This window comes from Peromyscus maniculatus, chromosome 22 (genome assembly GCF_049852395.1).
Source record: "Peromyscus maniculatus bairdii isolate BWxNUB_F1_BW_parent chromosome 22, HU_Pman_BW_mat_3.1, whole genome shotgun sequence".
Lineage (NCBI taxonomy): Eukaryota > Metazoa > Chordata > Mammalia > Rodentia > Cricetidae > Peromyscus > Peromyscus maniculatus.
The window spans coordinates 48,673,765-48,745,510 of record NC_134873.1 but is presented as its reverse complement, the minus strand read 5'-3'; the positions used below and the strand labels follow the sequence as shown (position 1 = coordinate 48,745,510).

Sequence of the window (71,746 nt, the reverse complement as noted above, 5' to 3'; positions counted from 1 at the left end):
TAGATAGGGAGTCATATCCCTAGAAGAATCTTGCACCACAACAGGATGGGAGACATGAATTCACAGTTGAGGCATGGGGTCATCTAAGAATAAGAATCGAGGGCTGGAGAGATAGCTCCAAGGTTAAGAGCACCGACTGCTCTTCCAGAGGTCCTGAGTTCAATTCCCAGCAACCACATGGTGGCTCACAACCATCTATAATGAGAGCTGGCACCCTCTTCTGTATACATAATAAATAAATAAATCTTTAGAAAAAAAGAATAAGAACCGATTCATAGTGGAGCATAGTGGCACATGCTTATAATCCAACAATTTGGGAGGCAGGAGGATTAGAAATTCAAAACCAGTCTTGTCTGTACAGTGACTTTGAGGGCAGTATTGGCTACATGGGACCCTGTCTCAAAATAAAATAAAATAACTAATTCTTTCACAATGCATCAGTGATGTCAGTTGGATAATGAATCATTAAATCTGTCTCAGTAGCAAACTGTTATTCCTGGCACCTCCAAAATGTCAGAAAGTAAGTAAACAGCAGTTAATGGAAATGTGGAGTCAGTCCATTTATTTTCTAGATATTTCTTGAATATATATGTCTTTTAAAGTTGAATTTTTAAGACTGAGGTTGGAAATCTGGAGGTCATTAGGCAATCTCTCTGTTTTGCTACCACACAGGGCTGAAGTAACCTAAAGCTGATAAGTAGGTAAAACTTGTGTTTGGTGACTTCTGTTTTCTTCATGGAACCATCGGTGCTTCTGTGTTTCTGCTGATGGATGTGGTTGCAGAACATTTTTTTTTCCCCCTGTGGTCTCTGCTTTGTGACTATCAAAAGCATTCACGGTGTGCCCATCATGTCTGTTGAACGGCATGGTCTGATTCTGCAGTGCCCGATCGTGGAGCCTTCCACGACTGCAGCCAGTGTTCTGGGTCCTGTAGCTGTGGTTTCTGCACTCCTGTTTCTCTAGCTCAGAGCTGTGGTTTTGAGAGTCACCCCATCAGTATGCTTAATCCTTTTGTTGTTGTTTTGAGACAGGTCTCACTGTGTAGCTCTGGCTGTCCTGGAACTCACTATATAGACAAGACCCACCTTGAACTCATAGAGATCTACCTGCCTCTGCCTCCTGAGTGCTGGGAGTAAAGGCACTGAGCCACCATATTCAGCAGTATTCTAGTCTATTTTATTTATTTATTTATTTATTTATTTATTTTATTTATTTATTTTTTTTAGACAGTGTCTCTCTGCAAAACTCTGACTGTTCTGGAACTTACTAAGTAGACCAGTCTGACCTTGAACTCAAAGGGATCTGCCTGCTTCTGCCTCTTGAATGCTGGGATTAAAGTCATGTACCACCATGCCTAGTCTCCAGGAAGTATTCTTTATTCCCCAAGATTTATTTATGTTTATTTGTTTGTTTGTTTGCTTACGTCACAGGGTTTCTCTGTGTAGCCCTGGCTGTCCTGGAACTTTCTCTGTAGACCAGGCTGACCTCAAACTCACAGAGATCTATCCGCATCTGCCTCCCGAGTGCTCGGATTAAAGGCATGTGCCACCACTGCCCAGTTTATGTTTATATTTTTATGTACACGAGTGCTCTGTCTTCATCACACCAGAAGAGGGCATCAGATTCCATTACAGATGATTGTGAGCCACCATGTGGTTGCTGGGAATTGAACTCAGGACCTCTGGAAGAGCAGCCAGTGTCCTTAACCTCTGAGCCATCTCCCCAGCCTGTATTCTTCATTCTTTAAGTGCTTCGCTACTTCTAATTTAAAACAACTGAAATGAATTCTGTCAGTTGAACTTTGATTGATACTGTTGACGTTATATGCTATCAAGACTGCCCCTGTCCAGTGTGGCAACTCCCATCTGTAACCTTAGCACTCAGGAAGAGTGCCATAAGATGGAGGCTAGCCTGGGCTACAGAGTGAGCTCCAAGACAACGTGGGTTGCAGAGTAAGACCCTGTTCTCAAATAACAATAATAATAACTGGGCAGTGGTGGTGAACACCTTGAATCCTAGCACTTGGGAGGCAGAGACAGGTGGATCTCAGATCAAGGACAGCCTGGTCTACAGATTGAGTTCCAAGACAGCCAGGGCTACACAGAGAAACCCTGCCTCAAAAAAAAAAAAAACAAAAACAAAACAAACAAAAAAAAAAACAAACTAAACCAAAACAAACAAACAAAAAACCCAATAATAACTAAATAAAACTTCAAAAAAGACCATGAATATATTGATCAATACATTAACAAATGTTTATTGATTGAAGTCCTTTTATTAAAAGGTATTGAGATAAAATTTTTATCTAGAGATAAAAAGACAATAATAGCTTACAAAAATTATAGGTTGCTTAAAAATTATATTCCTGGGAAAGAAGTTCTGCCCAGAAAGAGAGGAAAAATGAAGGGTCTCAATTCTGGTATAATCAGCATAGATTGTCCATGTAATAATTCATATGTAATTATTTACATAGTGAAAAGCAGATGAGAATTTAGCAAAAATAAATAAATAAATAAATAAAAAATAAGCCTTTCTAAACTTCATCTGCCAGATGGAGACGAGGGATCTGCATGGCCTGCTTTATAAAAGGCTGTTGTGACAGTCAGCTGGGACCGGGTTTGTACACAGTGAAGTTCTCCTCGGTGCACAAACACGCATGTGTGGATGTCAGAGGAGAGCTTTGAGGCTGGTTCTCTCCTTCTACCCTGCAGTCCTGGGGCTTGAACCCAGGTCGTCAGGCCTGGCCATCAGGGCCATTACCCATTAAGTCCTTTCATTGGCCCTGAGGGACTTTTTACTTTTGAAAACATTCATGACAGGCATTTTATTTTGTTAGAACACTTCTTATGGGGCTGGGGCAGGGAAGATGCCTTAGTGGTTAAGAGCACTTTCAGAGGACCCAGGTTCGATTTCCAGCACCCACATGACAACTTATAACTGTAACTCCAGTATCAGAGCATTTGGTGCTGATACTGTTTCTTCTGACCCGTCGGTCCCAGGCATACACACAGTGCACAGACATACATGCAGGCAAAACACTCACACACATAAAAATAAAATTAAAAAAAAATAAAAAACCCTCTCACATGCTTATTTCAATTGTTTTACCAACTTAAACCATACACATTTTGATATGTCTCATGTACAAAGGAACCATATCTGTTTAGTTATTTAAATAAATAGAATACTTTTATGTGACATCATTTTAAATAGGATTACAGAGTAAACTATAGCTCGGTCTTTGAGATATTCAAGCACACATAATTTGCATTCACTGTTTCATGTAATTTAGGGTGTTGGAGGGCAAGGTCTTACTTGCATAGTCCCGGCTGGCCCCTAAGTCTCTGTATAGCCAAAGTGTGATGACTAAAGAAACTCAGTTTTATGCTAGGCATTCACCTTGATTCCCACCAGTGGTTTGTCTCTGAACTCTAGTCCCCAGAAGATAAATTCTCAGTAACCCTGACTCAGTGACTCCTCCACCCAAAAATATACAGCTGTAAGATATGAAGATATGACTGATATATATATATATATATATATATATATATATATATTTTTTTTTTTTTTTTTTTTTTTTTTTTTTGAGACAGGTTTTCTCTGTGTAGCTTTGTGCCTTTCCTGGGACTCACTTGGTAGCCCAGGTTGGCCTCAAACTCACAGAGATCCGCCTGGCTCTGCCTCCTAAGTGCTGGGATTAAGGGTGTGCGCCACCACCGCCCGGCGATATGACTGATTTTTAACTGCAACCTACAGAGCCAGGGAGGCTACATAGCAGGGGGGACCCTAGGATGACTGTGGCTTATAATAAGTTTTGGTTTTACTCAATCACTGGGCAAGCTTCAGTGAAACATTTCACTATTAGGATAAGAATTTGTACTGTATCAAACTGATAATAAAAAAGTAAACAAATAAAATAAAAGATATGACTGATTTGTATTTGCTTCTGTAATGCAGATACCCAAAGATTGTTTGGGGTCACAAACTCTGTAACAAAGGATTACCTCAGATTCCTGCCCCTCTTTCCCCTACCTCCTGCATGCGGGGATTAGTACCCCTTTGCCTGGCCTCAGTAGTGCAGGGGAATTTAACCCAGGTTTTCCAGCATGCTAGACTTGCACTCTGTCAACTAAGCCACATCCTCAGCCCTCATATACTTCTTCCTGACCCAGATAAAGAGCTTAATTTAGGCCGATAAGCATCTGGTCATGGTCTGCACTATGTACCAGGTGGTATTGTAGGTGATAAATGAACATCAGTTATTTCCTATGCTATGTTCCAATTCTATTAGCGCTGTCCAGCTAATATCCACCTGTATTTGTGGCTCTTGGTCATTTCAAGTGTGGCTAGTATGATTCAGACATTGACTCTCGAGTTTTGTTTCCATTAATTTAAACATCAAATATGACCACAAGTTGGCCAAACCCAACAGCTCAGTGGTGCTACTAAAACATTTCTATTTTAAATAAAGATGGCTTATTAATATTTTGGTTTGTGGATGAGGATGATAAAAGTATTGCAGCAGTTGGGGGAAGAAAATTACAATAAAAGAAACAATTACATAATTCTGATTAAAATTTGTCCTGTTGGGGTTGGAGCGATGATGGTCAGTAATTAAGAGCACTGGCTGCTCTTCCAAAGGACCCAGGTTCAATTCTCAGCTCACACCTGTCTGTAACTCTAGTTCCAAGGCTTCTGACACCCTCACACAGATATACATGCAGGCAAAACACCAATGAACACAAAATAAAAAATAAATTTATATATGTATATATGTATCTGTCCTGTCTGATTAAAGTGTTTCTTTTATTTTTTTGGTTTTTTTCTAGACTGGGTTTCTCTGTGTACTTTTGGTGCCTGTCCTGGATCTCACTCTGTAGATCAGGCTGGCCTCGAACTCACAGAGATCTGCTTGGCTCTGCCTCCTGAGTGCTGGGATTAAAGGCATCCGCCGCCGCCGCCGCCGCCGCCGCCGCCGCCGCCACCACCACCACCACCACTGCGCTTAAAGTGTTTCTTAACATATTCAGAATATAAAGACATTGCCGAGCCAGGAAAACCAAAGATAGCAAGATCAAAAAAGGGAGATATAAAAACCTTAGGTTAACTTTTTTTTTTTTTTTTTTTTTTTTTTGAGACAGGGTCTTGCTATGTAGCCTAGGATGGCCTTGGTTCTTGATCCCCCTGCTTCTGCCTTACCACCCAAGTGCTTGGGTTCAAGGCATCTGCCACCATTATTGGCTATAAAATTATCTTTTTAACATCTAAAATACTCTCAATTGACTTGTCTGAGAGAAAAGTAAAGATAATTTTACTTATTTATTTAGTTTTTTTCAAGATAGGAATCCTCTGTGTATCCTTGGCTATCCTAGACTTGCTCTGTCATCCAGGCTGGCCTTGAACTCAGAGATCCACCTGCCTCTGCCTCCCCAGTGCTGGCATCACATGCATGTGGCACCATCACCCAGCCAAGGTAATTTAAGTATTTCTAAAGTTGATGGGAAGTGTCTATAATGTATACCTAGAAGCTGAATTTTATCATCTGGCATATGAGTGAGGAGTTCTAACGTCAATTGCATTTTTTTTTTTCAGATTTCTCACAAATTTTCCCCTCTGATGAGACAGATTCATTATTAGTAGAGGCTGACCTTAAACTCTGGGTCCTTTTATTGGCATTATAGGCACTCACCACCATTGATCAGCTTTTTATTTATTTTATTTTTGTGGTGCTTGGGATCATATTCAAGGTCCCACAAACTCCACGCAAACACTCTACAATTGAGTTACATCTCCAGCATGGTCAGATTTCCTTTTCTTTCTTTTCTTTAGGGGGGGTTTCACTATGCAGCCATGGATGGCTTAAACTCACCATGTAGACCAACCAGGCTGACCTTGATCACTCTGCCTTGGCTTCCTAACTCCTGGGATTAAAGGTGGGCATCACCATCTCCAGCCCCAGACTTTGTAAAAAACAGAGTCCAGACACTGTGGAGGCAGCTGGGGCTCCCAAACCGATGTGCACGACTCTCGAAAGCGTACACCGCTGTGGTTACACTTGACTTCTCTTGGAGTTAATATTGCCTCAGACACTTCCTGTATGGTGCAATCTTCCTGAACAGTGACTTTCCATCATTACTAACCAAAGTCTAGTTGAGTAAAAGGAACACGTTACAATACTTGTTCTAGGTGATTTCTGTCAAACTAACGGAAAGGGTCCTCGAAATAGGATGTTTTGGGTTCAACAAAATTTTGTAGAAATAGTGGCTTGTTTGCAAATAGCTGGATTTCATAAAAAGAAAAAAAAATGGGTCTTGACATAAAACATCTTTACAGCTCCTCCACCCAATCTTCTGGAAATGGGACTCACAGTAAAGTGTGCATGAGGGCTGATTAAATTTTTACAGGAGTTCAGGCATAAAACCAAAGTGCGGTATATTCAATAATTAGCAACACTGTTGAAAACTGAGTTTGGGTATGAAAATCCCATAATTTGTAGCTCCACTTCAAATGATGTAGGGGTCAGAAAATGGTGATACTTTCCAACAAAATGTGATCCGGCGTCAGACAGTTGTTTGATCTATGAGCACTGTTTCAGCTTGTCATTCATAAGTCATTCAGACAGCAACGGTAGGTTCTCTGATGAAAGCGTGGTGGTAAAAGCATACCATTCATACTGGCATTGGGGAGGCACAGGCAGGCAAGGGCTACATAGAGAGTTTTAGGACAGCGAGGGATATGTGGAGAGAATCCTATCTAAAACAGTTTTTAAAAAGAAAGGAAAGTGCTAGATAGCTCATCACTATGTCCTGAAAAGATTGGAGAAAAAGATGATAAATCCTAATAATAAATCATATTTGAATGACAAGAGATAATTACACAGTGCTTGGTGGCCAGAAATGCCAAGAAAGTCAGGAGTAACTCTCTCCTGAAGGCCATCATTGTCTGGAATCTCTTATGCATTACAGACTTAGACTTTTGGCTATCGATTCCCCAGGGCCCAAGGGGGCTTTGCTATGTTCGGCGTGGGATATTAGGGGGAAAAAAAAGACCTACGTATATATACTATGTTCTTCTTCTTCTTCTTCTTCTTCTTCTTCTTCTTCTTCTTCTTCTTCTTCTTCTTCTTCTTCTTCTTCTTCTTCTTCTTTTTTTGGTTTTTCGAGACAGGGTTTCTCTGTGTAGCTTTGTGCCTTTCCTGGAACTCACTTGGTAGCCCAGGCTGGCCTCGAACTCACAGAGATCCGCCTGCCTCTGCCTCCGGAGTGCTGGGATTAAAGGTGTGTACCACCACCACCCAGCCACAATGTTCTTATGTCTGTTAACTTTATTCCTCTAAGACAAAATTATATCAGTTCAGCTATAGCTCCACCAGGCATTCAAGGCAGGAACAACTCTAGACATACCAAGCTCTATATCAGTCTACTCTATTTCTCTGGGATGAAATCCTGTCTTCATAACTGCAGTTCCGTCCAGCTCCCTAGCTCATAGTCCTGCTCAGGACTAACTCCTATGCTTCCAGCCTCATCTTCGTCCTCTGTATCCTCTTTCTCCATCTCTGCTGCTCTCTACTCCTGGCACTCAGAAAACTCTGCCTGAGATCCGCTTGCCATCTATGGAACCTCTGTGCTTTTCTCTTCCTTCTTGCCAAACCATTCTGTTTCTACAGAAAATGCCTGCCCTTTCTTTCCCTGGTCACGTGGCTCCCTGCCTCCTCAGGAATGTTGTTTTATCTCTCACCTTGATAAGTAAAAACCTCTTTTGTTCTCAGTCAAAATGCTCTGGAGAACCGCTAGGCCTCCTCAAAGCCAGGGGATGGTCTGAGCTTCATTAGCACAAGAAACAAAGCTATGGTGTCCCTCCAGCTTGTCTCCTAGGCTCAGCAGGGCAGTTTGTAACTCAGCAGGTCCGGGGAGCTGAACTGTTTACCAATTGGTCTGGGCACACAAGGATTTCATAGCAGAAGACAGCTGTAATATTAAAGGCTGGGTAGCACCAAATATTCATAATAAATGGCTTTGCCTTTTGACAGACCCTTGGCCGGTCAAAGTTCAGCTTTAATACACAGCTGAATCTCTATCATATCTTCCTGTGGCCCACAAGATTTGGCCACTTTTGCTGGGCGGTGGTGGCGCACGCCTTTAACGCCAGCACTCAGGAGGCAGAGCCAGGCGGATCTCTGTGAGTTCGAGGCCAGCCTGGGCTACCAAGTGAGTTCCAGGAAAGGTGCAAAGCTACACAGAGAAACCCTGTCTCGAAAAACCAAAAAAAAAAAAAAAAGATTTGGCCACTTTTCCAAGCCTCTAATTAGACTGCTATTGTTGAGGAGGGCAGGTAGCAACCAAGAATTTCCACTGCCATAACTCACTGGGGATGCAGCGGCAATACTATAGGGCGAGCCTGGGGAACTGAAAGACAAAGGCCTTCATAGCAGAGCCCCGAATGTTGCTTACAATTTTAAATCTCATTGCTGACCTGTGTGAACAATAAGACATCCAGGTGATATGGGTAGTGGAGAGCTAGGAGCTTGCCCCTGCCTTCCCCCTTGTCTTGTTTTCATTTTGTGACAGGGACTCACTGTGCATGTAGCTAAGGGTTGGACTCAAACTTGAGATCTTCAGACTCTGTCCTCCCAAATGGGGGATTATAGGAGTACATCTCAGTGTCTGAATTTTGGTACCTGCTTTTCCGATCTTACAATCAAGTTGATACAGTACATAGCTGAGAGATATAAGCATATATATATATATATATATATATATATATATATATATATATATATATGTAATAGTTCACATGCAATAATAATGACCATCATTTATGTGTCATTTCATGTGCTAATCACTGAAAGGGTCATATTGATACATTCTGATACAAGCTCTCTACCAGAGGCATTTATTATTACTCCGTCCATTCTACATTAGTCAGTTTCAGGGAAGTTTAAAACAAAACAAACAAAAAAACTGCTCTAGAGATGCAGTTAAGACCCTGGCTCTTGCCAGAGGCAGAGGCAGAAGAATCTCTGAGTTCGAGGCCAGCCCGGTCTACAAAGTGAGTTCCAGGGTGGCCAGGGCTACACAGAGAAACTCTGTCTTGAAAAACAAACAAACAAACAAACAAACAAACAAACAAACAAACCTGACTCACTCTCTCTAGGTCTAGAACCCAACCCTGATACCAGAGCCAGGGTTATTTATGAATAAAAATGATTTCATGACTGTGTTTGCTACTACAATGGACGTGTAGATCTAGTTTATAGTCACTTATCATGATAGTAATTCATTCTCTAATTTCTACCAACCCAGTAATTCTGGGAAGTGGTGAGTACATTATAGATTTACCACTTTAATTTGTATAAGGAAATTTAATTCACCTCCACAGTAAAATGCAATCAGAATACCCTAGTTTAGTATAGCTTTTTTTTTTTTTTCTTTCTTTTTTGTTTTTTGAGACAGGGTTTCTCTGTGTAGTTTTGGTGCCTGTCCTGTAGACCAGGCTGGCCTCAAACTCACAGAGACCGCCGCCACCGCCGCCACCACCACTACCTGGCCTAGTATAACTTTTATAGGTAACTTGTATTTAGTGTGAGAACTGCATTTTAATTCGGTCTATAATCCATAGTTTGAAATTTTGGGCTTTGAAATTTGAAAATGTTTTAATAAGTATTTGGGTAGTTTGTAGAAGTTCCAATAAGCCTATAGTTGGACATGAATATAATTTTTAAAATTCACTTTTTATGTGAAAATATAGATACAACAGCCAGGCATTATAGTACAGGCAAAATAAGGAAAAATAAGAGTCTGAGGTCAGCATGGTGTATTTAAGGAGCCAGGCTCTCTCTGGAACAAACGAAATACTATCTTGTTTTATTTGTTCCTTTATCTGAGACAGAGTCTCTCTGTGTAGCTCTGGCTGTCCTGGTTTTATGTAGACCATCTTTAATTCAAATAAAAAAATATTTTGGCGCTGGGCATTCAACCCAAGGAGTCGGCACACTTGCAATGAGCTATAGTTCCTGTTCTCTGTTGTTTGGAGGAAAATAAAAATATGTTGGGAACTGTCATTTCACTGAAGAAATTTTCTCTGCCAAGCAAGCTACAATTAATTCATCCTTCTTTCTCAGTCTTTGATGCTAAAACTACTATAAAAAAGAACAAATAGCCAGGAGTAGTGGAGATTGCTTTTAACCCCATGATTAGGGAGGCAGGTAACGTCAGAGCTCTGTGAGTTTGAGGCTGGCCTACATAGAAAGTTCCAGGCCACCTAGGGCTCCATAGTGAGACCTGGTGTCTTCCTCAGTGTTCTACTGCTGTGAAGAAACACCATGACCATGGCAACTCTTATAAAGGAAACCATTTAATTGGGCTTGGCTTACAGGTGTTCAGAGGTTTAGTCCATTGTCATCATGGCAGGAAGCATGGCGGCATGCAGGCAGACATGGTGCTGGAGAAGGAGCTTCCAGTCTCACATCTGGATCTGCAGGCAGCAGGAAGAGAGAGTGAGCCACTGGGCCTGGCTTGAGCTCCTGAAACTTCAAAGCCTTCCCCCTCCCACTTCTTCCAATAGGGCCACATGTCCTAATCCTTCAAAGAATACCACACCCTCTAAGCCTATGGGGGCCATTTTCATTCACACCATCACATCCATTCTCCAAAATAAATTACTAAATATTTTCATATTTATATATGCATACTTAAATAGGGAGAGAGAATGCTAAAAATAACCCAGGCTTTTTAAACTTACATATATTTTAGATTTAGTCATTTTACTTTATGTGTGTTTTGCCTGAATGTATGTTTGTGTACCACGTGGGTGTGTGTTGCCTACAGAGATGCCAGAATGGAGCATCAGATCCCCTGGTACTGGAGTAAAGAATGGTGGTGAACCACCCCATGGGTGCTGGGAATCCAACCTGGATCCTCTGTACGAGCAGCCAGTGCTCTTAACTGCTGAGCCATCTCTCCAGCCCCAAATCTAGGCTTTTTAGACTTTAGGTTTTTAAACCCTGTACCTGAACTTTCCAACAGGACAACTTTTTGCATCTTTAATTTTGGGGGTCGGGGTATCTGAATCAAACGTAAAAGGTTTTAAACAGAACAGGGGGACAGTTTCTCTTACTGCTATTTATTTTCTCAATGCACTACTTTTCACCTGTGACATTTCCTTTTCTGTCCCCCGGCTCCGCAACTCCTTCGACACATCTTAAATTTAAAAACCGATTTCTGCCGGTGTCAGGGGCGCATGCTTTTAATCCTAGCACTTGGGAGGCAGAGAGACAGGCAGATCTCTGTGAGTTCGAGGCCAGCCTGGTCTACAGAGCAAGATCCAGGCCAGGCACCAAAACTACACAGAGAAACCCTGTCTCGAAAAACAAACAAATTTAAAAACACATCTCTAACTTTCACTTTTGTATGCCGGTGGCCTCACACACGGCTGGCTGTATGGTGTGCAGAAACACTTGGAATTGGGATTCTAAAATGCTAAGCGATGCAAAGTAAAAAGGAGAAAATAGCATATGTTAAAAGCACGATATGTGGAAAATACACGTATCTTTCTTGGGGAAGAAATGACTGGGGGAAAAACCAGACTAGAGCAGGGAACAACCCACAGCTGGAAAATGAAGAGGCAGGCGCATTTAGGACTGCAGGGCACAGACAACTGATCTGAGGCAACTCCCCACGGTTTAAAGTAATGGGACACTTAGGGAATGATAGGCATCTCTCAGGAAAGAAATGCCGTCCCTTTATTTACCAAGGGCCAGTCATTCAATTAGTCATTGAAATGGTCCGGGGTGAGGTGGGGTGTACTGTAGTGGAACTAGATTACCAAGATAAAAGGAACACAAGCACACCTCGTTTCTAAAGACACCCTGAGATAGGTGTTAAATAGAACTTGTGCAGAAAGAAGCAACTGAGCCCTTAACAGCAGTCCTTAGGTTTCACAGAGGAAGTTGAGTTGTGGGTTGGGAACCAACAGGGCTGCGCTACCGTTTCCTATTTTGGAAAATGACTGATAGTGAAATGGATCATCCAGAAGAGGAAGAAAAAGGCTAAGGAAGGGGGTTTTGATGGAGGCTGAGAAGAGCATGTTAACTGTGGCCGTGTCTGCCCGCAGAGGGTCGGGTTTGCAAAGAACCCACGCAGCCCACGCGGGGCCCGTGGGGATCGTTCCCGTGGACTCGCCGCATTCCCTAACATTGCCAACAGCTGCCCTCGAACATGTCAACTACTGGATGACATTTTTGCACACGCACTTTTGGGGGCCGGATAGGGGTAGGTGTGCACGCTCGGGGTGGGGGGGGGGAGAGCCTCGAGGGTTTCCCCTCCTCTTTTTTAAAAAGGAGAAGAAAAGCATTCAAATGAGCGGGAAGGCGGTTAACACCCGCAGCGCCGGCGCTACCGAACGTCGTCGCGCCGCGGGCCCAGATTCCCCGGGGGGCACGGGCACGTCGCCTGGGGCTCGGGCCTCTAACAGCGCCAACCGCCGCGGCGGCGGGGGCGGCGGCGAGCTGGGGAGGGAGGGGAGCGGGAGCCGCAACCGCTGCAGAGCCGCGCGCAGCGGGCGTTGCGCGGTCGGGACTCGAAGCCCGGGCGAAGGAGGGGGGGGGGAAATCCAGGCGGGGATGTTGACGGACAGCCCCTCCAGCCAATGGGAAGCCAGATCGCCTTTGCCCTGGCCAGTGGGAAGCGGCGAGGGGCGGGGCGAGGGGGGGCGGGAGCTCTGGGCTGAGGGATCCGATCCCGCCCGGCGGCAGTCAAGGCGGGGAAGCGGATTAGGGAGGAGGGAAGACCGGAAGCCACGGCCCGGGCTCCCCCATCCTTACTTTCGCGTCGTTTCCCTCCTCCTCCTCCTCCTCCTCCCTCCTCGCCCCGGGGCTGGGAGAGCTTGCGAAGCTGGCGGAGGGAGAAGAAGCTGGAGGCCGGCTGGGAGATAAAGGGAAGCGTCCGCTCAGCCCGCGCTCCCTCCTCAGCCACGGGCTCCTGGAGCGCGCGGCTGCGGCGGCGGCAGCGGAGGCGGCGGCGGCGGCGGGGGACGACGACGACGCCGGGGCCGCTCCGAGGCGCGCTGAGGCGGCGGGGACGGATCGGCGACATCTGAGGCCCGGCTCCCACGCCGCCGCCGCCATGTCCTCCTCCACCTCCTCGTCCTCCCCGAAGGAGGAGACGTACGAGGAGGAGGACCGGGAGTTCGAGAGCCAGGCCAAGCGCCTCAAGACCGAGGAAGGAGAGATCGGCTACTCGGCGGAGGAGAGCGAGACGACTCGCCAGGAAGCGACGCCTCAGGCCGGGAGCGACAGCGACGGCGGCGGCGGCGGCGGTGGAGGCGGCGACGGCGGCGAAGGAGGCAGCGGCGGCGGCGGCGGCGGCGACGAAGAAGACGAGGGCGACGAAGGCGACGGCGGAGAAGAAGAAGAAGGTGACGGCGACGAAGGCGACGACGGCGATGAAGGAGGGAGCGGCGGCGACGAAGGCGGCAGCGGCGGCGGCGGCGGCGGCGGCGGCCCCCGGAGCGTGCCCCAGTCCATGGTAACAAAGCGCGGCGCCGCGTCCGCTTCTCGCAGGGCCGGGGGTGGGGGGTGGCGGGTGGCGGGCGGGCGGCGGGGCTCGGCCTGGTTGCCGCGGCGTGGATGGGGTGGGGTGGGGTGGGATGGGATGGGGGGAGCTCGGGTGTCCTAGGTCTCGATGGCTGAAGGTTGCCCCACGGAGCCGACCGAGCCGGGGCCCTGAACTTGGGGAGGGTCGCGCGCGCGGGGGCGGGGGGCGGCGGCGGCGGCGGGGGTCGCTTCCGCCCCGGGAGCCCTCGGCGGGACTCGGCTCTTTGTTAGTTGAGCCAACTCTGGCTCGGAGGCTGGGCCGGGACCCCGCTGGGATGCAGGACCACCCCCCCGCGCCCCCGGTCTGCAGCATCCTCGCCCCGGGCTCCATCACAGCAAGGCTTTCTTCCTGGCCTCATCCTCCCGAGAAAGCCGCGACTGAATGACCAAGGACGCCCCGGTACCCTGAACTCTAGTTCCCGTGCTAGTGGTGTCCCCCCCCCCCTTTTTTTTCTTTTCCTCCTTTCCTTGCTTTTTGAGAAGTGTTTGCGGTCCTGGAGTCCATGTTGGGCTACCCACTTTTTGGGCGGTGGCTCAAGACAGTTTTTCCCTTACAAAATGTGACCAAAAAAATGTGCGGGCAATAGTAGTGTGCCCCTGCTTTCAAGTAAAACGTTCGCAGATGACTTGCGTTCGTCATCGGTGGTGTACGTAGTCCGAGTTTGTCCCCACGGGAGAAGGAAATGAATTCAGAGCTGTGTTTAAACACATTCCTCGAATCCTCCTTATCAGAAATGTTGTTGGCCGGAGACAGCGTAACCCACAGCTTCAGTTCCTTGGAGAGTTTAAGGAAACAAAGCCATCCAAACGGTTTTTGTCCGGTGTCGGAGCCTTTAAACTGCCCTGATGACTTCTCTTTGAACATTTACTACATTTGAGTGCAAATCTTAGCGGCATTTTAGGAAGTTAGATACGTCTTTCACCGTTAAGGTGTTTTCCAGCCCTTTTTAATCAGTGGCTATTTGTCTTTCAAAAGTTTTTGAATTTTTATTTGTCTAGCTTAAATTTTTTAAAAGAGTTACATATGTGGGTAAACAAAGCACCCGTGGCAGCTTCATAAGTTGGATCCCTTGGGGATAGAGTTAGAAGTTGTGAGTCACCTGACCTGGGACCTGGGTGCTGGCAATCAAACTGTGGTCCGCTGTGCAAGAGCACTGTGTGTTTTTCGGATGAGACCTTTCTTCAGCCCGTTTGAGTTTTTTTAAATTACGTGTGTGTGTTGCTTACATCATGTGAGTCCTGAGGATTGAACTTTGGTCACTGGCAGCACCGTCACCACCTGAGCCATGTCACTGACCCAGTTTGAATTTTTGTGTAAAAATTCTGATGTGTTTTTAGATACGAGAAATGTGATGGGTAACTTTGACCACTTTTTTAAAGGAATTTATCTTTCTTGCTATAACTTTACTCAAACTGATTCTTGAAGGTATTTTGGCCAAGATCAGGCATAGTTTCCTTGCAGTTCGTTGTTATTTTTGGATTTTTCTGTCAAGCTTTTTGAAATACTCAAAACGTACCTTGGAAATGTGAATAAAGAAGATGATGGTTTTTTTTTAGAGACTCTTAAGATCACAGTCAACTATTGTAAGAGTTGAAAATAGGGTTATTATAAGTGATGTTTTGGTTCTTTTGCCAAAAGCCTTGGTTGTTTGTGAAGTACTTTTAAATGTCTTGGAAAGATACTTAAAGTTGGCACAAGAGATGGGTAAGAGTGCTTGCTAATGCCTGAAAACAGAGTTCAGTTGCCAGAGCCCACATGGCGGATGGTGTCCTCTGACTTGAGTATGCATGCCTTGATGTGCACACTTGTACATGTGCATACACACATACACGATGCAATTTTTTGTTTCAAAAATAGGTTATTTTTGAATGCTAGGGGGAAATAGGTAATTAACATAAGTCAAACAGTGAAGATGGCATTGGGCAAAGGCTTGAGGTAGATCAGGAGTCTAGTCTTACTTAGCATACAATATATGTGACCTTGAGAAAGTCAGTTAACTGCTGCTCTAGTTTTCTTAGTCTATAAAATACGAACGTTGAACTGTACATGCTTTCCTTACTTGAAACTGTAGTTAGCTAGTTAATACAGCTTTTCAATGACCAAAGCAGGAACTAATGTATGTAGTTATAAATTCAAGTTGCTGGTCATCTGTTAGTGCTTAGGGCAAGGTGCTTTCATTTAACTTAATAACTGGAGCTAGGGCTGTAGCTTGCTGGCCTTGGTGGTGCACTTGACTAGCATGTGTAACTGTTTTTGACCCTAACAACACTCCTCTCCAATAAATTAATTTGTAAATTTAAAACTAGAATTGATGGGCTAATGTGAAGTTTAATGAAGATCATTTTTCCCTTTTCAGTTTTTTTCCTTGTAGTTTTCAGTACTATTTTGAAGTCTATTTATGAAACATGTCCATAATAAAATTACTATTACCAAGGTGGATTCTAGTGCTCTGCCATGTTGAAATGTGTTTAGCTCAACTTCAGTGGTCCTTAGCCTATAGAAGTACATCTGTGGTCAGACTGTTGAGAGTAAATGCAGATTAGGTACAGTGATAACTGTCTTTTCAGCTCTAGTTGGAAATTGGTGAAGTGAAAAGTAAGATAGAAAGGATTACTGCTGTTTGACTTTTCATGATTTAATAACTAAGTTTGAAAAGAATGTGACTAAGAACAGTTAAAATGGTCTCAATGTTTGAAGGTAGAGAAATAGGAAGGCTGGGTGTGGTGCATGCCTGTAATTCCAGTACCAAAGAGGTGGGGATGGGGAAGGAGGAGCATTGCTGCCACTTCCACTATCTAGTGAATTCCATAACGACACTATGAAAGGAGAAAGAGGGGGAGAGTGAGAGCGGGTGGCATTGAGATTGATTGATTTGGATTGGACAAATAAGATACCTCTCAGTGTCTACTGGTACTTTTCATAGAGCAAAAATTCCTGGGGTTTTTGCTTCACTGGGTTACACTCTTGAACAAAGCGTAGTTAAAGGGGTTCATGCTATGTATTATAGTTAACTTATTCTTTGGGAATAAATAGCTGGTGACTGGGGGGGGGTGTCGAGACAGGGTTTCTCGGTATAGTTTTGGTGTCTGTCCTGGATCTTGCTCTGTAGACCAGGCTGGCCTAACTCACAGAGATACGCCTGGCTCTGCCTCCGAAGTGCTGAGATAAAGGCATGAGCCACCACTGCCCGGCTAGCTGGTGATTTTTGAAATTTATTTTTCAGACAGGGTCTCACTGTATATACCCTTAACTAGCCTGGAACTCAATAGAGATCCGCTTTCCTTCTGCCTCCTGTGTGCTGAGATTAAAGATGTGTGTCTATGCCTGACCAATTTATTTTTTATTGTGTGTTTGTCTGTATGCCACTGTGCATGCCTACTGCCCATGGAGGTCAAAAGAGGCCTCAGATCCCCTGGAACTGGTGTTCAAGATGGTTGTGAGTCGCTGTGTGGTACTGGAAACTGAGCCTGGGTCCTCTTCAAAAGCAGCAGCAAGTGCTAAGCCATTTCTCCAGCTCCCATAAGGAGCATTCTTAAATTTAGCAGGCGTAATCTTCAGGCTCTTTAGTTTCTATATCTTTTTAATTTAAAGAAACTAGACCTTCAAATATTAGGGCTTCACTTACCAAAACCAATTTATTTACCCAAAATAAATTGCGATGGAGTTCCAATTTATTTTAAAGATCAGGTTTTTCAAATGTGTTCCATTAATGAGTAAACAGGCAGATCAAGGATTGAGTGATAGCCAGCAGTTGTAGTCCCAGCTACTCAGGAGGTTAAAAATCTGGAGGATTACTGGAGCCTAGGAGATCAATAACCAGGCTGGGCAGTATGATGAAATTGTTTCTTAAAAACAAATTCAGGGAGGCTGGAGAGATGGCTCAGCGGTTAAGAGCATTGGCTACTTCTCTAGAGGTCCTGATTTCAATTCCCAGCAACCATATGGTGGCTCTCAACCATATAGAGTGGGATCTGATGCCTTCCGGCATAAAGTCATACGTGCAGATAGAGCATTCATATAATATGAAATAAATAAATAAATCTTAAAAAAAAAACCAAAACAAATCCAGGTACAGTGGCACATGTATAATACCAGCAATTCTAATACTCCTAAGTGGACAGAGACAGGAGAATGATGAGTTGGAGGTTAGCCTAGGTTAGCCTAGACTGTCTCAGAAAGCCAAGAAAAGTCAGGGATGGGGTAGCAAGCAGTTGAGGGGAAGAGGCAAGATAATCAGTAAAGGTTAGCCTTAGCTGCACAGTGAGTTTGAGGTTAGCTTAGGCTCCGAGACACTGTCAGAAGAGCAGTAACAACAAAATTGCCCAAACAGAAAGCTCCAAAAGGAAAGAAAAATGCCCAAATAGCCAAAAATCATAGATAATCCGTTTGCTAGTGAGGTAACTATCTAGGGTTTTCAAATTTTAACAGAGTAGACAAGAAAGATAGTAAGACAGATGAAATGGTTGCCCCTAAGATTTCCAAATGAAAGATTACAGCAATGTAGAAAAAAAGCAATTTGATTGGCTTGTGAGAATTTGTCCTCTAGACTGCCCTTGAATGGCTGTTTAGCATGGTTATGACCAGACAAACCTCGAGCCTGTTAGTGGGGACCCATTGAGCCTTCATTATAGTTTGACCCAATTTATTTACAGAAGGGATTGACAAATTATAAAAGAGCATATGTATATTGAAAGGGTGGTTGCATTTGCCTGGGTATATACACCTGGAATATTACTTCAAGCTGCGAAATGATAGCTACAATAGAACAGGAGAGAGCCTCGCTATCGAAGAATTTGAATTAAAAATGCTTCCCTGGCTGGGCGGTGGTGGCAAAGCACACCTTTAATCCCAGCACTGGGATGCAGAGGCAGGTGGATCTTTGTGAGTTCAAGGCCAGTCTGGGCTACCAAGTGAGTTCCAGGAAAGGCACAAAGCTACACAGAGAAACCCTGTCTTGAAAAAAAAAAAAAAGGTTCCTTAAGCCTGAGATGACATGCTGAAAGTATTAGTAGGTGTGTAGTCTGGCCTTGAACCATGAATGATGGTGATGTGAGGATGGAATTGTGGGTCTTTAGTTCGTGTATATATAGGTAGGGATTAGCAATACTGATTTACCCACTAGTTTAGAAGTCAGGTAATAGGATAATGCTGTAAGACTCAGTGGTAGAATGCTAGCCTAGCATGAGAGAAGTGTATCCCTTGATGCCACAATTACATGTATAATACATACATGATCTTAAGGTAGGTAAAAGGCTCTGTGCTGCAGAAAATTTCAGATTTCTTGTCACAGATAGATATCAAATTGAAAAAAATAGTGATTTAAGAAGAGTTTTAATGGTTGGGATATGGCTAAATTTGTGCTTGTCCTGTGTGCATGAAACTGGGTTTGATTTCCTGTGATATATGAACAGGGTATTCTAGTGCATATCTATAATCTTAGCAGGAAGATCAGAAGTTCAAGGTTGTTTTCTGCTACATAGCAGGTTTGAAGCTGGCCTTGGATGTATGAGAGCTTGTCTTTAAAGAAAAAAAATATTTTTGAGTAGAAGGGAAGACAAAACTAAGCCTTGGAGGGAGTGGCAGAAATATAGTTTGAAAAGATTGTCACCTTTTCATTTGGGAATAACTGGAATTTTAAGTTTTTAAAATGAATGATAGAAAAGTTTTTGTGCTGGGTTGTGGTAGTGCACGCCTTTAGTTCCAGCACTCAGGAGGCAGATCCAGGCAGATCTCTGTGAGTTTGAGGCAGGTCTGGTCTACAGAGTGAGATCCAGGACAGGCACCAAAACTACACAGAGAAACCCTGTCTCGGAGAAAAAAAAAAAAAAAGGAAAGAAAAGTTTTTGTGTGTGTGTGTGTGTTATAGAGATGGGAATCAGATATGGCAGGGCAGCATACTCCCTAGCAATAAGGAGGTTAGTGAGTTCTGGGCTAGCCAGGGCTGCATAGTGAGATCCTATCTCAAACAGAAATATGTATGGGAAATATATTAAAGTTGGAGAAATACCAAGATAATTTAAGAATGGTAGATTGATTGGGAATAAGGAGGGTACAAGGAGTATGAGGTGCTTTTTTACCTTGAGATTGAGGAAAATTACCTTTTCCCCCAAATACTGTATTATAGTTAGCATCTTCTAGCTTTTCTTTTCTAAGTCCTTTTAAACAATTTCGCTAGGCCTTAGTGGCTGGTGCACTCCTTTAATCCTAGCACTTGGGAGGCAGAGATAGGCGGAGCTCTGTGAGTTTGAGGCCAGCCTGGTTTACAGAGCGAGATCCAGGACAGCCAGGGCTACACAGAGAAACCTGTCTTGAAAAAAATTTTTTTTTTCTTGACACAATATTACATATTTATGGGGTACAGTTATAATTTGTATGTAATACGTTGACCAAAGCAGAGCAGTAACATTTTCATGTCCCTCAGCTTCAGTGTAGATAGTGAATTCTTTTGAGGGATTTTAAAAAATTGGTCTGTAATCCATTTTTGTGAGAAAGACCAATTTGAAAACTAGCCATTTTTTTGCACTGTAGTCATCATAGTCATTATTCATGATGGGCAATTCTTAGAGAAAAACTGGCAAAGGTAAAGGCCTATTCAAAAGTTACTGCCAAGATACAGTAAGAGGGAGACTCTAGAGACACAAAGCTGAATTCAGAAGGCAAATTTTTTTATATCCAAGATTTTTAATTGGATTAGTATTGATCTATCTCTTGAGTATAGAAGGTAAATTTTATAATAGACTAAAAAATGAAGTTAGAAGCCAGGTGATGGACAGTTGCAGAAATATGAAAACAGACAGTTAGATTTGTCTAATCAATTATTTTTTTTTAATGAAAATGGTAAAGGTTAAGTAAAAGAATATCATTATTGTTAGAATGTTGAGCTATTTAGTGATGAAATGATATGATGCCCACAGCCTTGTTTCTTGTAGTTTAAGGAGAAAAGTGTCTATCCAGATATAAAATGCAGGGCTAAAACCCCCCAAGGGAGGGGAACTACAATGTTATTTTATGAAACAAAAAGCTGTAAAATTAATACTTAATTTAATATGTAAGACAAACATAAAGGTATACACTAAAAGCACTCATGAGCCCACCACCTACATAATTTAGTAAATCGAACATTGCCTATCACTGCATCTCCCTTACTGGCTTGAATACATTTTAAAGAAATTTATTTTGTGCATGTAAACATTCCCTATATCCACTGAGTGTGGGTTCTGGGGATTGGACTTGGTGTCAGGGTGCTTGTGCCTTTGACTTACTGAGTTGATGTGCTGTTCTCGATAACTCTTTTTTAGAAATAAAAATTTCAGAGACAGGTGAACCTCTGAATTTGTGGCCAGTCTGGTCTACACAAAGAAACCCTGTCTTGAAAAAAACCAAAGCTGGGGGTGGGGGTTGGAAATTTACTAGAAGTAAAATTTTCAAACCAAACATTCAATTTATCTTATTTTTCAGGTCCTTTGCTGACTTGTGAATTGTAATTTGGTTTGTCATTGTGTGTGTGTGTGTGTGTGTGTGTGTGTGTGTGTGTGTGTGTGTGTGTGTGTGCATGCGCGCTTTATAATGCAGAGTTGAATTTACTGAAAGATGCAGTTTAGCCTGGTGAAGTTAACTGGACATTGTTTCTCCTCTCTAGGAAGGAGGTGGAAGTCATCATAAAGTTTCTGTCTCCCCTGTTGTGCATGTCCGAGGGCTCTGTGAGTCGGTGGTGGAAGCCGACCTTGTGGAGGCGCTGGAGAAATTTGGGACAATATGGTAAGGACAGCAGGGACTCATCGATGTCGAAAAGAGTGTGGGAGAACAAGCCTTGCTGGATTCTTTCCAGTTGGTATTGAGCACTGTATAGATTGTTTGCCTGTTTGTGCTTTTCTATGGAAACACCCCCGCCCACCTCCCAACCCCCCAGTTTTTGAGTGCGGGGCTCCTCCCTGTGCAGGGCAGGCTGGCCTGGAACTTGAATTCATCCTGTCTCAGCCTGTCTGAGTGCTAGGATTGTAGGTGTCTGCCATCTTTGGAACCTTTTTTTGTTTTCTAACTTGCGGGGGCGGTTCAAGACAGGGTTTTTCTATGTAGTCCTAGCTGTCTTAGAACTTGATTACATAGTCCAGGCTGGCCTCAAACTCAAGGAACTCTTCCTGCTTCAGCCTCCTGAGTGTTGGGGGTCAAAGGTGTGTGCCACCACCACCTGGTGGTTTTAACTTTTTTTTTGGTTTTTCGAGATGGGGTTTCACTGTGTAGCTTTGTGCCTTTCCTGGAACTCACTCTGTAGCCCAGGCTGGCCTCGAACTCACAGAGATCCACCTGGCTCTGCCTCCCGAGGGCTGGGCCCACTACACATGCCAGGCAGACACTCTGCCACTGACCCTTAATTATGCTTAATTAAGTTTTAACCTTCCTGGGGTGATTAGTAGGTGCTCATGTTGACATATCACCTGCCATCCAACAGGTTTGTAGGTAAAAATTTCATGCCATTGAGTTGGCCCTTGCATTTCTCTTTTTGCTGTTTGGCCTTTCTTTTTTCTCTATTCTTTTTAAAGAATTTGTTCACCGGGCTGTTTAAGCACATGCCGAAATGTCTGTGACATTTAAATTCTCCTTTTCTTTGTCTTCATACAAAGTCACTGTCCTGGAATCCCAGCACTCTGGGAGGCAGAAGCAGGCAGATCTGTGAGTTCGAGGCCAGCCTGGTCTACAGAGCAAGTTCTAGGACAGCTAGGGCTACACAGAGAAACTTTCTCGAACAAACAAGAAGGGGGTGGGTGGGTGAGAGGGCTGTCCTGGAACTCACTCTGTAGCCCAGGCTGGCCTTGAACTCACAGAGATCCACCTGCCTCTGCCTCCTGAGTGCTGGGATCAAAGGTGTGTTCTTTGATCATTTTGCCCAGCTAGAAAGCAATTTTATTATGACCAGATCTCTAACAGGCCAGCTACCTTTGTTTTTATTGCTTTGTTTCCAGGGGCCCTTTTTGACTTGGTGACAAAATTTATGTATTGTATGAGAGACATTTATTCTTAATTATTTATTTTTTTTAGGTTTGTTTACATGTATTTTGTCTTCATGTATGTATGGTTCCTAGAGAATCTTAAAAGAGGGTGTTGGATCCCCAGGAATTGAAGTTAGAGTTGTGAATTACCATATGGGTGATGGGAACTGAACTCTGGTCCTCTCTCTGTAAGAGTAGCAAGTGCTTGCCGGGCGGTGGTGGCGCACGCCTTTAATCCCAGCACTTGGGAGGCAGAGCCAGGCGGATCTCTGTGAGTTCGAGGCCAGCCTGGGCTACCAAGTGAGCTCCAGGAAAGGCGCAAAGCTACGCAGAGAAACCCTGTCTCGAAAAACCAAAAAAAAAAAAAAAAAGAGTAGCAAGTGCTCTTAACTGTTGAGCCATCTTGCCCTCCCACCTTATTTATTTTTTAAATAACAGACCTGATTCCGGGGTTTACTATTTTACATATTAAAGATTTTAGAACTTTATTGAAGAATTTATTTCTAGAGGAAATGTGTTCTTTCCTGGGATTTAATTTATATTTTGTACTTACAGTTGCTGTAGCTTTAAATCCAGGACCTTACTGTTTCACTGTTTGCTTTTTAGTGATGTGGGTGGGGATAGCTAACCAGCCTCTAAGGTCAACATATACTTATTGCCTGCTGTGTGCCAGCCTCTGTTTCTATCTTCTGAGGATATAAAGTTATAGTTCCCTGTGGAGATCCTATAGTATGCCAGGCTGTTTGCTAGGCAGTTTGTATGCAGTAACTAATCTTGACTATAGAACTCTCCAGTTTTATAAATGAGCAAAGTGATAAATTACTGAACTATAAAGTGATGTGGTTTTTTTGTTTCATTTATTTTTACTAATACTGCTTTTTTTTTTTAAAGATTTATTTATTTATTATGTATACAGAAGAGGGCCCCAGATCGCATTGCAGATGGTTGTGAGCCACCATGTGGTTGCTGGGAATTGAACTCAGGACCTCTGGAAGAATAGTCGGTGCTCTTAACCTCTGAGCCATCTCTCCAGCCCCCCTAACCAGCCCCCCTAATACTGCTTCTTTTGTCAGTTTCTATTGTGAAGTTGTGGGCCCTGGATGCCTGTTATACAGAATGGTTTGAATATCTGACTTGATAAGATTTTTTTGTTTGTTTTTTAAGACAGGGTTTCTCTGTAACAGCCTTGGCTGTCCTGGAACTCATTCTGTAGACCAGGCTGGCTTTGAACTAGAGAGCCACAGGCTTAGTTTAATCCCCAAGTGCTGGGTTAAAGTCGAGCGCCATCATGCCTGGTGTTTTTTGGTTATGGTGTTTTTTTTTTTTTTTTTTTTTTGACATGATTAAACCATGTTGGCTATATATCAAGACAGTTGAAAGTTCTTATTTCTGTCCATTAGGAATATGCTGTTTCTCCTGTTGTAAAATATGAACTGTGATCTCTCTCTCTCTCTCTCTCTCTCTCCCCCTCCCCCTCCCTCTCTCCCTCTCTTCCTCCTCACAGTGTAGCAGTCCTGATTGGCCAGGAACTCAACTGTGTAGGCCAGGCTGGCCTCAAATCCACAGAGATCTTCCTGGCTCTGTCTTTTGAATGCTGGGATTGCTCCATTTATCATTCGTTTTGTGTATTATAATATAAAACCTTCAGCCGGGTGGTGGTGGTGGTGGCGGCGCCTTTAATTCCAGCACTCAGGAGGCAGAGCCAGCCAGGCAGATCTCTGTGAGTTCGAGGCCAGCCTGGTCGACAGAGCGAGATCCACAACAGCCTCCAAAGCTGCACAGAGAAACCCTGTCTCGAAAAAACAAAAAACCCAAAAAAAGAACCTTTAAAGGAATTTTTTTTTAAAGATTTATTTATTATGTATACAGTATTCTGCCTACATGCATGCTTGCAGGCCAGAAGAGGGCACCAGATCTCATTACGGATGGTTGTGAGCCACCATGTGGTTGCTGGGAATTGAACTCAGATCCTCTGGAAGAATAGCCTGTGCTCTTAACTGCTGAGCCATCTCTCCAGCCCCAGGAATATATTTTCAAAAGTGAATATTTCATCCTCCTGCTCATAGTTAACCATGATTGTTTTTCTAGTGGTTGTCTTTTCACAGACTTAAAATATTTTGGAGTAAATTATTCAGATGAACTTGGGTCAATTTATGGTTGCTTCTATTTGGTTTTAATGAGATAACTATAGAAACAGTTAATTCTTAGTTATCGTTGTGTGGGTATTCCTGCTATTTCTTTTCCGTTTGGGATGGGCTGGCTTTGAACTTGCAGTCCCCTTTTGCCTTCACTTCCCAAGTGCTGAGATTACAGCTTTTCCCACCATGCTCAGATCATTTCTGCTGTTTACAGTTTTGCTTGGTGATCTTGTGTGGAGTTTTAATTTCTGTGTCTTGATGTTCTAATACTGCATGGGATGGGGGGATAAGTGGCTGATAATTGGGCTTGAGTAGGGCATGAGATGAATACGCCTTCCACCAGGCAATTGTAGTCTGCTTTTACTTGACAGACTAAGTGATGGTGTATTGGTATTTCTTCCTTTCAGCTACGTGATGATGATGCCGTTTAAACGACAGGCTCTAGTGGAGTTTGAAAATGTAGACAGTGCCAAAGAGTGTGTGACATTTGCTGCAGATGAGCCTGTGTACATTGCTGGCCAGCAGGCTTTCTTCAACTATTCTACAAGTAAAAGAATCACTCGGCCAGGAAACACTGATGATCCCTCAGGGGGCAACAAAGTTCTCCTGCTCTCCATTCAGAATCCTCTTTATCCAATCACAGTGGTATGTATTGGAGTAGAACAACTAACCTGGGTGTAGTTTTCTTACCTGTCAACTAGTTTTGTTTGTTTTGAAACATGGTTTCGTTATGTAGCCCTGGCTGGCCTGGAACTTGCTATACCAGGCCTAGACCTTCTTGGCCTGAAACTTAAGAGAGCCTGCCTCTGCCTCCCAAGTGCTTGGGTTTAAAATGTGCAACAACATGTTTAGCTGTTTGTTTTTTGTTTTAAAGATTTATTTTTATTGTATGTTTGTATGTGCATGGGTGTTTGCCTATATGTGCATGGGTGTGTCTGTTCAACACATGTGTGCAGTACCCTTGGAGGCCAGAAGAGAGCATCATCAGGAACTGGAGTTGTAGATGGTGGTTAGCTGCTCTGTTGCTGCAAACCTAACCTAGGGTCTGAGCCGTCTCTAGCCCAGTGGTTCTGAACTGGTAGGTCACGATCCCTTTCACAGGGCTCACGTAGCAGATGTTCACATTATGATTCATAATAGTAACAATTACAGATGAAGTAGCAGCAAAAATAATGTTATGATTGGGGATTCACCACAACATGAGGAACTGTATTAAAGGATTGCGGCATTAGAAAGGTTGAGAACCACTGGGCTAGCCCATTTTACCCTTTTAAACAACGTGGTTATTAGCTGGGTATGGTGGAACATGCCTATGATTCCAGCACTTGGGAGGCAAAAGTGGATAGATCTCTTATTTTGAGGCTCTCCTGGTCTGTGTCGCCAGTTAGGATTACACAGTTACATCCTCAAAAAAATGTTTAGTAGCCGGGCGTTGGTGGCGCACGCCTTTAATCCCAGCACTCGGGAGGCAGAGCCAGGCGGATCTCTGTGAGTTCGAGGCCAGCCTGGGCTACCAAGTGAGTCCCAGGAAAGGCGCAAAGCTACACAGAGAAACCCTGTCTCAAAAAACCAAAAAAAAAAAAAAAATGTTTAGTAATTAAGAGGAATGATACCTGTAAATTTTACTTTTTAGATAAAACAAATAGAATATAGTTTTAATGTCTTTCTAAATATAAAAAAATGAAGAAATATTCTTTTTTTTTCTCTTCATAGGATGTTCTATATACAGTATGCAACCCTGTTGGAAAAGTACAACGTATTGTTATATTCAAGAGAAATGGGATACAAGCAATGGTTGAATATCCTTTATTTGTAAATGTGTTACTGATATATAGAAGTGTTTGTAATTCATATTTTTTTCTGCTTGAGTATTTCTAGGCAAGTGGCATTTTTTCTGCTAGAGCAATCTTCTTGACTTAAATTTGTTACTTTGTTTTCCTTTATGTTGAGATAGTAATCAACTCAGAGATCTGCCCACTTTCTGAGTGCTGCTGAGAAAAGTGTGCACCAACATACCTCGCTTACTTATATTTAAAAAATGAAACTGCAGTACTCTAGGGAATTTTACTATTTTCGTACCATAGAGTAGTCCATTAAGGTACTGGGGATTGAACCCAGGGGCTCTCTACATGCGAGGCCAAGTACTCTAACATTTGGCTGTTGCTGGAGGGCTTCTCTCCAGGTTCCACCAAACCCCGCAGTCCCACAATCCACGTATAAAATAATCACTCAGATGCTTATAATACTTATAAACTGTATGGACGTGACAGGCTTCTTGCTAACTGTTCTTATATCTTAAATTAACCCATTTCTATAAATCCATACCTTGCCACATGGCTGGTGGCTTACCGGCGTCTTTACATGCTGCTTGTCCTGGCGGTGGCTGCAGTGTCTCTCCTCCTTCCTGTTCCCCCAATTCTCCTCTCTCTTTGTCCCGCCTATACTTCCTGCCTGGTCACTGGCCATCAGTGTTTTATTTATATAGAGTGATATCCACAGCATTTGGCCCTATTCTTACTTTGAGAACAAAATAATTTTGTTTGCAGGTTGTAGATTGATTGTAGAGGATAGAACCTGCTCCATGCTCTACTTTATAGTACTTCTAATGATTTGGAAGGATTAATGTGGGTAACGTTGATGGTGTTCTATTTTCTGTCTTTAAAATAAATCTTTATGAGTAAAGATTTATTTAGAGTTTTATTTGGGAAAATGTTTCCAGAAACACTGTTAGTTTTGGTTATCTTTTTAGTTCCTTGGGAATGAAGAACAACTAAATTGAGGAAGCCTTCAGCCATGTTTCCTTAATAGAGCTTTATGTTTGAGTCGGTCCTTTGTGCCCAAAAAGCTAAAGCAGCACTCAATGGAGCTGATATATATGCCGGATGTTGCACACTAAAAATTGAATATGCAAGGGTAAGCATTCCTTTTCAACACTCTACCGAAGAAATACTGATACTTGGGGTATTCAATTTAGACTTACTCATCTTCTTCACTCTCAACAGCCAACTCGTCTAAATGTGATTAGGAATGACAATGACAGTTGGGACTACACTAAGCCTTATTTGGGAAGACGAGGTAGGTATCTCATGAAGTTTAGAATGTACTTGGATCTGCTGAGAACTTTTTACAAGCAGTTACATTCTTTTTTTCTGAGATGAGCTAGTTAATTATAATGAAAATCTTGTTGCTGAATGCTTTTGTTGCAAAAGTCCGTGTAATGCTGGAAATTCACCTTGGACGTTAGTGCCCCCTACTGGTATGTGCTGAGCTTATTTATATTTAGTTCAACAAGGAGCCCTCACATACAGGCACGCCCGCAGTTCAAGGACTTGCATTTCTCCAAGCAGCTCTCTCTCTTTGGAGGAGAGGAAACTGATTCAGAATATTCCTTACAAACTGCAAACTTGCACACTGCTTCTCTATGGAAAGGACTTTTCCCCCAAGCTGGACGAGGCATTAAGAAGGATAGAGGACTCCGGCAGGCTGACTCTACACCTCATCATGCACAACATCGGCATCAGCAAAAAGCCCTCTGAAAAACTCAGACTCGCAACTCACCTTGACTGCATACTACATGCACCATCACCCCAAGTTTTTAAAGGACGACATTTAACAGTACTTCAGACTTGCATGGAATGAACACCATGATAGACTGTGCCCATTTATTCAAGTTGTATGTATACTGATTTGCTTTCCCTTAAGGTTTCAGTTGTAGAATTTAAGACTTTTCATTTATGAAAACTAGACATTTTGCAATGTTGTAAAGTTCACTGACCGTTGATGTAACTGTTTTCAGCTTAGACTTAGATTGTTAATATGCTTTTAACAAGGGATCAGTTTATCTACAGATCTTGGGAATTGATATGCTCAACCAATCCACACAAACATTAAACATTTAATGTGGATTAGAAAGGTGTAATTTGGCTGGGGATAAACAGGTCAGTGGTAGAGCATGTACTTAGCATGCGTAAGCCCCTGTCTTTGATCCTCAGCACAAAAAAAGTGCACATTTGCTGCATTTAAGTTTGCTTTGTTTTTTTTGTTTTTTCCCAATTCTGAACACTGAACAGAGATTCTGACAAATGAAAAGGTGCATTATATGTAAAAGATGTTTTTCTGTGTGGTTTGATTTTTGTAAAGTGGCTGTTTATAAGTTGTCATATTTTGTAACAATTTAAGGTTTTTCACTTATGTTAATTTGTGTAACCAGAAAATTGAACATTTCAAATACAGTTGAAAGTAACATGTCATTTTCAAGGTAGAATATATTTAAACTTGATAAATCTGAAAATCAAGAGCATTTCATTTGAAATGCCTTTTCACCAACAGCCTATAAATGCTAAATTTTATGAGCATAGATTTCACTGATAAATTGTTCAACTAACTGTGGTAATTCTGGAATATACAAATTAAAATGTCGATCTTGTAAAAACAAGGGGGCTTCAGTATTGGCTACATCTCAACTACAATATTAATGTTTGAACTACATGTTAGAAAAACTCAAGATATGTGTCTGTACAAGTCAGCTTGAAAAACTTTTTATAACATCCAAAATACCTTGAGCAGTGATTACTCTAGTGCATGTACTTCAGCCAAGGGAAAGAAAGAATAAAACAATGTGATCCTTTGCATGTTCAGATCCTTCCAAGTTTTTGGGTGATTGGCTTCTTTAGCTCTCAATTTCCAGGGAATCATTTCATCCTGTGCATGGAATTGTAAATAGGTTTGTTTTGTAAAATGTGGCTTTGTTAGATCCCCAGTTTTGATACTTAGGGAAATTTGCTTGATCTCTGTTTGGTGCAGTTGAATCCAGTACTGGAAAACAAATCCTTAGGAACTCAAATAACAAGACAAATGGTTGATGAGAAATCTGTTGTTTCTGCGCACTGACAGTATTGAAACCTTAAGTTTGGTTTTTACTCATTTGAAACAGCTTGGGCTGCATTTATGTTACTATATATTGAAACATTTATAGATTTTTTTTTCCTTTTTTTTCAAGACAGGGTTTTTCAGTGTAGCCCTGACTATCTTGGAACTTGCATTGTAGAGCAGGGTAGCCTTGAACTTTAGAGATCTGGCGGCCTCTGCCTTTCTAGTGCTGGCATTAAAGGTGTGTGCCATCATGCCCAGTGAAGCATTTATACATTTTAACATTGTTTATATGTATAATTTTTTAATTATTTATTTATCGAATGTGCATTGATGTTTTGCCCACATGTATGTCTGTGTGAGGGTGTCTGATTCTGATCCCTTGGAACTGGAGTTACAGACATTTGTGAACTGCCATGTGGGTGCTGGAATTGAACCCTGGTCCTCTGGAAGAGTAGCCAGTGCTCTTAACCACTGAGCCATCTCTACAGTGCCTATTGTATTCTTTTAAAAGGCCTGAACTTTACACAAAGCCAGCTTAGTTTTTTTCATGCAATTCCTAATTAGATAATGAAATATGTACAATAGATATTTAATAGAGATATAATTAAAGGAAGTAAAATTTATATTTATACTTTTAAGGAAAAATACTCTTGTTTTCCTAATTTTTATTGACAGAGCTTTCTGGCTAGACTTGCAGTTTATAAACATAGTTTCTGTAGTGATTTAAGCTTGAGTTGAATTGACAGGTCATTAAAATTATTTACCTGCTTTTCCCAAAAAACTTCATGGAGAGCCAGGTATGGTGTGTGTGCTTATAATCCTAGCACTTGGAAAGTAGAGGCAAAGAACCAGGAGTTTAAAGTTAACCTGAGCTATATGAGACCCTGTCTCAAAAACAAACAAAACAATAAATAAGAAGAGAAAAGAATCTTTATATATCTTTACTGAAGAAATTTTCTTATAAAGTTTCATTTAAAAATACCTGATTACAAGCTGGGCTGTGGTGGTACATGGCTTTATTCCCAGCACTTGGTAGGCAGAGGCAGGCGGATCTCTGTGATTTGGAGTCTAGCCTGGTCTACAGAGAGAGTTCTAGAATTGCCAAGGCTACATAGAGAGACCCTGACTCAGAAAAACAAAACAAAAAGACCCTGATTATATTTTATTACAAAGAATCCTTAGCCTGAACTCCAGGGAACCCTTACATAAATGTTACACAAAATTTACATACTGTATATATATGTACCTTTTTGAGAAGAAAGTGTATAGCATTTATCAGATTTTACTTGAATACAGAGTTTAAGAAAACACTATAGATTGATAGGCTTAATGTTTGACTTTACTGTTCCTTTTGTTTTATTTGATAGTGGATGTTTTAATGGCTGAAAGATATCTTGGAAATACTTTCTTTTTGAGATGAGGTTTCACTATCTGCCTCTGTATCCTTAGTGCTGGGAGTAAAGGCATGTGCTACCTACCACACACACCCATCTTCTCTTTATTTTATGTTTGAAGTTTGTGGGTTTCTATAACTATACAACAAATTAGTGGTTAATTGAACTCTTTCTTTGTAGCAATTTTTAACTGTCAGTAAAACTTAAGCCATGAAAACATGGTTCTGAGAAGAGATAAGGAATTGAATTTAGTCTTTGGTGGTATCTACTTGAGGACACAATACCTGAGGGACCAGTAGACTGGATTAATTTAAGAGAATAGACACAATACTGGGAAATATTAGAAACCATGTAAGAAAAAAGAAATTCTTTTAGTCAGGAGAAGCAGTAGTTGAGGAGGTGAGGTCAGGGTTTTAAGTACTAAGTGTAAGGTTTTAAATACATTAGACTGTGGAGGGTCAGTTTCTATTCTGTATAGAAAGTAATTTTCTTGAAATTTAGGTTTTCTATAAATGTAAAGAGAGTTAGTGAATACCTTATTACTGGTATTGGGTAAGCAGTGGCCAAAAGGGATTATTAAGAGTGTTTTTGTAGTTTGGTTGTGTTTTAATATGGAATAAAAGTTTAACTAGATGACCGTCTTCAATCCTTTCCAGTGATATGATAGTGTGGTTAGAAGAGGTAATTACTTATAAACTTCTCTAGACTGAAATGAAAGTTAGTATTTCTCATCCTCCACAAACCTTGTTTGTTCAGGTGACTAAGGATATTTTGGGCACTGTAATTGGATCAGCAAATTTCTAAAAGTATTACATGAATTTAAAATTTGTGAACTGGCAGTAGAAGTCCTATTTTGGAAACCTGGAAGTAATTCTTAAAAAAAAAACCAAAAAAAAAAAACAAAACAATAAAACTTACAAATAAGATTTGAGGAAATTGGCATGCCTTTTTTGAAAATATAGCTAAAATAAAAATTTAAGAGTATTGTAGTCTCATCCAATAATGTAGCCCCCTTGGTTAGGTTTATCTTGGCATATTTAAACTCTGAAGGTTGCTCATGCTTCTGCTTGATGTTATGGTCGATAGAAAATGACCTATCTATGATACAACATAAGCCAGTGATGTGCAGATTTTCAGCTCTCAAGTCAGTAGGTGTTTGTAAATATGTGTATGTACATATAAAATACTCTGTGTTTACTGATTGTGAAACCATGTAATACAGGTTGTTGTTGGCTTATGCTGAAACTTCTTGAAAGAAGCCCACTTTGAAAATGTGTTGCTGTTGAAGCTAATAGTATGATTCAGGTACTGTCTTTCAAAAGTACTGCACTTACAAGCTTGTTTTAAAGACATGTATTGGTAAAAACTTGTGTACAGTGTCAAACTCTAGCATTGTGTACATTCACTTCCTGCAAAGCATCTAATCTTTTAAATTTGAAAGTGTGATTGTATTTGGCATTTATCAAAAACATAATTTCCAGTGGAATTTGTTAGATAGAATTACTTTCTAAAACTTTTGGTGTTTGTATTTTCATTGGATATGAATGGATGTTTAAAATTAACCAGGAGTAATATTTCTTTTATGAAATATGGATGTTTTGAATGGGTGTTTCCCATGTGAAAAGTCTGTTAAGTACTTGGATCAAAATTGTTAAAACCATGTTTCTACTTTTGTGTCAGATAGAGGAAAGGGTCGCCAGAGACAAGCCATTTTGGGAGATCATCCTTCTTCGTTTAGACATGATGGCTATGGTAAGTTGTCAAGGCAGAAGGAAGGTAGTGTAGATGAACTACTAGAATATTTGCCTTTCTGATGACAAATGCCCTATTTCTTGTCTGTGTATTTTCCTGAGCTCCTAATCACCTGATGTAGTTTATGAGATCAGCCCATTACAATGAATTTTCAAGAAATTGTCCAAAACCTTTTTTCTTAGGATATTGAGATATTAAATTGTCCTTGAAATAAATTGGTTGGGGAATTGAACATACTTTTTTTTTTCTGTCCCTGTGGTTTGGTTTTTAAAATTTTATTTATTTATGTTTATGTGTTATGGATGCCTCCATGTGGTTGCTAGGAATTGAGCCCAGGTCCACCGGAACAGCAGCTGATGCTCTTAAACACTGAGCTATCTTTCCATCTTTTTTTAAACTTGAAATATTTATTTTTTTGTCTGTGGTAAAATTTGTTCAAGATTTTCTAATGATTTATATGACAGAGGAAGTTGAAACATTTTCTTGTTAAAACAGTAAGTGTTGTACAGTTTTTTTTTTTTTTTTTTTTTTTGATTTTGTTGTCTGTGTCCGTCCCCTGGCCCCAGTGTCTCACTATGTAGCTATTCTGGATCTCACTCACAGAGATCCACCTGCCTCTGCCTCCTGAGTGCTGGGATTAAAGGCCTGGGCCACCCCTACTCAGCTGTGTTTTTTGTTTTGTTTTTATTACATTTTCATTTTGTGTGTGCCAGTGGAGGTCAGAGGACTTAGTTCTCCTCTTCCTTAACGTGGTCCCAGGAATTGAATTCAGGTCATAGGAGGAAAGTTGGTCGTTATTTTTGGACTTCAGTGTCTCAGTGGCAATCACTCAAAAGCTAAAACCTGGTTAACTATTTGCCACACGAACTAGAAAACTATGAAAGAATGCCTGAGAAACAAGGAGCTCTCCTGTAGTAGCATTGAAACTGTTTCCTTTGCACAGGTTTTGAGGAATAGTGTTCTGTTATCAGGTATGTTTTACTGAAAGAACTGGGTGGACACATAATGTAGCTTATTGAGTGGTCGGTGCTAAACAGGGACCTTTGAGATGATAGAGTCTTGCTTTCAGGGATAGTTGTCTCAGGGTTGATTGGGGACATCTATTCTCAGTTATATCATTAAGATAATGAACTTGGAGATTAGTCTGTTCTGCTTCCTAAGAGAAGCTAAGCAGACGCACTTCAAAGGATGGAGTCTAAATAATGAGAAGTGAAAGAAGACGAAGTGGGAAGAAGCTAGCAGTGTTTCCTGGGGGTGCGGAAATAGTACAGTGTGCAGGTCACAGCTGTGTACCTTCAGAGCAGCTGTCAAGCAGAACAGCTTTGGTGCATTTTGTGTTACATCATGGATGTTCCTAGGGCTCCTAGGTAATGATCTGAAAGAGAAAATAAAAGAAAATAATTATGAGTCAGGCGCATAGTCTCAATTAGATTGAATAAATTTGTTGCTTTATCATTATACTAACTGTTACAGTTTTTTGTGTAAAAGATACGGTCTCATTGTGTATTCCCTGCTGGCCCAGAACTCAAGGTGTAAACCAGGATGGTTTTGAAATTGCCACCCTTAAACAGTGAGCTTTAAGCAGTCATAAGTTGATGGCTAGCATTTTGGATATAGTTTCTGAATCAAAGATTTTCTATTTTGAAAGATAGGGCATGATTTCAAAATGTTAATGATGCCACTTATATAACATTTTCCCATTATAAATGGACTTTTAAAAAAAATATGCGAAACATTAATTGTTTGGTTTTTTTTTGTTTTTTTTTTTTTCTTTTTTCTTCAAGACAGGGTTTCTCTGTGTAGCTTTGCGCCTTTCCTGGAACTCGCTTTGGACACCAGGCTGGCCTCGAACTCACAGAGATCCGCCTGCCTCTGCCTCCTGAGTGCTGGGATTAAAGGCGTGCACCACCACTGCCCAGCTAGTTTTCTTTTTTAAAGCATCAAGATTTGCATCTGCACTTTAGGGCTGGATATACAGAACAGTCTAAATCATGTAGATAATTTAATTCTCTTGACTCATGGTCGTAGTTAAAAATTCACAGCATTTTTTTATGTTCTGGTACTGGCTTTGGCTGTTGCTTAACCTGTATCTCATTAACATGAATTTTGTCCAACTCGAGCTAAGTGGAAGTTTGTACTGCTTATCTGCTGCAGGTCTTTTTACTTCCCATGGGGAAAGGAATAGTGATTTTTAGGGAACTGTTGTGGCATAAGCAAATGGTAGTGGCGGGGAGGCAGTATAATGAATAACAACTTTGCAATATGATGATCAAAGTCCTTGAGTCCTACAAAAAAAAAAACAAACAAGAACTACAGTTTCTTTTTACAATGAGGAACCCAGCTGGAGATTTGGTATTTATTGTATACAAGGAAAGGAGTATATTGTGTACATTCTAGATTATGCTTCTGTAACCACTAACTCAGGAGCACCCTAAATGTTTAGGGCTTATGTTTTTATTTATTTATTTATCCATTTATTACACTGGAGGAATTTTTATTGGTGGTTTTTGTTTTTTAATGTGTATGTGTGTGTGCTTACATGTACATCACATGCTAATTCCCAAGGAGACTGAAAGGTATCAGATCACTTGGATGGAAGTTGTAGGCAATTGTGCAGTGCCTTACATGAGGACAGGGAACCGAACCCGGTCTCCTGGAAGAGCAGTAAGCTCTCTTGACTGCTGAGGTCTCTCTTTAGCCCCCTGGGTTTATATTTTTGAGTTACAGATCTCCATCTCAGTTGTGGCTTCTGGGTTCTTCTTAATTGCTGTTAATGTACTCTCTGTCTACTTGGTTTTTGAGATAGGGTTTCTCTGTGTGGTCCTGGCTGTCCTGGAACTCTTAGACCAGGCTGGCCTTGTTTGCCTCCTGAGTACTGGGATTAAAGGCGTACGCCACACTGCCAAGCTCTCTCTGCCTGCTTTTAGTAGTACCTCAGTTTCTTCACAGTTGTTCCATTTTGTTACACACTCAGAAAGCTTGAAAGTAAAGTAGATGCAAAAAAACCATAAGGTTTAAATTTGGCAAGTTGATTCTGAAATAAAGATTTTTGGTTTAAGAGATGTAGCAAGTAGATTTTTCGATAGAATTTTAGATACTTTCTGGTGGGTCTTGTGTTTTGTTTTGTTTTGTTTTGTTTTTTGGTGGGGGGGTGTTTTGTTTAAAGAAAGTGGGGGAAAACGGAAGTTTCAAGCCTGAGAGCTTGGTGGGTAAGGGCACTTGCTGCCAAGCCTGACTACCTGAGTTTGATTCTTGGAACCCACAATGGTAGAAGGAGAGAACAGACACCTATGAGCTGTCCTTTTACCATGGCACACAACCCCCCCCACACACACACATTCTTAATGGAGGATGATAGAGGACCTATATACAGATGAGGTACTAACTAATGAATCCTAGTATTTATTTTCTGAAAGTACATTATAGTCTGATATATTTGAGGAGACGTTTTGTAGAACTGAAAATGGTTTTCCTTTTGTGGAGGAGTTGTTTGAAGCAGGGTCTCACTTTGTAACTTTGGCTGGCCTCAAACTTACAGAGATCCATTTGGCTCTGCCTCCATAGTACTGGGATTAAAAGCGTGCACCATCACATTGGCTTGAAAATATTTTTTCTTATATTAATTAGAGGTAGTTTCTTACTTTTTATTATATTTTACTTCTTTAAAAGACATTGGCAGTTTTTTTTAAACAGGTATAATTTATATACAGTAGAATAAATTGTGTCTATATGGTGGGTTTTCTGTTGTTCTGTTCCTTTTTTCTCTTCTTAAGGATCTCATAACCTAGGTTGTTCTCTATAGAACTGAGGATGACCTTCAGTTCTGGATCCTCTTCTTGCCTTATCCATGTACTGGATTGTAGGTGTGTGTCACCATGCCTAGCTGAATTACAGCATCATACATACGTACATATATACATACATATCCCAGTGTTTTACACTGGCTCCCGCAATTCTAGTCTAGCCTAGTCTTAAGCCTTTGGAAAATATAAATTTTGTATATGTAGATATAGCTGTCGGGTATGGTACATATAAAGGCTGATTAGATTTTGTTTCCTGGGTTTATATTTAAATATTCATATACTTGAGGTTTTTTCAATGTACATGAAGCAAATTTTGAGAGTTTAATTTGGGGGAATGAGGTTTTAGCTTAGTGGCAGAGTGCTTGCTTGGAATACACAAGGTCCTGGGTTTATATGGTGAAGTGCTTCTACTAATTTTTGTAAATGGAAATGTGTGTGTTACTTACTTGTTATTTTGGTCATTTTTACAGGATCGCATGGTCCATTGTTGCCTTTACCAAGTCGTTACAGAATGGGCTCTAGAGATACACCTGAACTTGTTGCTTATCCATTACCTCAAGCTTCTTCCTCTTACATGCACGGAGGAAGTCCCTCTGGCTCCGTTGTAATGGTTAGTGGATTACACCAGCTCAAAATGAATTGTTCAAGAGTCTTCAACCTGTTCTGCTTGTATGGAAATATCGAAAAGGTGAATTTCTTTTTGCTAGTTTATTGGGTGGAGAATCTAGTAGTAATTCAGAAAGTGCTACCCACTTCTGTCAGGACATCTAAGTTCTTTCAGTCATGAACTCACATAATCTTAAAACCCACTGTATATGAACTTACAGAAATGATTTTTTTTCTGACAAGTGATCAATATAGATTGATAGTAATAAAAATATGTCTTAAGCCGGTTAGTGGTGGCGCACGCCTTTAATCCTAGCACTCGGGAGGCAGAGGCAGGCGGATCTCTATGAGTTCAAGACCAGCCACAGCTACAGAGTGAGTTCAGGAAAGGCGCCAGGAGTACAAAGAGAAACCTTGTCTCGAAAGAAAAAAAAAAAAAATTTTTTTTTAAATGACCAGTAATGAGCAGGGTCCAAAGCACCAGAAGTTCAGTCACTTCCTAGTGTACCTAAGGCACGAAGCCTGTGTAGATAAATGCTATGTTAGCGGTTGTTTGACTCCTGGGTTTTCTACTTTATGATGTTGTAAACATGATACATTTCATAAAAATCATACTCGGAGTTTAAAATTTGCCATACTAGCAATATGTGTGACATCTGTTCTGTAATCCTGAGAAGCAGCAACAGGTCAGACTTTTTTTCTAGTTATCATCACAGGAGTAAGAAACTGATACAGATATTCTACAGTATACTGTCAGCCAAGTTATGATGTTGGATAGACCAGATACATTTAAGTGCATTTTCAATTTATAATGTTTTTACTTTAATGGTGGAAGAAAACCTATATTTGGTTTTAGCATTTAACATGTTAAACTGTTGAATTTCCAAGAGCATTTATACTCATGGAGCTAGATATTTATAAATGAGTCTCAGAGCTTTACTTGCGTTGTGGGTATGGGTTGGGGGGGGGCTTGTTATGTACTTGTTTTTTTATTCTTTATTTTATGTGTATGACTGTTTTATCTGCATGTATGTCTGCACCACATGTTTACCTGGGCCCATGAAAGTCAGAAGAGGTTTTGGATCCCTGAAAGTAGACTTAGGAGTGGTGTTGGCCACCGCGTGGGTTCTAGAACTGAATTCAGGTCTTTTGCAAGAGTACAAGTGCTTTTCATGGCTGAGCCAGCCTCAGTCATCCTAGGAGGAACAATGTGTTTTTATGTGAGCTCAGTTACTACTTGGAACTGACCCACTTTGACAGAATGTTCCAATAGTATAATAATGTTATTTTCTTGTGATTTTAATACTCTTTCCATAGTGATAAGAAAGTATAAACATGTGAGTCCATGGTCTGGGAGTGGGAGAATGGCCTAAAAACTTGATACTCCTAGTTCTTAGTTCATTAGTTCTAAAACCCTGATAAGCAGCTCTTGAGAGTTCTGAGTTATCTCCATTATTTCATTATATTAAGAAGAGGGGGAAAAAGAAAATGTTTTGTATCTTGTCTGAGGGTAGGTGGACAACTAAATTCAAGAAGTTTAATCCATATCCTTTGTGTTAAGAATTGTCTCATGACTTAGTTTTTGGTATGTTTGACTAATTCTTCTCTTTCATTTCATGTTACCTCAAACTTTTAATACTTTTTAAACTTTTGTTTGTTGTATTTTATGTGTGTGGGTGTTTCGCCTCTATATTTATGCACCACTTGCATGTCTGGTCCTGAAGGGCCAGAAGAGGGCTTTAGATCTGCTGGAGCTGGAGTTACAGAAAGTTGTGTGCCACCGTGTGGGTGCTGGGAATTAAACCTGGATCCTCTGGAAGAGCAGTGAGTGCTCTTAACTGCTGAGCCATGTCTTCAGCACTAAGTTTTTAGTAATGTTAAATGATGGATTGCGGTACAAAAAACTTAAACCACTCTAATCCTGTAAGTTTAAAGATACTCTTTTAAACTTTTCCAGTGGTTTAATTTTTCAAGGATTCATAAATGTGTATGAATGTTTTGTCTGCATGCATGTATGTATGACATGTGTGTGCCTGGTGCCTGTGGCGGTCACAAGAGGGCACTGGATCCTCAGAATTGTAGTTATGGAGGTTGTGAGCCACTGCAGAGGTGCGAGGAATCAAATCCGGGTCTTTTTCCAGAGCGACAAATGCTCTTAACCACTGAGCTTTCTCTGGTGCTTTTCTAATGGATTTAATTATTTGGGGGGAGGAGGCCTAGAACCACATTTATACTTATATACATATGCATACTATATAATTATAATAATTACTAGATAATTTTTGGGATATTACTGAATTAAATGAAAGGATAAAGTATTGCCTATAGCAAAACAACTGATTTCAAGTAAAGCTGAAAATTTCTGGTATTACCAGTTTGTACAGGTATGGTATATAGTGCTAGCATATCCTTTTAAAACTGAAAGTGCTAGAGGTAATAAATGGTGAACATGTGATTTACACATATTCTCTCTGTTCCTTTGAGGTTAACAGGTAAGAAGGGAAGTGTATTCAAGCTGTCGTGCATACTGTGTGGTTTCGTAGTTCTAAGTGACCAGCACTGCACTTCTGCTGTCATGCTGTCTCTAGGCTGTTTTTTTTCTTTTTTGTTTTTTTGTTTTTCAAGACAGGGTTTCTCTGTATAACTTTGGAGCCTGTTTTGGATCTCACTCTGTAGACCAGGCTGGCCTCGAACTCACAGATCCTCCTGCCTCTGCCTCCCGAGTGCTGGGATTAAAGGCAAGTGCCACCACTGCCTGGCATGTCTTATATTATTTATTGCCTTAACATTTCTGAATTGTTTATGGCCATATAAAGATGAAGACGGTTATGTTTACCATTCAATGTGTAGTACCTTGCACAATGCTTATCAAAACCTACTAGATACTCAGATATTTGTTTAAATATTGATTAGGCTGAGTACCTAGGGATGTAATTATTATCTTCACTTTATAGGGACAGTCTGGTGTAGAGGAATTAAGTAGCTTACCTGTAGATCTCAGCCTTGGGACAAACCTGTGCTCCATGGGCTGTAGAGTACAATTACAGTCTTCCCCTTTAACTTCACTCAATTTTGGTAAGAGTTAAGGCTATCCTGTAAAAATGACAGAATAAGGTTAAGATTCTAAGAAATGAGCCGGGTGGTGGTGGCGGCGGCGGCGGCGGCGGCGGCGGCGGCGGCGGCGGCGGCGCATGCCTTTAATCCCAGCACTCGGGAGGCAGAGCCAGGTGGATTTCTGTGAGTTTGAGGCCAACCTGGGCTACAGAGTAAGTTCCAGGAAAGGCGCAAAGCTACACAGAGAAACCCTGTCTCGGACTCCTTGTGAGCCCCCCCCCCCCCCCCCCAAAAAAAAAAAAAGGATTCTAAGAAATGATCTTGGGGGGTTTTTTGTGTTTGCAGGTAAAATTTATGAAGACCATTCCTGGCACAGCACTTGTAGAAATGGGTGACGAGTATGCTGTAGAAAGAGCCGTCACACACCTTAATAATGTCAAACTCTTTGGGAAAAGACTTAATGTTTGGTAAGTACTTGTCATAACTGTTAACAATGTTTTGAAATTCTTGTTAACTTAAAGAGTGTTTTGTAGTAACTGAGCATACATCTGAAGGTAGCAAGGTCAGTATTATTAATGTTGACAAGCTGTAGTAGTTATATTATTCTTCTACTTTTCTAAAGTTCTGTTTGTATGTGTACATGAATGCAAGTACCCAAAGAGTCCAGAAGAGGGCATCATATCCCCTGGAGCTGGAAATAGGTGGTGTGAGCCACCCAGACTTGGTGCTGAGAAGGGGTCGTCTGCAGTAGCAATAAGAACTCTATGAGCCACCTCTTAATCCAGATCTCTCCTAGTTTTTAGTGTTAGTACCATAGAATGTTAAAACAGATAAGTTCTTAAATATTGTAACAAGTAAGAATGATTGATTATAACCCAAAGTGAATACAAGTTGGTGTATTCTGTACTTATTTTTTTTCAACCAACTGTATTTTAAGAAAATATTTGAGAAAAAATTATCTGTGCAGAACATAAGCATACTATGCGTTAATGTAACTATATACTTAGCATTTATACTGTGTTAGATATTAGAACTGCTCTAGAGGTGATTTACATTGTACCGAAGGCAATCAAGTCAAGCATAGTGGGCATAGACCTGATTCCTTCACTTGGGAGGTGGAGGCAGGAGGCCGGCCTGGAGTTTTTGAGACCCTGTCTCAAAAAAATACAAAAGGGTAAATAATACAGAAGGTTCTGCATGGGTTATACGTAAATACTAGAGTATTTGATAGACTTAAGCATCTGTTTTGTTTTTTCGCTTGGGGGGCGAGGGAGTGGGGGGTGGGGTTCCTGGACAAATCCTTTGGATACCAATGGATACTTTTGTACTGTGCTTAAATACTGTGTACACCTTTTTTTCACAAAAGTATTTTTGTGACTACCTGCTGCTACTTATCTAACAAGATATTTTTCTTTTCTAATCTTCAGTGTATCTAAACAACATTCAGTTGTTCCAAGTCAAATATTTGAGCTGGAGGATGGTACAAGTAGCTACAAAGATTTTGCAATGAGTAAAAATAATCGCTTTACAAGTGCTGGCCAAGCATCTAAGAATATAATCCAGCCACCCTCCTGTGTGCTGCATTATTATAATGTTCCACTGTGTGTCACAGAAGAGACCTTCACAAAGGTAGGCACTGAGGAAAAGTGGATAGAATGTTGCTCTTTGTGTTTTAAGTTTCTGTGACATTTCATAGTTCAATCTCATTTTAAAACTTTTCTAAAAATCCTGCTTTTTTTGTTGTCAGGCTAGATAGAGGTCAGTGGTGGTAGGTGTTTTCTTCTGTTGATTTCCACCTTGTTTATATTAATGAAATTTGCTTTTAAAATTTCATCCCAGCACTCGGGAGGCAGAGCCAGGCAGATCTCTGTGAGTTTGAGGCCAGCCTGGTCTACAAAGTGAGATCCAGGTCAGGCACCAAAAAGTATACAGAGAAACCCTGTCTCGAAAAGACAAAAAAACAAAACAAAACAAAACAAAACAAAAACCCATAAAAACCTTCCCTTCACAAAAAAATTAAACTTGCTTTTAAAATTCATGAACAATTCATAAATCTGTCGTCTTTGGGGAAGGTCCATGTTCCTATTCTTTTTATCCAACTTTAGTATATGCATTGACAAAGTGAGCATTACATACACTGTGTTTTAAAGACAGGGTCTCTTACTGAACCTAGACCCTGCCATTTGGCTGGACTGGTTAACCAGAAGCTTCTAGGATCTTCTTGTCTGCAGAGCTTGGTGTATAGTCCTGGCACTTGGAAGGCTAAGGCAGGGGGATTGCCATGAGTTCAAGGCTGTCTTGGGTTACATAGTAGGAGTCTGGCTCAGAAACAAGAACGACTAAAAAAACAAAAGAATAAAAAGCAACAGAAGTTCCTTTACTGTAAGTCTGACCTACAATAAAACGTTGTATTCCCTTCCCTACACCTTGTTTAACTGTAGGAGCATTTCAGGAACAGTGTGCTTTCCTGGAGTAGTACTTCCGTTCTTCAGTATTTAGTTCCTCTTCATACAATCCGAGAAAATGTATTATAGCTTTAAAAAACTGTTGCTATATATGAAATGATTTCCATAGTTTAGAACTTTATAGTGACCTGAATGTGCATTAATTTCTGTAACAGTAGAGGCCTGACTGCTGCTCTTCAGCAAGGGTTTCAAAGAGACTTCTAGGTAGCTCCATTTCTGACTGGTGTTCCTTTCCCTGGCAGTTGTGTAACGACCACGAGGTCCTCCCATTCATCAAATACAAAGTGTTCGACGCGAAAGGTGAGTGAGCACCTCTGGAAAGACTTTGCAGGAAGCTTGCTGACAGGAAAGAAGTAACGGCTGGGTTTGCATTTGCTCTGTTCCAGCTTCTGCTAAAACCCTCTCGGGGCTGTTGGAGTGGAAATGCAAGACTGACGCCGTGGAAGCCCTCACTGCACTCAACCACTACCAGATCCGAGTCCCAAGTAAGCGCCAGGGGGTTTAGTGCGGATTGCCGGAGCCTTAGGGAGAGAGGGGTGCTCAGGAGAGAGAGCTGGGCTGCAGGGACTTGGGGGGTCTGAAGCAGTTCATCTCCACAGGGTTAAAGAAAATAAACCTTTAAAAAAATTGAGAACTCATGGAGTTGTGTTGGGGCTTAATAAAGACATTTTAATGTAGACTGGGCATGGGTGAAAAGAAGGAAGAGAAATGCAGAGGGAAAGTCATATAACAAAAGCTAAGGATCGAGACCTCTCTAGAGGGAGTATTCCATAGTCTTGTATCATCAGACTGACAGTGATTGTGATCTCAGTAGGGATCTTTGTGGATTTGGATGCTGGGAATTGAAAGAAACTTTATCTCTTATGTCAAGTTGTGTGTTTTTAAATTTTTATAACACAGAAAAATGGGCATAGAATCCCACAATACAATCCCTGTATGTCTGCTGCTGTATGCAAATTACCATAAGATGAAGCAGATTAAAATAGTAAACATTTGCTGGACTGTAATGGCACATGCCTTTAATCCCAGTTTGAGGCCAGCCCAGTCTACAGAGTACCAGGTCAGCCAGGGCTCTACAGAGAAATCTCGTCTCAAACAGAAACATTTGTTAACTTTCTCAAGGTCAGCAATTTGAGTGCAGTTCAGCTGAATCATTGTCTCATAAAGTTGTAATCAAAGTGTGTGATTTTACTATCATCTCCAAGTTTGATTGCCTGAAAAACTCACTTCTAAGCTTACTCAGTAATTACAAGCCAGTTGAAGCCATGTGGGTCTTTATATGGTAGCTGGCCTCCCTTCAGAATGAGTGATTCAAGATTGATTAAGAACATCATTGTTTTTCATAATTTAATATTGGGAGTGGTCTAATTGCTTATTAATCTGTTTTGTCTTAGACATACCATGGTGCAGTTTAGTCATCTTCCTTTGTGTCTGGGATGCTGGAATTAAAAGTATATGCCATGTGTGGCACTAAAAGTATTTTAGCAGATTTGGAGTTGCACACCTTAATCCCAGCACTGAGGCGTTTGAGGCCAATCTCTTCCCTAATGAGCCCTTTGATTAGTTCTGTTTATCTTAACTGCAATAAACATGTTTCTCTGTGAAACTGTCCTGAAACTCACTCTGTAGACCAAGCTGGCTTTGAACTCAGAGAGATCCACCTGCCTCTGCCTCCTGAGTGCTGGGATTAAAGGCTCATGCCACTACCACCTGGCTAATAGCTGGCATTTTTAATTTTTCAGCATATTTTTATTATTTGGGAATTTCATGTGATGCACCCAGATAACACTCATTCCCTGCCCTCCCAGGTTCACCCCCTCAGCCTTGTGATCCCATTCTCCCCAACCCTCCCCAACCCTCACCAAAAAAAGAAACAAAACAAAAATATAGAAATCCAATTTGTGTGGCACATATTCTCACTGGAGCATGGTCAAACTCTCAGTAACCAGCCCCTTAAAAAAGTCCTCCCCACCTGTACTCCTGCCAGAAGCCCATGATTATGGAGAGCTGTGCATTTTTACTGTGTATTTATAGGTCAGTTCCCTTACTACAAGACATTGAGGTGTGTATTTTGGCAAAATGATTGTCCTTTAGGAAGGTTGTGATTACATAGCCATCTGTGATACATTGACATAAATGCCCGTTGCCTCAGCATTCGAATATGGAGTCACACCTTGAGGTTTTACCAGTACGATAGCTGACAAATGATATGCCATTGTCTTAATTTGTTTCCAGAAAGGTAAATTTCTTTGTTTCTGTGTTTTGGTTTTCTTCATATGTTATGAAGAACTAAGTTTTGAAGTTTTATGTTGTATAATTTACTTTGATCCTGGACCTCGAGGGTATACAATTTCATCTTCGAAAAGCACTAGCTAGGTGTAGTACATTTGTAATTTTAGCATTCAGGAGGATCAAGAATGTGAGGCCAGGCTAGGTTATATATAAGGCCCTATTCCAAAAATTAAATAATAAAGAAAAGTATGGCAAATATGAATATTATTTAGTATGGTTATAGGGGGAAAAAGAAACAAGACAACACCCTGCAGTTCCAGGGACAGCCTGGGCACCAAATTGCATGACCTCATTGCAGTTAAAAGGAAGGGTAAAATTTTAAAAATCATTTGAAGGTTTTATAACACCCAAGTTTTTGTGAAGGGACAGGCAGAAAATAATACTTCCAGCACTCGGGAGGTAGAGGCAGGTGGATCTCTGAGTTTGAGGGCAGCCTGGTCTACAGAGTGAGTTCCAGAACAGCCAGGACTGTTACACAGAGAAACCCTGTCTCAAAATGCAAAAACAAACAAAAAATTAAGATTCTGTACTCTTGGCAATATGCTCTATGTAGGTGAACTCTGCTGCGACAGCTGTTTAACCCTGACATCATTAATCTGCAGTGATGAATTAATTCACTTGAGAAATTAGTATGTTCTTAACTTAGAACAGTAGGAATGTAGTTAGTAAGAGACTGTTTTCTAGAGCTTACTGTCAGGTCAGGTGGTTAGTCTTTACCTTCCTGGAACTGGAGAGATGGCACCCACATTAGCTCACTGGAACTCCAGTGCAGGGTCAGGCACCAGAGATGCACATGGTATATTTACAGATGAAACACTCATACACATAAACAAAATTTTATAAATTGCCTTCTTTATATTCCTGTTTCCAGTACTATACCTATAGAATAATTTACTAAATCAGTCTGACCTCAACATTTTGATGGAATATTAACTTCCCTTTTTTCAATTTTACAGATGGCTCCAACCCCTATACATTGAAGCTTTGCTTTTCTACATCATCCCATTTATAAGAAGAGAAGAGCATGTTAGATTTACGTTCATCTTTATTACAGTTTTAAAGCTATACTTCATTAAAAATATTCTAAAATGGTTGATCTAATGTTGCCTTGCTTACTATAAGATCCTGTTCTGTAATAAACATATTTTGCCTCAAGTAAATTTGTTGTTAACTTAAATATTGTTTTCATCTTAAGATAGAATACCATAACGTAGACTGTCTACAGCTTCATTGTAGATTTTTACAAACGTATGATTTCTAACATTATTACAAATTTTGTTCCGTGGTAAAATATATTTGCATTCTTAGTGCTGATTTGTTGCAAATGTTTTCCCATTGTGTTTGAGATTAATGCAGGTGAAAGTATTGCGTTTTAATACAGAATTCCGACAATAGAAGATTGAATGTTATAGTTACTCATTGAACATAATTTGTATTTATTATTTTAAACAAATTTGAGAATGATATTGCATTTGTTGACTTTCCAGAAGTACAGATTTAGCTGATTTCAATTTCTAAAAGGCTTCATAGACATGAACACACTTGTACGGTATGCATTCAAACTCAACTTGGTGTGTTTCTTTTCAAAAGTCATCATCCATTTGTATTGACATGTTTCTGTTTTAGTTCCATTTTGGAGGTTTTATAAAGTTATAATAATAAGTTAATGTGTTCATCTTCATTATTTTGCATGTGACCCAGTCTTAAAAGTACATGTAGTATTTGACATTGATATTTTAATACTATAGAGGTTAAAATTAATAATAATTCCTCTTCTATATAATAATTTGGGTCCCATAGATGGGTTTCAGAGAACTTGTTAGCCCTCCCAAAATTGTGTGTAGAATTTGGGATATTTGCATTTTTATTTCTTAATCTTTGATCCATCATAATATATGTATTTTTCTATATGGTGTAAGATTTAAGAATTTTATTTTTGATCAAACAGCTATTTGTCTCAACACCATTTATTAAACATTCTCCCTCTGGATTGGTTTCTTTCTCTTTTAAATAATCTTATACTAAGGCTGTTACAAAGTTTATACCTTTTTAATAATTAGAAAATGGATATAGCCTTTTTGTTTTCATCTTAAAAGAAGTTTTCATCTGAGTAGTCCATAGTTAGCAGAAGCAGTTTTGTAACCTTTAGATTATTAAATAAAAATTTCAAGTTCCATTTAAATCTTAAAAAAAAAAAGACATTCTTTTGAGACAGGGTCTCCTCTACGTATCTCTGGCTATTCTGAAACTTTTCTTAGAGCTTGATGTGTAGACCGGGCTGGCATTGAACTCACAGAGATCTGGCTGCCTCTGCCTCCTGGGTGCTGGGATTAATGGTGAGTGCCACCACACCTGGCTCTTCATTTCTAATTTTAACAACAAAAATTCTGAGTTCTTTTAGAATTGAGTCAAAGGCTTAAAGTTGAAAATCTGTTTTGTTTGTTTAAGGTTTTTTTTTTTTGTGTGTGTGTGTGTGTGTGTGTGTGTGTGTAGCAAGAGTGTATAATGTGCACAGTAGTACCAACAAGCCAGATGAAGGCATTGGATCTCCTGAAACATGGATAATAGGCAGCCGTGGGCCATCCAGTGTGGGAGCTAGAAAGTGTAGGATACTAACTAGGTTGTGTATTTTTTTCATTTATTGTCACTTTAATACCTAATTATACCCAATGGCACCATAAATAAATTCATTTATTTTGAGTTTTTGAGACAGGTTTTCTCTGTAACAGCACTGGCTGTCTTGGAACTCTAATTCTGGCCTCAGTTCATAGAGATCTACCTGCCTCTGGCTCCCAAGTGCTGGGATTAAAGGCATGCGCCACTACAGCCCGACCATAAGCAGAAAATTTTAACTTGCTATCAGCCTCAATTTTAAGAGGTAATTTGTAGATGTATGTAATGACCTTTTTTTTTTCCCTGCCTTTGAAAACTTAATGTGTGTTTTCAGTGTTAGAGATTTTTTGTGTGTGTGCTAAGATTTCAGGAAATAAACACATGGCTAACGGCAGAGTTTAATTTAGAGTTTCATGAGGTGGAATTGACTGATCCCTTGTCGTTAATGATTTCTTCCCACAAAATGACAAGTGGATTCTTCCTGGGTGAGCTAGTATCTAACAGATGCTTGGCTGTGTGATGCCATGGACTGCTGTCACTGACGCGCTTGAGCATCCTTGCCCTGCTGTCTGGACGGAGTTCTGTGAATGCTGCCTTTCCCAGCCTTGAAGCCATTCTTTCCATCTCAGCCTCCTCATAGAGGACGCACAAGAGAGCACTTTAGATTTTCTAAAATGCAAGGTAGGGAGAAGGGTGGGTACCCGGGTGGACAGGTAGATACTGACTTACATCTGTTTTTAAGTGATTTTAAATACTGAATTTACATCTCTTCAAATCGCATTACATATTTATAATCTGCCAAATAGGGGTACAACTGCCTTTTAAAACCTCTCCGGCGCCAGGCAGTGGTGGTGCACACCTTTAATCCCAGCACTCGGGAGGCAGAGGCAGGCAGAGCTCTGTGAGTTCGAGGCCAGCCTGGGCTACCAAGTGAGTTCCAGGAAAGGTGCAAAGCTACACAGAGAAACCCTATCTCGAAAAAAACAAAAAACAAAAAACAAAAAAACAAAAAAAACCAAAACCTCTCTGGCTCCTACTGTGTAATAACCCTGTCTTGATACAGATCCTGTTCCAAATAATAGTCTCAGGATGAATAGAACCCATTATTTTTATGTGTTCAAGGAAAGCAGAGCTGGCTTGGGAATGTTTTGCCTTTGTGTGTGAATGGTACATAAATTGTAAAGCCAGACAGTAAGATCATCAGGAAACCATCCTGGAAATGTCCTCCCCTCTACCAGCTGTGACACATTGCATCGAGAGAGAGAAGAGAGAGTTTGATTGGTTCAAGAATTCAGTGCTGTTTTCTGTTTGTTTTTCTTTATTGGTTTTTTAGACGGTCTCACTATGTAGTTCTGGCTGTCCTGGAATTTACTGTGTAGACCAGGCTGTCCTCAAACTCAGATCTGCCTGCCTTCCAAGTGCTGGGATTAAAGAGTGTGCTACCACCGCTCAGCTCTGTTTTGTTTTTGTGAGCAATTTTTACTACTTTTGTCTTGTGTGCCATGGTGTGCATGTGGGTGCCAGAGAAATACTTGTGAGAATCCATCTTCTCTTTTCCAAGGATTGGATGCATATTGTCAGGCTTGGCAGCAGGGTCCCTACTTCTTACCACTCTTACAGGGGCCCTGCTCCCAGGGCCTCATGCATACTTGGCATCTCCACTACTGCCCAGGTACACTCAGCTATTACTTTGTGGCCCTGCAATTACACATACGGAAAGGTCTTGAAATGACACGGATAAAAGAGGTACGGTTCTCAAGTGTTTTGTTTTCTGAGTTAATTAGATTGGTTTTTAAAATGGATCAATGTATTGTTTTCTGCACAAGTTTCACTTTTGCAAAGCCATTTTAGTGAACAACAGGATCAGACTGCCGGGACCCCATAGCATGGGAAGTGCTTCAGAGGATCCTTAAAGCTAGGAGCCACGTGGAGTGGGAAAGTTCTGTGCCAGTGTGTGGGGAGCCAGCTGAGGAAGTGGCTGAGCAGTGATTCTGTCCTGGCTGATGGCAGTGGCTGCCTTTTATTCAGGTTGTGGGTGTGGTAGATGGGGACAGGGCACGAAGGGATTGCCATAAAGGGAGGGTGGTGGTGGTGGTGGTGGTGGTGGTGGTGGTGGTGGTGGTGGTGGTGGTGGTGGTGGCGGCGGCGGCGAACATAGGCAAGCCTTTCTGAGCATGAGGAAAAGTCAGCATTAGCCACACCTGGTAGCACGGGCCTGTATCGTAGATGAATTTTTAAATGGTCTTATCATTAGAAAACCTGACAGAGATCAGAGGAATAGGAACAGCCACATGCTAACCTCACCTCACCAACTCCACAGCTTCCAAAAGGCAGGAGACTTCAGTCTACTCACGCCTGTATGCCTTGCTGTTCTGCCATCTGATTTGCTCTCTTTTGTCCAGCTACATCACTTTCTCTTCCTGCCCAGCTCTGTCACTTTCTGTCTGTCTGTACAGACCTCCATGGTTAGCTAGTGTTGGCTGTTAGCTGTGTTACCAGCCTTGAACTCACATAGATCTAGACACATCCCTGCCTCCTAAGTGATAGGGTTAAAGGCATGTGCTACTATTGTCTGACTTCCTTATAGTGGCTGGCTTTTTCCTCTGATCTCCAGGCAAATTTTATTGGGAGGCACAGTGTATTCCAGTTGTTTAGGAGGCTGAAACAAGACAAGTGAGTTCAAGGCCAGCCTGGTCAACTTAGTGACACCATGTCTCAGAATTTAAAAACATGCAAGGGTACCTGGAGCAGGGCTGGGGACAGAATACATGCCCAATGTAGATGGGACACTAGATTGAATCCCTGGCACCCCCACTTAGAAGCTAGAGGTCGCCGGGTGGTGGTGGCGCACGCCTTTAATCCCAGCACTAGGGAGGCAGAGCCAGGCGGATCTCTGTGAGTTCGAGGCCAGCCTGGGCTACCAAGTGAGTTCAAGGAAAGGCGCAAAGCTACACAGAGAAACCCTGTCTGGGGAAAAAAAAAAAAAAAAAAAAAAAAGAAGCTAGAGGTCTACCAGGGTCTAACTTGGGCTGGTGGCGGGAATCACAGGAATGTATTGGGATGCACTTGGTCCTCAAGTCATGTGCTTTGAGAAAAGTCTAAACTGAAGATTGGTGGCCCCAATGAAATCTCACAGACATTGGCCATAAGTGGTAAGTGGGGTTGGTCCAGAGCAAGAGGGAACATTAAAACATCAAACTCAATATAAAAAAATGAGAACATTGACTTGGTTACATAAGAGAGATGGTACTAAAGTGTTGAAGTAATCTGGAATAGAATAACAGCAATCTAAACCAAAAATTCGACTGTACGTGTGTATGTTTTGCCAAACTCCAAAGTTTCTTGGAAGAACATTCCTTTTGTGTTAGCAGACAGGTGATGGGACACCTTTTATAGGAGAGTGCATTTTTCCTTTTATAGCGCATGGTGGTGGTTTGAGACGAGGTTTCTCTGTGTAACAGCCTTGGCTGTCCTGGAACTTGATTTTGTAGCCCAGGCTGGCCTCGAACTCATAAAGATCTGCCTGCCTCTGCCTCCCGAGTGCTGGGATTAAAGGTGTGCATCACCACATCAGCTACATACTTTCAATGGATAGAAACCTCAAGCATGTAGCTGAAGGTAGGACAAATGGATGGTATTGGGACTTGAACCTGGCAGTTTGGTGTCTCAAGTTACGCTCTCAATTACCTCTCTAAATGCTTTAAAATGAATAATGTGAAAATGGTTTATTGGATTTTCCCCATTATAAAAGTAAAACATGTTTACTCCAAATGGTGAAGTTGGCAAGTGGGTTTGGCTCAGGTAGAACACTGCCTAGTGTACATATGAGGCCCTCCCAATAAATAAAGATGAACATAAAGCAGAAACAGAAGGCCAGACTGCAGTCAAAACAAAAGGCTGTAAACAAGCTGGGCCTCTTACTCCCAGCTGTTTGGAAGGCTGAGGCAGGAGACTGGAAAATTCAGTGTAAGTTCAGAGTAATCCTGAGAAATGTAGCAAACTGTCTGAAGGCAGGAGACAGGGAATCCAAGCAGTTAGGGATTGGCCCCAGCAAGGCCAGGCGTGTCTAGTGAGTGACCTGGTTGTCTGGATTGCTGATGCTTCACAGACAAAGCCGGTCTGCTTGATGACCTTTAGATACTTGATCGGTTGATGGCAGAGGTCTGGCCCCAGGGGAAAAAGTCATCCATCTGTGTACCTGAAGAACTGTTTTCCTTGTTCTCCAGCCGTATAAAAGCACACAGCCCTTGCTGCTTGGATGATACCCTTTATTGGAACCTTCTCCCTTCGGGTGTATTTTTTTTTTTTTTTCTAAAAATATGCTGGTCAAACCCTCTGCCTCTAGAGGGCTTCATTCCTTGTCATCAGTGGGACAAAATGCTGGGGTCACAGACAATTATTACAATTAAGTAATTATAAAAAAAGGACCGAGGCGGGGGTCGGAGCAGGTGTCCCAGTGGTAGAGCACTTAGCATGTGCAGGGTTCTGAGTTCAATCCCTAGCATGGCAGAAAGCACAAACACAAGGGAAGTTACTGTTTCTTCACTACGATTGTCCGTTGCTATAGAGCATCCCATTGCCAGATGGGCCAGTGACTGATTCAGTCAACCATGCTGATGGGTTTTTGCATATGGCATTTCAAACATCCGTTACAGGCTCCTGCTAGTCCTTGAACTGAAGTTTCTGTCAAAATACCACATTTCAAAATCTGAAGAATTGTCAAATGTTCTTTCCTGTCCAATGTTAAGCCCTAGACTGTGAGAATTGCTTGGCAGCATAATTATTGCTACCCAGTAAGGGAAAATATTTTCCTTCTCAAGATCCCTTCCGCTTCCCTCCGTGCTTTGAAGCTGTTGGATGCTGTTACTCTGATTCAGAGAGAGCAAGACAACTGGTAGTTCCATCCCTAGTTTTAGAGGCTGGAAGAGGGTTTGGATGCCCTGGAGCAGGAGATACAGGCAGTCTCGATCTGCTTGATGTGGGTACTGAGAATCGAATTTGGGTCCTTTGTAAGAACAGCAAGGTTGATTTAATCCTCTCCCCTCCCCTCCCCTCCCCTCCCCTCCCCTCCCCTCCCCTCCCCTCCCCTCCCCTCCCCTCCCCTCCTCCCTCCCTCCCTCTCTTCCTCTCTTCCCTTTTACTTTCAGTCTTTTGATGAGCAATCAAGATGTATCATTTCATACATGATCCAAAGAAAGACTGTCCTGAAAACTCGAGGACTTCACTGACACACGGGGGCTCAAGCAGCTCTGTTGAGCAAGCTCAGCTTCTTGCAATTTAACTCGGAAGTGGAAGGAAATTAGACTTCGGGGCCCCTCGCTTGTCAGAGCCAAGCTCTTCTTAGACCTCGCTCTTCTTAAGACCTAGCCAGGGCAATGCATTTAGACAATTTCACATAAATGGCAAAAGCAGGCTTTTCTGTTCCGTATCTCCAGGTTTTTAGGCCTTTAGGTCCTGCAAACCTGCAGCGAGGCCATGCCTGATAGATTTCTTCACCTTATATAACCGTTAGTCAGCAGCCTGGATTCCATGCCAAGGCAAACACCAGTGCCAAGAACTGTGTAGGAACACAAGGAAAGAGGAGCTCTGCACAGCAGCTGGATGGAGAAAAAAACTGCAAGCTGGGACAGGAGCAGAGCTTGGAGGAAAACGAGCCATAACCCAGCACAACTGAAAGTTCTCTCTCTCGGGGAGCTGAGAAGCAAGTAGCAACAACCGGTTACTCAGTTCAGTGTCTTGGAGAAGACTTGATCTTGCTTACATGCTGTGCCCCTAACCTCTTCCAATGTCCCAAGAGCTGTGTCATGCAGAGGTGCGCACCCTGGCCTGGTCCCAGCTCCAGCTACTCTGCCCCATAGCCATGTACTTTGGCCACATTACTGACTTCCAAACCTCGCTCGCTCGGGTCATCTTTAGAATGAAATGGTTGGAGGTGGTGAGATGACTCGGCAGTTCAAAGTGACGTTGCCACACCTGCCAACCTGAGTTTGGTCCCCAGGCTGCAGGGGTCCCCACGGTGGAAGAGTATCAACTCCCATGTGCCATCTTCTCACTTCCACAAGCACTGCATGTGCTCCTGCCCCAGACAAAATGAATAAACGTAATGAAATTTTTAAGCAAGAATATTGGGTTAGTCAGCCTTGCTTTGAAACTGAAATAATTAAATGTCACAGAGGTAGAATTTAAATGACTTTGGTAGTGATACAAGGATATTCTGGGGGAAGAAGATCCATTGTTGGGAGGAAGATCAACATATGACAAAGAACTGGGCCATATGGGATTAAGGAAATTTAAGAAATTATCTCCTGCTCAGTGAATGTGTCCAATACGAGCCTCTCATCCCAAGAACTATGTTCCTTTTAGCAAATGAGAAAGCAGTATAAACACTCCCAAAGTTAAAAGAATATTCATGTGTTGCCGGGCGGTGGTGGCGCACGCCTTTAATACCAGCACTCGGGAGGCAGAGCCAGGCGGATCTCTGTGAGTTCGAGGCCAGCCTGGGCTACCAAGTGAGTTCCAGGAAAGGCGCAAAGCTACACAGAGAAACCCTGTCTCGAAAAACCAAAAAAAAAAAAAAAAAAAAAAAAAAAGAATATTCATGTGTCAAATATGTGGTATGAGTAGGCAGTAAAGTGCTGGGTTCTAGGAAGGAAATTTATATTAAAGATAAATTCTGGTTGGGTGGTGGTGGCTTATGCCTTTTAATCCCAGCACTCAGGAAGCAGAGGTAGGAGGATTTCTGAGTTCAAGGCCAGCCTGGTCTACAGAGTGAGTTCCAGGACAGCCAGGGCTAAACAGAAATCTTGCCTCAATTAGCCGGGTGGTGGTGGCGCACGCCTTTAATCCTAGCACTCGGGAGGCAGAGCCAGGCGAATATTTGTGAGTCCAGCCTAGTCTACAAAGTGAGATCCAGGACAGGCTCCAAAGCTACACAGAGAAACCCTGTCTCGAAAAAAGAAAAAAAAAAATCCTGCCTCAAAAAAATTAAAAGAAAAAAAAAAAAAGACATTATGGTTTGGAATGGGGGCCCTGGGTTGGAGATCTCCAACACCGATCTTCCTGGCTCTACCTACTGAGCACTGGCATTGTAGGTGTGTGCCACTGCACTAGCTTTAAATTAATGTATATGGGGGAACCTACCCTTTCTGAGGCTGAGCACTGAGGGACTTGAAGATCAGCTGACCGACCTCTGTCTTCAAGTAGGAGGCTGTTGGGAGCACCAGCAGTTCCATTGCAAGGACACTTGAAATGTGCCCAAATCCTCTTGGCAACATGAACAAGGGACACTTACACCTTCCTGGAAGGACCAAGGTTTCCAAAGAAAAAATGGATTTTGAGGAGTCGTTGATCTGAATCTCAGCTCACTGGCCGGTGACCACAGACATAATGGTCACATCCTTGGCCCTCTCCTGGAAGTCTTTGAGGGTCCTGGACTTTGTCCTGGACCTTCGCGTCTTGTCTGTTTGCTCATGGCTCAGTAGAAGCAGGCACCAACCCTGTAGCTCTCATTGGCAAGGTGCAGAGACCGTAGGGATTGGAGGCTTGTCACTGGAATCCTCACTCATGCCCTGGGAAGAATGATCAGAAACCAGGACCAGTAGAGAGAAGAGGACATCTGAGCAAGAGAACTCATGTTGCTGAAAGGGAATGGAGGAAACAGGGATTCCCATGGTAGGTCCAGACTCTCTGAAGTCACGTGATCACACTGTTTCCTGTTTGGAAAGGAATTGGAAGACAGGTGTCTATAAGTATAATAAGAGAGCCAAGGACACCTAGATTTCTATACCAGTGAGAGAATCCACCTTCTAGTAATCTAAAAGTTAGAGTGAAATGTGGTTGGGTGTATTTCTGGATCCCCTGCATTTTCGTTTTTTTGTTCTCTTTTGTAAACTGGGTAAAGTGTTAATTCCTAGAGTTAGGAGGATTAAGCATAGAACGTCATTTTTGTGAACATGTACTACTTACAGAAATGTAAGTATTTGGTACTATTATTATACTAGCAAAGAGGCACCTTGCCAATATCAGGACTCTGGTCCCCCTCCCATCCTGTTGGCACTGTCCATCCATTGGGAAGCAAGTCACGCATGGCAGGTGTGCCGGTTTTAAAAACAGGGTTGAATGGAGAATAAACCTTATTTGTCTATTGTCCATTTTTCTCTTTTTCAAAGGACTCTTACTGTTAGGCATGTGCGTGTGTTCCAGAATTTCCTTGAAGAAAAATAATTCCATGTGAAAATAACATTTCACCTGAGTACGAACGCTTTAGGCAGACAATGGGTTATCCCTGCAATACTTAATATGCATATCCTAAAACCTTCCTGTGTCTAGACGAATGGATCACATCCTGCCCTGAGCAAAGGAATTTAACTAATAGACATTCCCTCCCCTGCATTCGGTAATTCTGCCTAGGCTGTCACTATGGATAAAAGAATGTCCCTTGATTCTCACTGAGAGGAAGCCAGCCACCGAACATCACATCACACTTTCCTTAGAACACAGCCCTCAAGATGAGGAAATACTTTTCCAGCTACAGAAATCGTTGCTCCAAGTTCCCAAAGCTGGTTCAGTGTTCAGATACAATCTGGGGAGTCAAATGCCGCTGTGGGGAGGATTTTCAATGGCATGGGAAACCTCCAGAATGGACGGATTGTGCACATAGGCCCTATGAAATACACACCGAGCTTAAAAATACCGTAAATTGAGAAAGTATTACTGAGTGTAACTCTGCAAGCTCGGGGATTTACTTTAAAGTAATCCAGCTGATGGGTGGAGGGGAGTCTGGGGGTACAGCTGGGATGGAGCTGGCCAGGTGTTGATATTTAGTAACTCTGAGTGAAGGAGCAGGGGACTCACTATACAATTTCCTCAACTTTTGTAAATGTCTAAAATTTCCACATAAAAATTAACCCTCCGAATCCCAACAGACTGACTTTCTTGTGTAGGAGTGAAATATGTTCTTTTCTTTCTTTTTTTCTTTCTTTCTTTCCTGTTTTTTGACATAGGGTTTCTCTATGTAGCCCTGGCTGTCCTGCAACTCAGAGATCCGCCTGCCTCTGCCTCCCGGGTGCTGTGATTACAGGTGTGCTCCACCACGCCTGGCTATAATATATTCTTTCTAAGTGATCCCCTTTCACCCCTGGCCCCACCTACGCCCCTTGTGGACTCAGGGAGGCCGGAAGAGGATGTAAGATTCTCTGGAGCTGGAGGGACCTGGTGAGGGGCTGGGATCCCAGCTCAGGTCCCCTGGAACAGATTGCTCTTGACCACTGAGCAATGTCCCCAGTCCCTTTCCATATGTTCTTAAAATCTGATAATTCATGGTTGGACCTGGAGAGATGGCTCAGCAGCCAAGAGCACTTGTTGCTCTTGCAGAGGACCTGAGTTCGGTTCCCAGGGCCCACATGAGGGTGCAGCCATCAGTTGGAACTCCAGTTCCAGGACATCTGACACACTCTTCTGATTTCTCAGGGTACTTAGCACACCTGTGGTGGTACATATACGTACATGCAGGCAAAATACTCATACACATTAAATAAAATATGAAAATCTAAAAAATATTTAAAATGTAAAAATTCACAGAAATTGCATATACATTAAATATAAAATACATGCCAGACATGGTGCACATACAATCCCTCAGCACTGGGAGGTGGAGGCAGGAGCAGATACAAAGGCCATGGAAGAAGGCTGCTTACTGGCTTACTGGCCTCCAGGTTCCTGCCCTGTTTGAGTTCCTGCTCTGACTTCCTTCAATGATGGACTATGATGTGGGAGCGTAAGCCAAAATAAACCCTTTCCTCCCCAACTTGCTTGTGGTCATGGTGTTTCATCATAGGAATAATAATCCCAACCTAAGATTTTGGGTCAACCTGGGCTACATGAGATCCTGCTTCAAAAAAAGAACCATCCATCTTTCCATCCTTCCATCTATCTATCCATCCATCTCTACCATACATGTAATTGCTACTTACTATGTACTAGGACATTTATTTAGTTGTATACTTAAATTTAGTATAATATAACACATGCATACATATAAGATATACATATATTAAATGTATGTTTAAAACACACACACACACACACACACACACACACACACACACACACACTTCCTTCTCCCCTCTCTGTTGTGAGGTATCCACAGAGAAGATGGCTCGGACATAGGTTTAAGCCAATAGAAAGTCTTCATTAGCCGGTGGGCGACCACACTGGGTGTCCAGGATCCCAGCGGAGCCCCAAGCCTTCCTCAGGGTGAGCTTTGAAGCACAAAAGCCATGTCCTGGCTTGACAGACCTCAGTTAACAAGAACAGTTAGCCAGAAGCGGAACTACAGAAGCCAAAAAGCAAGGTTAGGACATTTAGAGACTTACACAGAACTATGGACTTTATTTATTATTATTATTGTTGTTGTTGTTGTTATTTTGGTTTTTCGAGACAGGGTTTCTCTGTAGAGGCTGTCCTGGAACTCACTCTGCAGACCAGGCTGGCCTTGAACTCAGATCTGCCTGCCTCTGCCTCCTGAATGCTGGGATTAAAGGCCTGTGCCATCACCTCGTGAACTATGGACTTCGATGGACTGGGCGTTTGTTTTACTTTTGACAGGTGGTGCTCAGTCTGTGTGCCGAGTTTTACAGCCTGAATGGTACTTCCTCGAGGGAGTCAGTTGTGCTAAGGTCTCTGGGCATACTAAGGTCTAGGGCCCTGTTGCATCCTTGCACTGTTTGAGACAGGGTCTCCTTTGTATCCCAGACTGCCGCTGCTCTGGAATTTGGAGCGTGGGTGTTCTGCCTAAACCTCGGCCTGGGATCACAGCATGCAGGCGTGTGTCAGGACGTCCATTCTGTCTTCTTAAACAGCAATCTCTGTTGCTACCCTGTATGTTCAGTGCCGTCGATGCCGACAATTTCCCTGTCAGTTTCTTTTAAATTTTTATTTAAAAAAAAAAAAAAAAGAGGATAAGAAAATACGTAATTTTATGTGTCCGAATGTTTTGCCTGCATGTGTGTCTGAGCACATGCTGTGTGCCCGGTGCCCGCGGACATCAGAAAGTGCCATCCTCGGGGACAGGAATTACAGACGGTTGCGAGCCACCATGTATGTGTGCTGGGAATCGAACCTGAGCTCTCTGCAAGAGCAGCAAGTGCTCTTACTCTCTGAGCCAGCTCTCCAGCTCCCTCTTTTTAATTTTTAAATCGATCTGGGTGTGTCGAGTGGGAAGGGGGGTGGGGTGGAGGATGGACTCAGGAGAGCGCGTCGTGGTGCTCTGCTGGTGGCCGTGTGGCGCCACCTGGTGGCAGCGAGCCCGGAACTAGAGTGTGCGCAGTGGTCAATGGCTGTTTAGGACGGTGACAGGTCCGTGCCTTTGGCAGGACCCCGGGCGCTGCTGCTGGCCCCTGAGATGACGCTCAGGTCTTCTGTCTGAAGTCCTTTGGGGGATGAAGCTGTCAGTTACAAGCCCGAGTTCAGGTTCTGGGGAAGGGCTTTCCGGAGCTGGCCTCAGGGCGCCGGGCGGGGCACAGTGGGGTGCTGGGCGCAGTGGGTGCAGGGCGCAGTGGGGTGCAGGATGCAGTGGGGTGCAGGACGCAGATGGAGGCACCCCCTGAGCCAAGCCGTCTAGCTCACCAGGGCAAACTCAGCTGAGAAGGGCGTGCTTGCCTTTTGCCTTCCCGGAGCTCCTTAACATCTCCAAGTACTTGAAATCAATGTGTTAGTGCGTGTGGGCCTCTGTGTATTCCTTTGTAACCTCCTTTCTTAACAGAAAGGGTTTTAAAATTGGAATCACTTCATACGCCCCTCCCCTTTTACAGGTTGATAGCCTCAGATCTTAATCCGGCCACGTTAGCAGATCAGAATCTGTGAGAAGGCGTTTTTTAAATCAGGGTCTTTCTCACCTTGTCACTAGCCTGAGACACCCTGAAGCTGGCAGATAAACCCTGCTCCCTGGCCCAAATAAACCCTGGGTCATTGTGCAAATGGACACACCTCACTATGAAAAATCCAGGTTCTGTTTGAGGGGTAAAATCCTGGTGTCAGTCTATTAAGGAAAAGCTGTTGGCATTTGCGTCTGAGCAGGAATATTTGTGCAGCCATAAAGTGAGTGGTGAGCTACTCAAGGTATGGTATCTTAGTCATCTAAGCATGAACAGGCTAAGGTTTTTTTTTTTTTTTTTTGGTTTTTGGTTTTTTTCAAGACAGGGTTTCTCTGTGTAGTTTTGGTACCTGTCCTGGAACTCGCTCTGAAGCCCAGGCTGGCCTCGAACTCACAGAGATCCACCTGGCTTTGCCTCCCGAGTGCTGGGATTAACGCTAAATTATAGGGCTAGCAGGGTAATGGCTCTAGCCTCTGGGGTCTGGTGAAGGAACTGTGTTGGCAGGATCCAAAGGCTAGGTAGGGATCACACGGGGGGGGGGGGGTGTTCCAATAAATCCCATCCGTCCCTTCTGACCTCTCCTTCTGATATATATTAGTTACTTCCCTCATTGCTGTGAGAAACTACCCAAGAACAACTTCCGGGAAGGAAAGGTTTATTTGGATCTGGGGTAGGTGCAGCATGAGGTGGCTGGCCACTTTGCACTCACAGAAAGGGAGTAGAGAGCTCCCCTGACCCCAGTCAAACCTCTGTGGAAACACCTCCCAGAAATGCCCAGAGGTTTGTCTAGATCCCAGCCGGTCATGATGACCATGGAGACTGACCATCACATGACAGTAAGCCATGCAGGATCTAGATTTAGGTTTTTTTGTAGGGAGTAGCTTTTCATTGTAATCCATAGTTTCAAGGTGAACCAAAAGAAAAAAAAAAGCCCTATCAGGAAGATAATGCAGCTGGGTGTGGTAGTCCACGCTTTTAACCTGACCAGGCTGGCCTCCAACTCAGAGGTCCGTCTGCCTCTGCCTCCTGAGTGCTGGGATTAGAGGCATGAGCCACCACTGCTGCGGGATCCCCATTCCATCTTTCTGACAGGACCAGAGGCAGGGACTTCCAGTAGAGAGACTGGGAGAGTGGAAACCACATTGTTTCAGAAAATTTTGTATACACTGTAAAGATGTGTCTCTGCCTAAGGCGCCTTCCCCCCCCCCCCCCCCCCCCCCCCCCCCCGAGACAGGGTTTCTCTGTGTAGCTTTGCGCCTTTCCTGGAACTCACTTGGTAGCCCAGGCTGGCCTCGAACTCACAGAGATCCGCTAAGGCACCTTCTGATTGGCTTAATAAAGATCTGAATGGCCAATAGCTAGGCAGGAGAGAATAGTCTGAGAAAAGAGAGGACTCTGGGAAGAAGAGAGGCAGAGACTCCAACGAGACACTAAAGAAGTCAGATATACGGTGTGGAGGAGAGGTAACCAAGCCACGAGGCAGAATGCAGATGAATAGAAACAGGTTAATTTAAGTTATAAGAGCTAGTTGGGGGGAAAGCCTATGCTAAGACCAAACTTTCCTAATTAATAATAAGTCTCCGTGTCATTATTTGGTGACTGGTGATCCAAAGATAATCCGATAAGAAAAGTTTCTACACCACATTGGCTCTACTCTTGTGTTCTAGACTGTGCCAGCTGCTTATCTAGAGCGATTAAGGGAACCTCGAGCGTCCCCTAGTGGCTGAAGTGTGCCATGACTCTGATCAAGTCCTCTCTAGGAAGAAGGGCAGATGCGACAGCACAGCTGGGAAAAGGGCGTCCTGAACCACAGGGCCAGAAGCCCAGGACAGCAGAGGGAAATGGGGTGTTTTCTTTAGAGGAAATAAGATGTTCAAGGACAACTTCCTTTTTAAAAACACTGGATTTTTGTGGAAGGGATGATATTCTGAGATTTAGAGTCAGAACTGAGACAAGGGAATGAGTTCCTGGAAAGCATTTGGAGATTAAAACTGGATCCCTGGAGATAAAGTATTGTTGATCACGTGGGAATATCATGGAGGGAGGATTCTGGGTAGAAGGCTTCTGGGTTCTGCAATCCCTTCACCAAGGCCTTCTGGGAGAGTCCCATGCTCTGTACTCCATCAGTGATGGGGTCTAAAGAGTTACAACCTGCATAGACTCCAATGTGCTCACACTTGCCCAACACCCCATTAAAGGTCTGTTGCTTCTAGAAATAGCAACAAACTAGTTTGTCAAATCATATTCTCATTTGTGACTTACATAGATAACATTAGATCCTCATTTATCAGATGAAAAAAGATTAACGATTTATTTTAAAAAAGACTTATAAGTGGGCATTGTAGTACACACCTTTAATTCCAGCACTCAGAAGGCAGAGGCAGACAGATCTCTCTGAGTTCAAGACCAGTCTGGTCTACACAGTGAGTTCCACAATAATCAGAGCTAAGTAGTGAACCTTGTCTCAAAAAAAAAAAAAAAAGACATCCCCCTGCAGTGTGTGTGTGTGTGTGTGTGTGTGTGTGTGTGTGTGTATGTGTGTGTGTTTTCTCACTCTCACCCTTGAAGGCCAGAAGAGGGTGTTGATTCTACTTGATCCACTCAATGTAGGTGCTGGGATCTAAATTCTGGTCCTTTGTAAGAGCAGCTCTTGACTGCTGAGCCATCTCTCCAAGCGCCAAGATTAAGTTGTCTTTTTAGAGTATTTGTGGAGGTGGTGGGAAAATGGGCGCTAGAACCAAGGATCTGACCTCTCTGGATATCATTTGAATAAGAGTTTGTGAATCTTCAAAGATACATGCTCAACTATGTTCATAGCAGCACTATTTATAATAGCCAGAACCTGGAAACAACCTAGATGCCCGTCAACTGAAGAATGGATTGAGAAAATGTGGTACATATACACAATGGAGTACTACTCAGCAGAGAAAAACAATGACAGCATGAAATTTGCAGGCAAATGGATGGAACTAGAAAATATCGTCCTGAGCGAGGTAACCCAGACTCAGAAGGACAAGCGTGGTATGTACTCACTCATAGGTAGATTCTAGATATAAAGCAAAGAACAATCAGACTGCAACCCACAGAACCAGGGAGGCTATATGGCAGGGGGGACCCTAAGATGACTGTGGCTTATAATAAGTTTTGGTTTTACTCAAACACTGGGCAAGCCTCAGTGAAACATTTCACTATTAGGATAAGAATTTGTACTGTACCAAGCTGATAATAGGAAAAAAAAATATTCTTTGCACAGGTTCCTCTTTTTGTTTAGAGTTGGTTCTATTACTTAAAGCCAATAAAGAGGTCATGCAGTGTGGCGAGAAAAAAAAAAAGAGTTTGTGAACCTTGCCTTTCGTGGAGTCAGCTTTTCACTATGAGACCCTGAACCCATCTCTTGGTTTAGTTCTGGCTGTCCCATGAATCCTTCCCCTCAATGGTCTCTGTGGCGCTGACTTAATCTAAGTGGTTTGCCCTGAGGACAGAGAGAGGAGAGTCCATTTGTTCCTGGGCTGAGCTGGTGTTTTTGAGATGAGTAATCCCTTTGGCAGGGACTAGCCCCGGAATAATGGGCTGTCCAAACGTTACTGATACAGTTTGGTTGCCTTAGAGGCTCTAAGTCCTTGAGGGCAGCAAGGACTCATGACTCTAAAATTCCAGGCAGCTAAAATTCCAGATTTTTCACCCTGTGGGCATTTGATAGAGAATCGGTGCTGGCCCCTCTTCTGGAGCGTTTCCTTTTGTGGCTCCTCCTCCAAGCTCAGCTTCGGGGACCCTGGATCTGGCTTCAGGGGAGGAACAGTCTTCTCACTGACGGTTTGCTTTTGAACTTAATGAGCTGATCTGAATCCTTAGGTACCATGGTGATAAGTGCCGTAGAAATAAAGAGCCGGAAGGTAGGACAGAGAAAGGGCAGGTCCAAAATGTCTGCAGGCTGGCAACAGGGTTTTGGCGACACTGATGTTTGCTTTAAGCCGACAGGACTGTTTATCCCACCCTCCCCGCTCTGTCGCCTTCCTTGGACTGCATAAATGCTTTCTACTTCCTTGTGTACACATGCTCTTTGGGTGTGGAGAGGAAGACAGGTGATGCCTACAGACCTACAACTTGCAGGAGTGTTCTGGGATATACATCATCTCCCTGTAACTATCTATGTGAGACAGAAAGTATTCACCCTGGCTTTTCTGATAGACTTCCTCTTGTCCTAAGGCACACTGCAATCGGACGAGCAGAGATAAGCTGCTGATTCCTGGTTTTTCCCCCGAGCCGCGACTAGGCTGTGGGATCAAGAGAATCCCAGGACAGATGGCTCCAGAGATACCCAGTGCATCTGAGGCATTGTGCCTCAGACAGGAATGAGCTTTGCAGAGTGATCCGCGGGCTCGGAGAAACAGCTGGCACATCTGCATGCAGCCCATGGGAAACACAGGGTCTGATTTTTCGCTAATTTGCTAACCCAGGCCACAGAGGAACGCCTCTTTCTGGATTGACGGCTCTCCTAATCAGCTCCTCCCTGGCACCAGAACTGCAGAGCTCAAGCCCAGCCTGCCCGTGCCAACCCAAAAGCCCTGAGAACGGCTGTTCAGCTAGCTGTCTTCACGCTACTCAAAGTAGCTGGAGTGGACTGAGCCTCAGATTGAGCCAGATGCAACGTGAAGCCGACCCCTGGGGGTTTATGGGCGTGTTCCGATCTGGTTCATGCGGTGCTCCTTCCTGCGTGTCTAATGTGGCTAAAAGGCACCACTACCGCTTCGGCAACTTCCCATCTGACCTCTACGTCCCTGTCCCTCTCACCTGAGCACTAATCTCTATTTTACCAAAGCCGACCTATCCTTGGAGGATCAGATCAAATGTTGCTCGCTCCTCCAAGATCCAGAACCCCTAGGAGTTGGAGTCAGCCAAGCCCACTTTTCCCGATGGAAGGAACCAGAATTGGACCACCAGTCCAGAAACCTCCCACTCCATCAGCCAGTATACCGAAGATTGACAAATGATCCGTTTTCAGGAGAAAAAAGTCAGAGGTGTTAGCAAGAAGGGGCAGCGAGCTGCTTGTTTGCTTGGTCCCTGAACTTGTTGACCTGCCCAGAGACGCTGAGCTGAGCGGGATTAGAGGGTGGGAAGAGGGCGCTGGAGAGATGGTTTAGTGTTAATCGCACTAGCTGCCACAGGTGGTGGTGGTGGTGGCGCCTGCCTTTAATCCCAGCACTCGGGAGGCAGAGCCAGGCGGATCTCTGTGAGTTCGAGGCCAGCCTGGGCTTCAGAGCGAGTTCCAGGACAGCCAGGACTATACAGAGAAACCCTGTCTGGAAAAACAAAAACAAACAAACACAAGAAAACACCAACTTCTCTTCCAGATAACTGGAGTTCCACGGGATCCAATGCTCCTTATTGGTGTGCAGACATGCATGTAATCAAAGCACCCATATATATGTATATACATAAAAAATCCTTTTTTTTTTTTTTCAAGACAGGGTTTCTCTGTGTAGTTTTGCTTTGGTGCCTTGCCTGTCCTGGCTCTCACTTGTGTATGCAGATGCAAGATAAACCAGTTGTGGTAGCTCCTGCCTTTAATCCCAGCACTTGGGAGGAAGAGGTAGGCAGAGCTCTACATAATGAGTTCCAGGACAGCCAGAGCTACATAGTGAGACCCTGTCTCAAAAGACCCAAACAAACAAAAACACCCCAGCAAGATAAAACATAAAATCAGTCAATAAAAGTACAATAGCCCTAGTGGGAGAAGCCCGCCTCTAAGCAAGAAAATATGCAAACAAATAAAAACTATAACACTCAATAGAATATACTGTAATAACGGAATATAGCCACGATATAAGATGAATTGCAGCAAACCATATGATTCAATAAAATCGTACTGAAAAACACTAGAGCTCAGGGCTCTCTGATGGCTGCAAAGGTCTTTTTCTCACAGTGTGTCAATCATAGCCCCTGTCTTTTTTTTTTTTCTTTAAGAGCAGTCCCCTCCCCAGCCTCAGCTCTAGAGTTATCAAACGTTTGGATTTCTGCCTTTCAGAAACGTAGATGGTTTCTCAGCAGACTTTAAATGTGCAATTCTCTTTTTTTTTTTTTTTTTTTGGTTTTTCGAGACAGGGTTTCTCTGTGTAGCTTTGCGCCTTTTCCTGGAACTCACTTGGTAGCCCAGGCTGGCCTCGAACTCACAGAGATCCGCCTGGCTCTGCCTCCCGAGTGCTGGGATTAAAGGCGAAATGTGCAATTCTCTTATGAGCAATGGTGAGTGTATTTTTATTTGCTTTTCTTTTTACATGAATTGCTCCCCCCCCCCACCTTCTGAGATTACTGGGATTCCATTCCCTAGAAATTCTTTTAGCATAGCTTCTTTGTATTTGATGCAGTTTGAGATGACTTCACCCTGCTTTTATCTACCATTTCTTTCACTTAGGAGGTTTTTATATTGCTAAGGAGGTATGTTTGCTAATATTTTATTACTTTTATTAGTTATGAGTTTTATGAGGTATAATTAAGAGTGAGTTGGCTTCCCTTACATTATGAAGCATTTTATGAATATTTTTTTTCTTTTTTTTTAAGACTTTATTTATTTATTATGTATACAGCATGTATGACTGCAGGCCAGAAGAGGGCACCAGATCTCATTACAGATGGTTGTGAGCCACCATGTGGTTGCTGGGAATTGAACTCAGGACCTCTGGAAGAGCAGTCAGTGCTCTTAACCACTGAGCCATCTCTCCAGCCCTCATAGGGCACCAGATCTCATAGCTGGTTGTGAGCCACCATGTGGTTGCTGATGAATATTTTCTTCTCTCTCTCTCTCTCTCTTTTTTTTTTTTTTTTTTTGCTTTTCGAGACAGGGTTTCTCTGTGTAGCTTTGCGCCTTTCCTGGATCTCACTCTGTAGCCCAGTCTGGCCTCGAACTCACAGAGATCCACCTGCTTTTGCCTCCCGAGTGCTGGGACTAAAGGCATGCGCCACCACTGCCAGGCTATTTTCTTCATTTTCAAAAACTAATTCTGAAAGAATTATTTTTATTTTATTTCACTTTATGTGGATGGATGTTTTGCCTGCATGTATATCTGTGCACTATGTACATGCCTGGTGCCTGAGGACCCAGAAGAGGGCACCGGATCCTTGGGTCTGGTTACAGGTAGTTGTGAGCTGCCATGTGGGTGCTGGGAATCAAACCTTGTTCTTCTGGAAGAACACCCAGGGCTCTTAGCCACTGAACCAAGTCTCCCTCTCCTGCCCGCTTTGGTTTTTATGTTTTAATTAATTAATTTTTAAATTTTATGTGCACTGGTATTTTGTCTTCATGTATATCTATGTGAGGGTGCCAGGTCCCCTGGAACTGGATTTATAGACTGTTGTGAGCTGCCATGTGGGTGCTGGGAATTGAACCCACGTCCGCTAGAAGAACAGCCAGTGCTCTTAACTCCTGAGCCATCTCTCCAGCCCCTTATATTTTATATATTTATTTATTTATTTATTTATTTATTTATTTATTTATTTATTTATTTTGAGACAGAGTTTCTCTATAGCTTTGGAGCCTTTCCTGGATCTCACTATGTAGTCCAGGCTGGACTCGAACTCACAAAGATCCGCCTGCTCTCTGCCTCCTGAGTGCTGAGACTAAAGGCATGTGCTGCTGCTGCCGCCGCCGCCACCACCACCACCACCACCTGGTATATGTTTTAATTTTTTTTTGGTTTTTCGAGACAGGGTTTCTCTGTGTAGCTTTGCGCCTTTCCTGGAGCTCACTTGGTAGCCCAGGCTGACCTCGAACTCACCGAGATCTGCCTGCCTCTGCCTCCCGAGTGCTGGGACTAAAGGCGTGCGCCACCACCGCCCGGCTATGTTTTAATTTTTACATGAAGATCTTGATTCATCTGTACTTACCCTAGTAGTTAGTGTGAAGGATAGACTTAATTTTATCTTTCCATATGGCTTTCCAATAGCTCAATGAATCACTTATAAAAATTTATCTACTATCTTCTACCTACCTATCATTTGTTTATATTTAGCTAGAGTTCAGAAGGATATAGCTAGAATCTTTTATTTTATTTAAAAATATTTTTCTCACCAGGCAGTGGTGGCACACGCCTTTAGTCCCAGCACTCGGGAGGCAGAGGCAGGCGGATCTCTGTGGGTTCGAGGCCAGCCTGGTCTACCAAGTGAGTTCCAGGAAAGGCGCAAAGCTACACAGAGAAACCCTGTCTCGAAAAACAACAAACAAAAATATTTCTCTCTCTGCCTCTGTCTCTCTGTCTCTCTCTCTCTCTCTGTCTCTCTCTCTCTCTCTGTGTATGTCATATGTTTTGATGCCTGTGAAGACCAGAAGAGGGTGTTGGGTCCTCTGGAGCTGGAGTTACAGGTGGTGGTTGTGAACCATCTGACGTGGATGCTGGTGACTGAATTTGGAATCTCTATAAAAGCAGTAAATGTTCTTCACTGCTGAGCCATCTCTCCTGTTCCATTGCTTAAATCTTGTTTGGTTTTGTTTTTTGTATTTTTGAGACAGGATTTATGTAGCCTTGGCTATCCTGGAACTCATTCTGTAGACCAGACTGGCCATAAACTCCCAGAGATCCTCCTGCCTCTGCCTCCCGAGTGCTGGGATTAAAGACGTGCACCACCACCGCCTGGCCCATTGCTTAAATCTTAAACATCCTAAATCTGGATGGGGGGAAATTATGAACCCTTTTCTTCTTCTGTTATTACTCTCTGTCCCTAGTATGAGAAGATATCTGCTATGAAGCCAGGGAAATTTGTTTCTGAGACTTATGGAAATGTGGACACAATGTGTCAGGGAAAGCATGCTTGGGCAGAAAGAAGAAAAAGGACAATTATTACTTTTGAGTTAGAAGTCAGAAAAATAGGCAAGCTTACCAGCGCCCCATGGTACGAGCTCTCTAAGTAGTTGCTTCAGAGGAACAGAGGAAGACTTCTGGGAGAGGTAAGTATACTATCATGGAGGGGATCATTAATTCTCCCATCTCCTCAGCTGGACTTCATGTCAATCAGTTTTCTTCCTTCCTTCCTTCCTTCCTTCCTTCCTTCCTTCCTTCCTTCCTTCCTTCCTTTCTTTCTTTCTTTTTTTGGTTTTTCAAGACAGGGTTTCTCTGTGTCGTTTTGGTGTCTGTCCTGGAACTCACTCTGTAGACCAGGCTGGCCTCAAACTCACAGAGATCCTCCTGGCTCTGCCTCCCGAGTGCTGGGATTAAAGGTGTTTGCCATGTTGCCACACTGCCTGGCTGTCAATCAGCTTTCTTGTGGGCTGATCTCTCTCTCTCTCTCTCTCTCTCTCTCTCTCTCTCTCTCTCTCTCTCTCTCTCTCTTTTCCGAGACAGGGTTTCTCTGTGTAGCTTTATGCCTTTCCTGGAATTTACTTTGTAGACCAGGCTGACCTCGAACTCACAGAGATCCGCCTGCCTCTGCCTCCCAAGTGCTGGGACTAAAGGCGTGCACCACCACCTTGGGCTGATCTCTTGGCCAGGTGATTGACAGGCCGAACTTCACAACAGCATACAATGCTCTAATCATTGGAGCAGATTAGAATGCAATGTCTCTACTCAAATTCCACTTTAAAAAAAAAAAGATTTATTTATTATGTATACATGCCTGCATGGATGCCTGCACACCAGCAGAGGGCACCAGATCTCATAGCTGGTTGTGAGCCACCATGTGGTTGCTGGGAATTGAACTCAGGACCTCTGGAAGAGCAGCCAGTGCTCTTAACCTCTGAGCCCGCAAATTCCACTCTTTTGACCAGGAAGAAGCAGCTTCCCCTCCCTGTGATGTTTTAAATCCTGAGGAAGGACAGCTGCCATAGTCCCCAGGGTTACCAGGGGAATGGGAGGTGGAGTCCAAAGCCAATGGGAGGTGGAGGTCGAGTCACAAAGGCCTCCAAGACTATTACTAATCCCAGTCTAGAAACCTAAAACTCACCACCCCTACCAAGAGCTGAGATCCCAAAACCATTTAGGGTGTGGGCTGAAGTTTGGGGTTTAGGGTATTTATCCTTTTTGATTTTCGGGCCTTGGAGCATAAGGGGAACCAGCTAGGAGGCGTTAGATTATAGGCGGCCATCTGAGTGCAGATCAGCTGTAAATGAGAGGAGACAAAGTTAAGATAGCCGTTGACTGCACAGGCCCAGAGATTAATTGTCTCCCTACTAGGATTATAATAGATATAACCCATTTGCACCATGAAAGCCCCAAGATCCACCCCAAAGCTGTTGATTAAAGGGATGGTGCCTGGACTGGAGTTTTGGTCACATCTTTGTGAACAGCGTCTGGGTAGCTGTGTAAAAGAAGAAAGATAAAAAGAAACCAGACCAGAAACTAGAGCCCCCCACCTCCCACCAATTCTTCTGCCGTTTAAGGCAGAAACCAGAGTCCTTTGGCATTCCTCTGGCCAAGGACACGAAGTCCCACTGCTACTGTGGAGGCGCTTGCCATAAACTCCCTGACAACTTCCGCTTCCTGTTCTCAATCTCCGAGCTCCCGGATGGAAGAAGTCATGGCGTTGATAGCGGCTACGAAGGCGTGTCCTAGGGAAGGGATGGGCAACTCTAGCCGTCCCTAACAGCTGCTGGATCCTGCTGCACACGGGAGCCTGGCACACCTGCTGTACACCCGCGTGCAGAGTGAAAAAGCAGATCAAAACAAAAAAGCCTTCAACTTGCGGTTATTTTTAAATTTTTATTTCGTGTGGTATTGGGGGTTGGGGATGTAGCTTGGTGGCAGAATGCCCGGCGTACACAAAGCTTGGGGTTCAAGCTCTGGACACACACACACACACACACACACACACACACACACACACACACACACGCATGCACGCTAGGTAACCGCTTTACCCCTACACCCCCAGCTCTCAGTTAATTGTGCATACGTGCGCGCGCGCGTGTTTGTGTGTGTGTGTGTGTGTGTGTGTGTGTGTGTGTGTGTGTGTTGTGGGGATTGGCAGCCTGGTAAGTCTCCCTCATCTGTGACTGTCTAGAGCCACTGTGGACCTAATATCCATGCCTGTCCTTTTTGACTGCTTTTGGATTATAATGAATCCCTTTCCCTTCAAGGTCTCCCACCTCAGGACTGGGGGAGTCTGTGGATTGTGCCCGCACAGGGATTTCCTCAACTTTCTTTTACACAATCATTTGCATTTTTAGCAATGCCTGTGGGCATCTAATTTTTGCTGCAGGAATGGAGAACACCTTTCTGTGGGAACAATTCCCACAGAGCTACACCCGGCCTGGCTCCGGAGTGCTAGCATCTAGCCTTAACCCACCTTTTCTTCCTCTGTGTGAATCTTGCCTGAGAGTTTCTAAGGGTGCAAAGCCCATGCAGACTTGGTTGAGGAACAATCCGGAAAACTGTGATATTCCGTAACTGAGAATTTGCGTTTGGCATTGTCCCTTCGGGAAGCTTAGATGAGAGGTGTTGGGGACAAAGATGAACTTGCTAAAAGGTGTAAAGTGGAGAGCAATAAAAGGACCTTTACTAAGCGACAACGGAACCAGTCGTAGGGACGAATCCCCCTGCAGCAGCTGGGAAAGGCTGAGGAGTCATCCTGTGGTGCCTCTGTCTGTTGATTCCATGGACCGTGAGAACCTACGCCCACACCCGGTTTCCCACCCCTGTCTGCCTGTCTTACAGACCTTCCTGCCACCCTTAGTGTACTACACATGTCGGGGGGATGGACAGAGAGAGTGTGGCTCCTGATTCAGCTGGATCTGCTACTACAGTCATGTTACCTGGAGTATTTGGTTTAGTTCTGAGCCTGTTCCTACATCTTCACCTAGCTGTGGTGAGGATGAGTCAACACAGGTCAAGGGCTGGCTTTGTGGGCAGAACTCCCGGATCGGTGAGGGCCTCTGTGGGTGCTGGCTTCCTCCTCCTGTGGTCTGAGCCCCCTCGACATACCCATTCTGTTGATTGGTCCCGTCTGTGAATGTGTCCTTGTCCACTGAAGCACTAAGCCCACCCGGGGTGCAGGAGCCGCTTTGGGGACCACACAGTGGAAATATTACTTTCCATCAAGGGCTCCCATACAAAGGTTTGACATCACGGCCCCAGGAGAGAGATCACTCAGACACTGCCGCGCGCGGTGGATGGGACGACGGAAGGGACTGTGTTTATGATCTTGTCCTCGGTTACCCCACACCCGTCTCCAGGGGGAATTAGCAGAAGGCGACTCAAATTTCAGAGGACATATTTCTGTCTGAGGTCGAGCTATCTTCTCTCTCCAAGGACCTGTACCACATCCTACCACAAATAAGTGACTCAGTCTTGTGATGGAATGACCTACATGGAAAACACGGT

The 71,746-nt window shown here is 42.8% G+C and overlaps 1 protein-coding gene across 2 annotated transcripts; it reads left to right on the top strand.

Annotated features, from left to right (window-relative positions):
- The first annotated feature begins 12,780 nt into the window (after positions 1–12,780).
- Hnrnpll (heterogeneous nuclear ribonucleoprotein L like) lies at positions 12,781–46,945 on the top strand. Of its 2 annotated transcripts, none has more exons than XM_076559212.1 (13): positions 12,781–13,523; positions 21,232–21,350; positions 25,125–25,362; positions 26,431–26,511; positions 27,526–27,630; positions 27,720–27,792; positions 32,664–32,735; positions 37,009–37,226; positions 40,544–40,665; positions 41,626–41,827; positions 42,906–42,963; positions 43,050–43,148; positions 45,912–46,945. In XM_076559212.1, exons 1-13 carry the CDS (start codon positions 13,122–13,124, stop codon positions 45,965–45,967), a joined length of 1,845 nt encoding a protein of 614 aa, XP_076415327.1. In that variant the 5' UTR covers positions 12,781–13,121; the 3' UTR covers positions 45,968–46,945. The 2 variants fall into 2 exon arrangements, with proteins under 2 accessions (XP_076415327.1, XP_076415326.1); XM_076559211.1 differs by having other exon boundaries at positions 12,979–13,523; positions 26,431–26,516; positions 27,534–27,630.
- The last annotated feature ends 24,801 nt before the right edge of the window (positions 46,946–71,746 follow it).

What these genes read in the sequence shown, in the direction of transcription:
- Hnrnpll (XM_076559212.1), top strand. Translation starts at nt 13,122, where the DNA reads ATGTCCTCCTCCACCTCCTCGTCCTCCCCGAAGGAGGAGACGTACGAG. An exon ending in TAAAAATTGAATATGCAAGG is followed by an intron (nt 27,631 to 27,719) that starts GTAAGCATTCCT and finishes CACTCTCAACAG; the next exon opens with CCAACTCGTCTAAATGTGAT. An exon ending in CAAAGTGTTCGACGCGAAAG is followed by an intron (nt 42,964 to 43,049) that starts GTGAGTGAGCAC and finishes GCTCTGTTCCAG; the next exon opens with CTTCTGCTAAAACCCTCTCG.